General features: G+C 39.8%; 1 protein-coding gene across 2 annotated transcripts; it reads left to right on the top strand.

Moving 5' to 3' along the window:
* Window positions 1–3718: 3718 nt before the first annotated feature.
* PLEKHB2 (pleckstrin homology domain containing B2) lies at window positions 3719–50895 on the top strand. 2 transcript variants are annotated; one of them, XM_059166542.1, is made up of 8 exons: window positions 3719–3860; window positions 18078–18122; window positions 22220–22372; window positions 23713–23815; window positions 33652–33691; window positions 34962–35051; window positions 44462–44567; window positions 49005–50895. In XM_059166542.1, exons 2-8 carry the CDS (start codon window positions 18086–18088, stop codon window positions 49139–49141), a joined length of 666 nt encoding a protein of 221 aa, XP_059022525.1. In that variant the 5' UTR covers window positions 3719–3860; window positions 18078–18085; the 3' UTR covers window positions 49142–50895. The 2 variants fall into 2 exon arrangements, with proteins under 2 accessions (XP_059022525.1, XP_059022526.1); XM_059166543.1 differs by lacking the exon at window positions 34962–35051.
* The last annotated feature ends 7894 nt before the right edge of the window (window positions 50896–58789 follow it).

Here is a 58789-nt window from a genome sequence, read left to right as displayed (position 1 = left end):
GGTATTTATTGAATTGTGTTTTTAACTATGCACAAGGTATGGTGCTGGTGAGTTCTTATGTGCTTTGCCACATAAGGTGAAATAGTGTATTAATAGCCTAAGAAAACTGTTTTTTTTTTTTTTTAATTTATCAGAGAGAGAGAGGGGGAGAGAGTGAGCACAGGCAGACAGAATGGCAGGCAGAGGCAGAGGGAGAAGCAGGCTCCCTGCTGAGCAAGGAGCCCGATGCGGGACTCCATCCCAGGACGCTGGGATCATGACCTGAGCCGAAGGCAGCCGCCCAACCAACTGAGCCACCCAGGCGTCCCCTAAGAAAACTGTTTTGACCTGAATTCACATTAAAGAGATTGGAGAATTAAAAAAAAAAAAAAAAAAAAAAAAGAAAAGAAAGCCAATATTGCTAAACCAGAAAACTTACTAGGAGATATTTCCTGCTCCAGGTCCTGGATCACCTACATAAGCCAAACTAGATTCAAGTATTACTTTTTGCTGGGGCACCTGGGTGACTCAACTAGTTAAGTGGCCAACTCTTGATCTCAGTTCAGGTCTTGATCTCAGAGTTGTGAGTTTAAGCCTTGTGTTGGGCTACATGGTGGGCATGACGCCTACTTAAAAAAGTTATATATACACACACACATACACACACACATACATATATATATTTACACACATGTATTACTTTTTTCCTCTTATCTAAATGATTTTATTTTATGTATTTTTTAAGAAAAAATTATTTATTTATTTTTTTATTTTACAGAGAGAGAGAGATAGATCACAAGTAGGCAGAGAGGGAGGCAGAGAGAGAGGGGGAAGCAGGCTCCCTGTGAGCAAAGAGCCCAATGCGGGGCTCAATCCCAGGACCCTGAGATCATGAGTGGGAGGCAGGGGCTTAACCCACTGAGCCATCCAGGTGCCCTTATCTAAATGATTTTTAAATTAAGTGTTAAGTGATTAATTGAGGAAAATCTGGAAAATACAGCAAAGAATGAGGAAGAAATAAGTCATCCCTATGGATCCCATCACTTAAAGACAATGTGTGTATTTTGAACACTCCAAATCCAAACCTTGCAAGATACCAAACTAACACAGAAGATAGGGTTAGCTTTATTGCTTTACTGAGAGAGGGTCAGGAACTTCAGTGATGTCACTCAGTTTGCTCAAGCTCATCCTCATCAAGTGGGAACCAGGAAAAATTCTAGATGATTCCAAACTCTGTTGTTGACTAAGTCATGCTATTTTGCAAAAGATTAGATTGGAAGGCATCACAGTATTCCCCATCCTGAATTTCTCCTCAGAGAGGAGCTGGGTTAAGACAGGAGCTCTTGCCATCAGAGTTTGGAGTTTTAAAGACCATTAACTGTAGGCCTTCCCAAAGGGGTGTGTGTGTGTGTGTGTGTGTGTGCGTGCACGTGTGTTTAAAGAGCGAGAGAGAGAAAGTTTACAGGTAGATGTTAAAAATGAGAAAGCAGTCCCAAAATGGAGTCACTTGTGCTAAATTCTACACTAGCAAAAAAATATTTAATACCTAATCTAATTGTAGTTTCAACCTCCCAGGAATAACATGGAATTGTCTGGTAAGCATAAATGAGATAATCCTCTTGATAGACCCATTTTGATCTCTTTGAGGAAGGTAACCTTGCTTGAAACAATGCATTCTTTGCTGACAATTTTCTTTTCCTATCCTTCTTCCACCTTTAAAAACCTTTCCTTTTCTATAGCTCATTGGAGCTCCTTTCTATTTGCTAGATGTGATGCTGCCCGATTCATGAATTGTTAAATAAAATCAATTTGATCTTTAAATTTACTCAATTGAATGTTTGCTATTTATCACAGAAAAACAAATCTTAAGTGTATAGCTCAATAAATGTTTACAAAATTCACCTTTGAGGAGGAGGGTGGTGGGAAGTTCCCTCAGGCTACTTCCCAGGAAGGGTCCCTACCTTGAGCCCAGAGGCACCACAGGGGCTTAAAGCCATCTTAAAAGTTTAGCAGTAAAGATCACTAACATTTCTCTATTTCCCACCATTATCTTCTTTATTTTAAAAATAAACTTTTTATTTTATTTTGGAATAATTTTATTTTATTTTTAAAAAGATATGTATTTATTCAAGACAGGGAGAAGGAGAGAAAGAAGCAGGCTTCTCGATGAGTAGGGAGCCCAGTGCAGGGCTCCATCCCAGGACCCTGGATCAGGACTTGAGTAGAAGGCAGATGTTTAACTGACTGAGCCACCTAGATGCTCCTGGAATAATTTTAAATTTGCAGAAAAGTTAGTATACTCTTCACTCAGTTTCAGATAAAGTTCACATCTTACATAATCACGGTGCAATTATCAAAACTAAAAATTACAAGTAATTGTTATTATTCAAAATCAAGCATTTGGAATTTACCAGTTTTTTCCAGGATTCCACCCTGGATCCCCCATTGCATCTGACAGTTTCTCAGTCTTTCCTTGTTTTTCATGACCTTTAAAGTTTTTGAGGAGTACTGGTGAGGTAGTTTGTTGAACATGCATGAATTAGGAGTTGTCTGATGTTTTTGTCATGGTTAGATTGGGACTGTAGTTTTTTTGGAAGGAAGGCCAAAGGAAAAGTGACCTTTTCATCACACCATGTCAAAGGTAAATATTATCAACATGACTTACCATGGCTGATGTCAATTTTTATCACATGGTTGAGTAGTGTTTCTCAGGTTTCTCCACTGTAAAGTTATTTTCTTCCCTCTCTTTGAGAAGAAGCAATTATGCAGATTCAGAGATGTGTGGGTGGAGGTTTATACTCCCTCTGGAGTTATTATTATTATTATTATTAGAATTCTTCTATTAAAAATAAACTTCTCTGGGACGCCTGGGTGGTTCAGTTGGTTAAGCGGCTGCCTTCGGCTCAGGTCATGATCCCAGCGTCCTGGGATCGAGTCCCACATCGGGCTCCTTGCTCCGCAGGGAGCCTGCTTGTCCCTCTGCCTCTGCCTGCCTCTCTGTCTGCCTGTGCTTGCTCGCTCTCTCTCCCTCTATCACTGGCAAATAAATAAATAAATAAATAATCTTAAAAAAAAAAAAAAACAAAAAACCTTTTTTCTTCATTAATTTAACCATTTACTTTCAAAAGAATGGACTCCGGGGGCGCCTGAGTGGCTCAGTGGGTTAAAGCCTCTGCCTTCGGCTCAGGTCATGATCCCAGGTCCTGGGATCAAGCCCCACATTGGGCTCTCTGCTCAGCCGGAGGCCTGCTTCCTCCTCTCTCTCTGCCTGCTTGTGATGTGTGTCTGTCAAATAAACAAATAAAATCTAAAAAAAAAAAAAAAAAAAAAAGAACTCTTATATTTGTTTTATACTCTGTTATAACCTAATACTACATAATTTATTTTGGTTCTCAAGTTGTTCCAGATTTCACCATGGGGAGCTTTTTCAGGTTTATTCCTGTGTCCTTTAACATGCCTCCATGATTTTATTTTTTGAGCATTTCTTACTTCTACATCAAGCTCCAGGCTCAGGTTGTGCTTTCGCTGCTATAGTTCTAGAGCCACTCATTTCTCTAAGCAGCCCTGGCTCCTTTTATTGGAGGATGGCAATTGGACAAAGACCAGAGTGCAAACAACTTTTTCAGTTGAAAATTAAACCTCCACTTAAGCAAAGTTGAGGATGCTTCAAGTCCCTCCCCTCCCTCCTATGACTACCCGTGCTCTGCCACTGCCTCCGCGATTATTCCGGGCGCGCGGCCGGACGCATGCGCGCGGGGAGGTGTGACGTTGCACAGCGGCCCGGACGTAGGCGTGAGGCAGTCGGACCCCAGGAACCCCAGTGGCGTCCTTGCGGTCACGCGCCCTGCTTCGGTGCTCCGCGGCGGCTGGAGAGTTCGCAGGTAAATGTGTTCATCCGGTCCAGGCGACTCCAGGGTCCCTTCTTTTCCCCACCGTCCAGAGTTGGTTCCTTTGGAGCCTTTCCCTAGAGTCGCCCAGCCTGTCACCACTCGGAGACGATCCCTTCTTTACCCGCGGTCCCGCACGTCTTCGGCGTCGGTCCCTTAGAGCCTTGGTGAGAAAGTCGTCCCTCTCCGCGCGTCCTCCCCTTCCCGGGTGTAGGTCCCTGCAGAACTTCTCGTACAGCCGCCCAGCCCCGCATCCCTCGGAGAGAACCCCACCTTACACCCAGCGGCCCGCCCCTCCCCGGCGTAGATCCCAGCCTCCTCTAGCGGCGTTCCCTTGGCGCGCGTCTGAGGCGACCCCCCAGACTCCCCGGACCCACCTTCTTTCTTCACTTCCTGGTGTTGGCCCCACCAGAGTCTCCTCTGGAGCGGTGCCGCTCCGCGTGCCCTCTTCTTCCCCCGTGTCGACTCCTCCAGAACCTTCCTTAGAGCCGCCCATCCCGTCCCCCTCGGAGCGGACCCCCTCGGCTTCGGCCAGGCTAGAGCTGCGCAGCTCCAAGCCGCTCGGGAGGCACTGTTCTCGGCCCTTGGTGCCGTTGTGCCCTCCCCTGTAGAGCCGCCCAGACCCGCACCCCTCCAAGAGCACCCCCTCCTCCCGGTGAGCGTCCCTCCTCTTCCGAGCCCCTGTGGCGCCTCCTACAGCGCCACCCACTCGGCGCCCCTCTGAGGAGATCCCCGACCCACGCCCCTTCTCCCCTCTCTGGTGTCAGCCTCTCCAGAGCTTCCCCTTGAGCTGCCCAGTCCTGCCCGAGCTCTCCTGCTGCTGTCCCCGTTCCCTCAGGTGCTCCCCGCGGGCCCGCCACCTTTCCGCCTGCACGGGTCTCCCAGAGCCTAGTTGCTGCCTTGCCCGCACCGAGATTGCACTCTCCTTAGGAACAGAGCAGCATTGAAGCTGAGGACTCGCGGGTGCGACTGGCCCCCACTTCCTTTCACTTATTTCTGGCTTTGTAGTGGTTGGTGGTTAGTCTTAGGACTTTTGGTTGCACATTACCTTTTTTCACGTTTGATCTTTTCACTCAGCCAGATCGGGAACTCCGGAGCGCAGGGTTTTTATTTTGTGTGGGCAGAGAGTTTTTTATTTTTATCTCAAATGTAAAGTATTTACATAGAAGAGGCTTCGTAAAAATGAAGGAATAGTAAGTTCCTGTTTTTCAGGGCGTGTGGAGGGTATGCGGTATAATGGCCATACTGTCAAGAAATCTAGAGGAACGCGGTAAATTCCCAACGCCATTGACTCCTGGCCCCCGAGAATCTTTTTTTTTTTTTTTTTTAAAACCTCTTCTGACTAGGACAGGGTGGAGTCACTGACAGAGGCTGGAGTATTTATAACGAAAGGGGGGAAGTTCTGGGTCTCTTGGTCTTTGAGGAAGCTATAGCCAGTGCAGGAAATGAGTTGTCTGAAGTCACAAGGGGAGTTAGGGCCCTAGCTGACGAGGACTGTCAGCTGCTTATTGTGGCCGTCATTATTTGTCGAACAGATCAATGACCAAAATATATGTGATTGTCTTAAGGGCCAGCCTATACGTGGCAATGAGAATGCCTGGGGTTTATTTTTCGCATTAGTGATTTTTATACTTGACTCCCCTGCCCCTCCCCAACATATTGATCTCTGAGGGCAGGAATTCAGAATGCTTCAGGATGGTCCTGGCAGACAACTTAGTGTTCAGTATATGCTTACTAAAGGAAGCTGCAGAAAAGAACTCAGAACCTGACAGAGGTTCTTCACTAGCATATTTTTAATTGTGTTGGCATATTCTGTAGGTAAAATTCCTAATAATCTCAAGGACTGAATTTATGAAACTTGTACATCATTCTATAGAATGAAGAACAGATAACACTCTGTGTGATAGTCATATTACTTCTCTGGAAGATAGAGTGTTCTTTTCTGATTGCCTCTAGAAACTTTTCTGAGCTTCCCAGCTTGCCACTCTACATAAATATTTGGGTTCTTTCTCCTTAACTCTGCCTTTTTTTCCTTTCCAGATGTCTAAAGAAATTAAAAATTATTAGTGTCTGTAACTATGAAAAACTTCAGAGAATAAAATAAACATATTACAAAATGAGGGTTAGTTGTGTTTCATTGGTTGTATGTTTGCTTCTGAATTTGATGGTGAGGATAGAAAGTTGAGCTTTCTTGCCTGTCCAGCGTGTCTCTCCTTTGATGAGTGCTATATTAGGCTTGTTATTGAGAAGTGGTTGCTACATGGTAATGGTCAGTGCTATATATGAACTAAATGATGATGTATCATCCAGTTTTTGTTCCCTGTATTTAGAGGCACTTGGGAATTCTTGTTGCCTTTACAATATCGTTCTTTTTTTTTTTTTAAGATTTTATTTAAACATTTATACATTGCGAGAGTACATGCGTGTGTGTGTGTGTGCGCACGTGTGTGCGCACACACACACACACACACACACACAGAGTGAGGAAGGCAGAGGAAGATTATCTTCACGCAGACTTTGTGCTAAGTGCAGAGCCTAAGGCAGGGCTCAGTCTCACACCCCATGAAATCATGACCTTAGCCAAAGCCAAGTTATCCAGGCACCCCTAAAGATTTTATTTTTAAGTAATCTCTCCACTCAATGTGGGGCACAAACTCACAACCCTGAGATCAAGAGTGGCATGTTCTACTGATGAAGCCAGCCAGGTGCCCCTGCATTATCATTTTTGAAGAACAGAGTTTTTCTTCCTTTGATAAGGTAGTCACTTTTACAGTTAAAGTACAGAGAGGACTAGCTAGAGGAACAAGTGTATTGTGAGTGAGTCAGTTGTAGACAGCCTTGAATTGCACTTCTTAGAACAAGATAGTATTGTAATTATAGCTGTTCTCTCTTTTGGAGTGCCTCATATGGGGCTCTTTGGGCATATTATCTCAGTTAACTGTCACACTTAACCTCATGAGATAACTAGTAATGTCCTGTCATATAGGTAAGAAAGTGAGGCTTGGGAGGTTTGCTTTTGTGCTCATAGTCATAGCAGTTAGTAAGAGGTAGAGCTCAGAACTGCCAGATTCCAAAGGGAATATTCTTCCTACCTGTTAAAATTGATGTCTTTTGGATTCAGTGTTTTGTTTTGTTTTTAAAGGTTTTATTTTAGAGAGTGCGTGTGCACTCATGAAGTGGGGTGTAGAGGGATAGGGAGAAGGAATCTGAAGCCGACTCTATGCTGAGTGCACATCTGCACATGGGGCTTGATCTCATGAACCTGAGATCAGGACTTCAGCTGGAACCAAGAGGTGGGATGCTTAACCAAATGAGCCACCCAGGTACCCTTGGATTCAGTGTTTTTAAAATGATTTGAGTTCACATTTAAACTAATTTGAATTGCTGAATATGATTTATATTTAAAAACTTCCTATAGATTTACTGGCCTGTGAGTAATGTGGGTATTTTGCAGGTAGTTAGTTTGCTGGTGTTTTATTGTCTAGAGACCAACCTCAGGACTTTTATCTGATGAGTTTTAGTTTATGCAATAGATCTTGCTTCAGGATAGAAATAGTGGAATGCTGAAATAAGTTGTGAAGTAATGTGGAATTCAGCAAGGTAAGGCAAAGAAATATTCCTGTTCCTTAAGGGATGGATTTGGTTATGTGTTCTGCAAGGTTTTTTGTTTTTTGCTTTTATTTCTAGTGTACATGTATTCAAATTTTAACCTTCAAGGGCATCTTTATTAAGTCTTCTAAGCCATTTGAGAAGCAGTGTAATGTGCTACTATCTTCTGGAATGTTCTGGACAAATTTTAGTCATGTGGCTAGTGAGGAAGTAAAGTGATAATAATGATAATTGCTGTGTGAGCAGCTCCCATTTCTTGAGTTTTAGTAATGTCAGGCACTATGCCAAACACATGTTCTTTCACCCAGTTTTCCAAATGTCAAGTAGTTGTTGGTATTCTCATTGTATAGATCAAGAAACTAAGGCTTGAAAAAGTTAGGTAACTTGCCCAAGGTTATTTATTTACTTATTTCCCAACCCCCAAGTTTATTTATAAATGAGTGAGTCAGGATTTGAACATGGGTCATCTGCTTTTGTCCCTGCTGTTGGTGTTTTTGTCTTTGTGATTTAGGCCCTGTTTTCCCCTTAACTCACTTTAGTTGCATTTCAGGAGGGAGATTTAGTTGTTTGTGCTCCTTGTAATCCATCATTAATGTTGAAAATAGCAAAGCAGTCACCTGCATGGGTGATCTTGACATTACTGGTATTTCTTTTGTCTTGGATCCTCATTTTAATATTACTGTTGTGCCTTCTGTGAAAATAATTCTCTTGTGAATTCCAGTGTTTAGTAACAAGAAATATGGACTTTACATATCTATGTAATATTTCTGTTTAACGCAGAGGGAAAATGAGACTATAGATGTTTAAAGTCTGCCCCCCCCCACCCTCTCCCACCAGCACTGTTTCCAGGTACTCTCAAGGCAGGACAGGCTAGCAGGATCTGGGGTCAGGAATTGGGCTAGGCTGATGAGTAAGGTACTTCTTTTAGGCATATGAGTGCTCTGTAGGGCTGAGGGCAAGTAGGCTGAGTGATAGATAATGTCCCTTCTCCCTCTGCTCTGTGGTCAGGATTCAGGAGCCTGGCAGGGTGCAGACTCTAGATAGAAAGATGCAGCTGTGGTCCAGCTTAGGTGACATGGGCCATTTAAGGTGTAGTTGATGGCAGCTGCTTATTTAAGTACTTGTAGCCTTTGGTGTATCTTATTTATAAGCCCTTGGTGTATCTTATATGGAGGATCTGTATTGTGTTACATGTTGCTTATGGGTTGGGAGCCAGAGGCAAGGGTTCTCTTGTTTTAGAGGCTGAGACTAAGGCTGATGAGGCAATATGCTTCATGTGGTGGTCATGATACCAAAGTGATGCCTGACAGAAGAGGCTAGTAGGCACAGTCAAAGGACACACATCTCTTTAATGGGGATAAAGAACTTGTTCTCCTACATTCAGATGAGTGCCCACCTTGCAGTCTCTGCTAGATGGCAAAATGCCCTGGCTTCAGTCCCCCAAGAAGATGTGCTGCAGTAGATGGTATTGCCTAATTAGAGTGAAGATCTCACAAGGGGTTTTAGGAGGCTTTTATTATCATGGGGCTTTAATCTTTTCTTGGTGTCTTTTGACTTTTCTGGAGACTGACTTGTAAGTGCCTGCTCAGCAAGTGCAAGTAACCAAACTCAAGTGTATTCCTGAGGGTGTGAGTCCAAGGTTCGTTTCCTGAACATCCTTCTTCCCAGTAGCCTGTTTTAGGCTGTTTCAAAGCCTGTTCCTCTGATATTCCCTACTGCATAAATTTTGTACAGTTGAGTCCTTAACTCAGAAGTCCAGACTTCCTGTTAAAAAAGAAATTGTAGTGTTCTAGTAAACATGACAAAGATCTCTATTACCGTAATAACCATTTGAATTATCTAGTGAGGAGAAGGTATACAAATCAAAGTATTTAAACAAATTTTAACCCCCCCCACCCCATCCCTTGTTGAAGGAAATCCGAACTCACATTGGAAATTGTGTTTTCTCTGACACATTTCATAGCAGTGTATTTGATTTTTACTCATCTATACTAAGGATGCCTTTCATTCTCAGTTGGTTCTAATGAATTATAATTATTGTTCTCAATTTGGCATTATCAGAAGCCCTTCCTTCAGCTGGTTTGCTTCTTTATCCTTTCTAAAGGCATTCCTGAAAGTATCTTTGTTTTTTGGTAGTAGGCACATCTTGAGGTTTCCTGTCCCTAAGTTGTAACCAGCTCATTTTCAGGGAGCATTGATTCCTTTTAGAGGAGACCAGTATCAGAGATAAAAATCTGGATGCAGGGGTACCTGTGAGATTGTCCCACAGAATGACTAAAGATAGGATGATACCAGAGAAAAAGCTACTTGAGTCCACAGAAGAATTACCCCTTTTCAAGAAGTCATGAGTTTCTGGCACCTGGGTGGATTAATAGGTTAAGTGTCCAACTTTTGATCTCAGCTCAGGTCCAATATCCAGGTCATGCATTCAAGCCCTGTGTTGTGCTCCAAGACACCGCATGGAATTTACTTAAAAAGAACAAAAATCCCCCCAACCCACATGATTTTCTATTGCTAATTCCAGTTTGTTTCTTTCAGCCTTGTAATACTCTAATTTTCTCTTACTCTAATGGTTTTGAATTATTTTTTATAGGCACATTAAAGATAATGATGTCCTCTTGATGTAGAAGCTTTTTTTTTTTTTAAGATTTTATTTATTTATTTGACAGAGATCACAAGTAGGCAGAGAGGCAGGCAGAGAGAGAGAGAGGAGGAAGCAGGCTCCCTGCTGAGCAGAGAGCCCGATGTGGGGATCAATCCCAGGACCCTGGGATCATGACCCGAGCCAAAGGCAGAGGCTTTAACCCACTGAGCCATCCAGGTGCCCTTTATTTATTTATTTTTTTTAACTTTTAAAATTTAAATTCAATCCAGTTAGCATATAGCACATTATTGGTTTCAGGGGTAGAATTTAGTGATTCATCAGTTGCATATAAGAGCCAGTGCTCTTCACATCAAGTGCCCTCCTTAATGCCCATCACCCAGTTACCTCCTCCCACCTACCTCCCTTCCAGCAACCCTCAGTTTGTTTCCCGGAGTTCTGTGTCTCTTGTGCTTTGGCTCCCTCTCTATTTTTCTTTTCTTGTACCTTCCCTTGTCCTATATTCATTTGTTTTGTTTCTTAAATTTCACATATGAATGAAATTAAATGGTATTTGTGTTTCTCTGACTTATTTTGCTTAGCATAATACCCAATGACGTTCCATGCATGTTGTTGCAAATGGCAAGATTTCATTCTTTTTGATGGTTGAGTAATATTCTATTATAGATAGCTACACACATACCTAGACACACACATACACACACACACCAGGTCTTCTTTATCCATTTATCTGTCATTGGACATGTCAACTCTTTCTACAGTTTGGCTGACGTGGACATTACTCCTATAAACATTGGGGTGCAGATGCCCTTCTGGATCATTACATTTGCATCTTTGGGGTTAATATCTAGTAGTCCAGTTCCTGGGTTTTTTTTTTTTTTTTTTTTAAGATTTTATTTATTTGACAGAGAGAGATCACAAGTAGGCAGAGAGGCAAGCAGAGGGGGTGGGGGAGGAAGCAGGCTCCTTGCCTAGCAGAGAGCCCGATTCGGGACCCGATCCCAGGACCCTGAGATAATGACCTGAGCTGAAGGCAGAGGCTTAACCCACTGAGCCACCCAGGCAGCCCCAGTTGCTGGGTTTTAAGGTAACTCTATATTTAACTTCTTGAGGAACCTCCATACTGTTTTCCAGAGTGGCTGCACCAACTTGAATTTCCATTAACAGTGTAAGAGGGTTCCCCTTTCTCCACATCCTCACCAACATCTATTGTTTCCTGACTTGTTCATTTTAGCCATTCTGACTTGTGTGAGGTGGTATCTCATAAAGGTTTTGATTTTTATTTTCCTTGATGCCAAGTGATGTTGAGCATTTTTTCATGTGTGTGTTAGCCATTTGTGTATGTCTTCTTTGGAGAAGTGTCTGTTTATGTCTTCTTCCCATTTCTTTACTGATTTTTTGTTTTTTGGGTGTTGAGTTTGTTAAGTTAATAGATTTTTGGGTTCTAGCCCTTTATCTGATATGTCATTTGCAAATATCTTTTCCTAGTCATTGGGTTGCCTTTTAGTTCTGTTGGTGTTTCCTTTTCTGCACAAAAGCTTTTTATCCTGAAGAAGTTGCAGTATTCCTTTTTTTTTTTTTTTTTAAAGATTTTATTTCTTTAGAGAGACTGTATGTGCGCTTGCTCTCATACTCAAGTGTGAGCAGGGAGGGGTAAAGGAGGAGGAAGAGGGAGAAAGAATCTGAAGCCTACTCTGCACTCAGTGTGGAGCCGGATGTTGGGCTTGATCCCTGGATCATGACTTAAGCTGAAGCCAAGGGTCAGATGCTTAACCAACAGAGCCACCTAGGCAGCCCCCAATAGTTCATTTTTGCTTTTGTTTCCCCTCTGTTTGTAGACGTGTCTAGCAAGAAGTCAAAGAGGTGTTCTCTTTAGGATTTTGATGGATTCCTGTCCCACATCTTCCATCCATTTTGAGTTTATCTTTGTGTGTGGTGAAAGAAAGTGGTTCATTCTTTTGTGTGTGGCTGTCCAATTTTCCCAACACCATTTTTTGAAGAGACTCTCTTTTTTCCATTGGCTATTTCCTGCTTTGTCAAAGATTAGTTGACCATAGAATTAAGGGTACATTTCTGGGTTTTCTGTTCTTTTCCATAGATCTGTGTGTCTGATTTTGTGCCAGTACTGTACTATTTTGATAATTACAGCTTTGTAATACAACTTGAAGTCCAGAATTGTGATGCTTCCAGCTTTGGTTTTCTTTTTCAGGATTGCTTTAGGTATTTGGGGTCTTTTGTTCATCCATACAAATTTTAGGATTGTTTCTTCCAGCTCTGTAAAAAATGCTGATGCTTTTTGATAGGGATTACATTGAAAGTGTAGATTGCTTTGGACAGTATAGACGTTTTAATGATGTTTGTTCTTCTACTCCATGCTTGTGGAGTGTTTTTCCATTTCTTTTTGTCTTCCTCAATTTCTTTCATAAGTGTTCTATAGTTTTCAGAGTGGTTAGTTTTATTCCTAGATATCTTATGGGTTTTGGTACATTTGTAAATTGGTACAATTGTACAATTGTCAATGGGATCGATTCCTTAATTTTTCTTTCTTCTGCTTCATTAGTGTATAGAAGTGCAACTGACTTCTGTGTGTTGATTTTATATCTTGAGACTTTGCTGAATTTCTGTATCAGTTCTAACAATTTTTGGGTAGAGTCTTTTGGGTTTTCTAGAGTTGTGAAAAGTGAAAGTTTGACTGCTTCTTTGCTGATTTGTATGCCTCTTACTTCTTTTTGTTTGATTGCTGAGGCTAGGACTACCAGTATTATGTCGAACAACAATGGTGAGAGTGGACATCCCTGTTGTGTTCTTGACCTTAGGGGAAAAACTTTTAGTTCTTCCCCAATGAGGATGAAACTCACAGTGGGTTTTTCATATATGGCTTTTATGATGTTAGGTGTGTTCCCTCTATCCTTACGTGATGCAGGGTTTTTATTAAGGGGATACTATATTTTTATTAAGGGATACTATATTTTGTCAGATGCTTTTTGTGCATCAATTAAGAGGATCATATGGTTCTTGTCCTTTCTTTTATTGATGCGGTGATTATTTATTGGTGATGAACCACCCCTGCAGCCCAGGAGTAAATCCATCCTACTTGGTCATGGTGAATAATCCTCTTAATATTCTGTTGGATCTTATTGGATGGTATCTTAGTGAGAATTTTGGCATCCATGCTTGTCAGGGATATTGATCTGTATTTCTCCTTTTTAGTGGGGTCTTTGTCTGATTTTGGGATCAAGGTAACGGCCTCATAGAATGAGTTTGGAAGTTCCTTCTATTTCTGTTTTTTGGAATAGTTTCAGGAGAATAGGTATTAATTTGTCTTTAAATGTTTGGTTGATTTCCTCTGGGAAACAATTTGGCCCTGGACTTTTTTTGTTCGGAGATTATTTACTGATTCAATGTCTTTGCTGGTTATAGGTTTATGCAGTTTTTCTATTTCTTCCTGCTTCAGTTTTGGCAATTTATACGTCTCTAGGAATGCATCTATTTCTTCCAGATTGCCCAATTTGTTGACATGTAATTGCTCATAATAATCTCTTAATTGTTTGTATTTCTGTGGTGTTGGTTGAGATTTCTCCTCTTTCATTCACGATTTTATTAATTTGGGTTCTTTCTCTTTTCTTTTTGGTAAGTCTGGGTAGGGGTTTATCAATCTTACTAATTCTCTCAAAGAACCAACTCCTAGTTTCATTGTTCTGTTCTTTTTTTTTTTTTTTCTAAATTAATTTCTATATCATTGATTTCTGCTCTAATCTTTATTTTCTCCTGCTGAATTTAGGCTTTATTTGCTATTATTTATCCAGTTCCTTTAGGTGTAAGGTTAGGTTGTATATTTGAGATTTTTCTTGCTTCTTGAGAAAGGCCTGTATTGCTATGTGCTTTTCTCTTAAGACTGCCTTTGCTGCATCCCAAAGGTTTTGGACTGTTGTGTTTTCATTTTCATTTGCTTCCATATATTTTTTAAATTCTTCTTTAATTTCCCATTTGCCTCATTCATTCTTTAGTAGGATGTTCTTTAAACTCCATATATATTTTTTTCTTTTTAAATTTTTTCTCAAATGGCCTGGTATTGATTTCTGTTTCTTCATGTTTATATACCCAGGTACCTGAAAGTAAAACCCAACCTCCCAGGAAGTAAGTACTAAGAGAATAGAGGTATAATATCTGGCAACTCAGATGCTGACCTATACAATTTGTAGATAATAGGAAATCTCTAGGTCCTTAAGGTTTTAGCATGAACTCTCTTTTAAACTCCTATCTTCATGGTCGGTAGTGTTACTAAATTTGCAGGTATGTAAAGTTGTTGGTCTCAGATTCTTAAAAGACCTTTGAGTAAATGTAACTGTTCTTATCCCAGGACTGACATTTTGACTATTTTTACATAACCACCAACAGATCAAGTACCAGTGAAGTTGTATGATAGCATTTTAGCCAGATTTTATTGTATTGTATTGTGACTTGGTAGCTACCAATACCTCCTAATAATTTTTTGGTCTATACCCAGGTATTTTCCTTTTCACATGAAATACAGATTAAGAATTCATGTTATGATGATGGTAGGACACTTTAGTATAATTATTCAGGATTTGGCGTGAATGAATACTGATTTATGCTCTGGGGTAATAACACCACTACAGAAATGTTGTCTACAGCATTGCATCACCCATCTTTAATTAAGTTTAATCTGTTGCTTTTATTGCAGGGTAAGCTACATGAAAACAGGGACTTTAGCTTGGTCACTGCTGTGTCCTTAGTGCCTACTACAAGGTTGGGCACACATTAGCATTCAGTATTTGTTGGATGAAAATATGATGGTGTCTGTTTTGAAATAAATGATTATTTTAGGAAGGTTTTTTCCCCTTCTTTTCTTGCTGTAGGTTTAGAAAACCATTCAACCTGGTTTAAATAATAAACTGTCATTTTGCTTAACAGCCTTGGATTAGGGAGGGTTTCCTGGTCAGTGATAGGTGCTGTTAGCCCTCTAGTCAGCGGCACTTGGCTTAGTCCCTTTTAGTCAGCAGTGAGCAGCATTTATGTGCACTCAGAAAAAGGGGAGAGACTGCCTTTCTGTTTCTAGATTACCTGAGTGTGTGGGAGAAAAATGGGGAAAGATGAAAAACTTACTTCCTTTCATGGAGAGGACAGACAGCATGAGTTGGCAGAAATCACAAGGATATTAAGAACATTTAATATATGAGATTTGGGAGATGCTGGAGTATAGGATGAACCAAGCTTGTGTAGCTTATTTTGTAAAGGTTTGGAGAATGGTGAGAATTTAGTCAGACATGGGAAAAATTAAAGGTGGTGGGACTGATTTGTTCTTATCAGGTGCCCACTTAGGCTTTTCTTCTGTTTTGCTAACCTTCCAGCCCTTAAAGAGAATACCTAAAAATGCTAAAGTAGAAAACAAAAATGGTCCAAATAAATTCTCCAAGTAAGATCTATTTTTTTTTTTAAAGATTTTGTTTGTCTATTTGAAAGAGACACAGCACAAGCAGATTCCCCACTGAGTGGCGAGCCTGACTTGGGGCTTGATTTGAGGACCCCAAAATTATGACCTGAGCTGAAGTCAGATGCTTAACTGACTGAGCCACCCAGGTATCCCTATTTTTTTTAATTCCAAAAAAATTTTTTTAAGTTATCTCTATGACCAAAATGGAACTCAAACTCACAACCCTGAGATCAAGTATCGCATGTTTTACCAACTGAGCCCACAAGGAGCCCCTAAAATCTGTTGATGAAAGAAAAAGGATATAATACATGGAAATTGTTAAAAAATTAAGTATTAATAGAAAGGTGTAATAGGACTGAATAGTCACTTTTTCTTCTTTTTTTCAAAAAATCTATTTATTTTAGAGAGCACTTGTATGTGCAAAGGGAAGGTGGGTAGTGAGAGTTAAAAGCAGACTCCTCACTGCATATGGAGCCTGATGTGGGGCTCCATGTCACAACCGTGAGCTCACTCATTGAGCCGAAACCAAGAGTCGGATGCACAACCAACTGTGCGACCCAGGTGCCCCTAGTCACCTTCCTTTCTGATACATACACAGCATTGCCTCATTTCTTCTCCGCAGAGATACACGTGGTTAAGAGTTTCTGTGATTCCTTCCCCAAAACAATTGTGCAGATATCAGCACACATTTTTCTACCTCCTTTTTCATATCTGCATAATGATCTGTCATTTGTAGAGGTACCCTTTGAGCCATTTTCTGAAGTGGATCACTTTGGATGGGGCTAGTATTTTGCAGTATAAGCAACATTGCCATATATACATTGCCAATATACAGATTTGTTGGTAGACCTCTGCACATCTGTCAGTGAAGCATAATCCTAGTAATCGTGAAATTTCTGGGTCACAGTTTATGAACGTTTAAAATTTTGATGGATGTCAAATCTTCCTCCCAGAGGTTTGTACCAGTTTTCACTCCTGCCATTTTGCTTACTCCTTTCTGGGTATCCTAGTTTTCTTCATTTGTGTCTATCTGATAGGTAATATTGTGACTTGTGTTTTGAATTTTGTCTTTAGAATTAAGAGAGAAATTGAATATCTTATAAATTTTTTGCTCATTAAGGTTCCTTTTCTTGTAAACTGCTGGGTGATGGTCATTTCTGTTATGTGTGAGCTATGGATGTGAAGGAAATTAGCTCTTTGCTGCCATATAGTTGTAAATGTTTTTTCTTAATCTTTTTGTCTTTTTGACTTGTTTTTCCACTCAGATTTTTATTTTTATGGAGTTAAATTTATCACACTCTTTCTTGACTTCTTGAATTCTGTTCTGACCAGCCACTTGGCTTGTTGACACTAGTGCACATCTGACTGGGCTGTGTGAATTCAACTGGTCACACCAGGAATAAAGCTGAAGCAGTGGACCCCAGAGCCCCAGGACACTGGGCATGTTTGGAGAAGTCACAAATCCTTGACAGAGCTAAATCTTAGTGTTCCTTGGGTGCCTTATGTCTGTTGAGTGGTGTTAGATTTAGTAAGGTGGGCAGAGTATTGAGCCAAAAGCCTAGAGTGGGAGGTGTGGGGAGGGGTTTTATTGTCCCTGTTGAGGAGGTATTAGGTAAATGCCAGATGGCCAGTGAAATAAAATGGCTTTGGTGCCTTCCTCAACTGACACAGAAGGAGGTCAGGATGGACAGTTAAACCAGATGGATGTGATTTTTGTGATAAAACAAGAAATATGTGAACTTTTAAAACCTTTGGAATTTCCTGAGATAGAGGTGCTGAGTATCTTGTTATTCATAGTAAGCCCTTTTCAACCATATCTAAGCTTATGCTAATGAAGTAACTCTGGCTGGGCCCCTAGATAACTTTAGGATGGGGCCAAATTCCAGGGAACTCAACCTTGTGATTAGAAGGTTAGAACGTTCAGCCCCATCCCTGGACCTGCAGGGATGGGGAGAAGCTGGGGATTAAGTACAGTCACCAGTGGTCAGTAATTAATCAATCAGCCTACTTAATGCAACCTCCTTAAAACCCCTAAAGCCAGGGTTCTAAGAGCTTCTGGGTTAATAATCACATAGAGGTGCTGGGAGAGGGCAGTGTGCCTAGAGAAGGCATGGAAGGCTTACCCATATGATGCTCTTTGCATCTCTTCTGGTCTGGCTTTTCCTGTGTTGTATCCTTTATAAGAAACAGGAAATGGTAAATAAAACACGTTCTTGAGTTCTGTGAATCATTCTGGCAAAATTACCAAATTTGAGGAGAGGTTGTGGGAACCCCCAATTTGTAGGTCAGAAATACTGGAGACTTAGAATTTGTTTCTAAAGTGGAAGCACTCTTGGGGAACTGAACCCTTAACTGATGCTAATTCTAGGTCAGAACTGAGTTGAATCAGTAGACGTCTAGTTGTTGTCCTGAGATTCAGAGAATTGGTTTTTAATGTAGAAAGACCCCACATGTTTGGTGTCAGAAGTGTTGTGAGTGAAAAACAGCTTAAATGGGCCATTCTCTTTTCTAGGTATAACTTTGAAATTGGCTGTTTCTTTTATAGGTGGAAAAATGGCATTTGTGAAGAGTGGATGGTTGCTGCGACAGAGTAAGTACAGAAGATGAGCCTGTTGGACTGGGTTTAGTGTTGTCTTAGGGTACATGTTTATTTCTTTTGCTGAAAAAGATCACATTTAAAAACAAACGTCAAAGTCTTATTAATTTTTAGAGCTCTGTGAACTGTGTTTTTGCTCACACAGAGTTCTTTCTTTGTTATAACCTTGATAGGAACCAGGGAATCGTGGTAGTCCCTGCTGGTTTATCTTTTTCTCACTAGGGTGCTCTATTTCTTATGGCTGACCTGAGTCCCTCCTGGAATCTAACCAAGCTGCACCCTGTCTCTGTGGGAAATACCTGTCTTATTTGGGGATTGAACAGTGACTAAGATTCTGAAATACTAGAGACTTTAATTATAGAGATGAAGATTTGATTTGAGAGATAAATAAAATTTTATTTCTTTTAGATAAACTAAAACTAGTTTATCCAGAACTAGTCTTTTGGATCTCCAAAAGAACTCTGCAGAAGAGAATCCGTTTTTTGTTTATTTTCTTTTAAAGACTTTAATTATTTGTTTGAGAAGGAGAGAGAGAGTGTATGAGCATGAGAGAGAATGAATGAGCGAGGGGATGTGCGGGGGGGGGGGTGGAGGGGTGGGGAAGGGCAGAGGGAGAGGGAGAAATACTCCCTGCTGAGCAGGGAGCCCAATGCAGGACTGGGATCATGACCTGGGCCAAAGGCAGACACTTAACCGACTAAGCCACCCAGGTACCCAGGTTCATGGAATGTTCTAAAGTGAGAAGAACCAACTCTGTTCTTTGGAGAAAAAGTAAACAGATTATTCTGCTGTCCTTCTAAAAAGAGTATAGTTAAGGGAAAAGTGACTACTATATCACTTATGACTTTACCAAAAAACTGAGCTATAGTTTATACTGTTTATTGTTCAGATACAAATATATGTTATACCTTCAGAACTTAGCTAAAATTGAGACTAGCACTGAAGAATGGACTGCATACCTTAGATGGTTTATAAAAACTATTATTTATGAGGGTTGTTTGTGATCCTGTTACATAGATTTTACATATGTTATGTACTTATCACAGCAGATCTGTGAGGTGGGTGACATTATCCTGGTTTCTAGTTGAAGAAATTGAGTTTTAGTGATGTTAGGTAACTTAACACTGTGAGTGGCAAACCTGTATTGAGATTCAGGACTGTGTCATTTCAACATTGATACACTTTCTACCAGGAGACAAGCCTTCAGCTTATTTGTCCTGTCACTAGTTCTACATTCCTAGACCTGGAGCTGAACCAGGTGTCCTTTCAAGGTCTGTGACAGTTCTATATTCTAAGAATAGATAGAGCAGTGTTGGCTTGAAAAAGAAAGTCCTGGCATATTGGAGTCTAGCCCCAGTCTTAATATAAGTTTCTTTGTTTTGGGTTCTGTGATTCCATTCTTCCCTAAATTGTTAGGGGATGTGGAGAGCCTTGCTTGTGGAGACCTTGAGGATGTACCTTCCTTTCCTGGCCCTTTGGATATCCTCTGCTTTTCTTTTTAGGCTTTGCTGTGTCCTTGTTTGAGGACAAGCTTTCCTTTCTCCACCATGACTCAATGTAAATGTTCTGGCAACATAAATGAACAGTGACCATTTTGACTATTTTTTGTCCCTTCTCCCATCGCTGCCTATGTGTGACATACACAAAATAGATAAATTAAAAAAATTGTACAGACTTTTCTAGTTTCTTGGTCCATTGGCAGTCTTGAATGTATATTCAGAAAACTTACTCCATTTCCCCATCTTCGAATTTGTGGGTTGATTTTCCTTTGCAAAAACCAGAACTGTCGATCATAATAAAATAAGATGAGGTGAGATTTATTATACTCACTGGGTATAAACACAGATGGTTACAGGTATGCATAGTGGTCTAGAGGATTCCTTTTGTTGCCATTGCCACACAGACCTTTAGGACTCTGGAGGACAGCCTAAATTGGAAATCTGCAGTCAGGGCTTAGGTGGCAGGTGAGATACTTGCGTAGAACTCCCTAAACTGGTGATCCCGTCTATATGTTTGGGTAGCTCTGTTGGATAGTTTTGTATAGCTCAAGGGGCTGCCAATCAAATGGATGCTGATGTCACTTATTTATCAGTTTGGGACAGCGCTGTGGATGCCCCTTTTTGCAAGGAGGCTGCCTGATAGATAAAAGAAATTTGGAAGGGTGATATGGTACATATTTTGTTATCACCAGTAATGGCTAGGAGAGCAAAAGGAGAGGTACATGGAATGGGGTTTGTGCACAATGGCCAAGAAGGGTGGGATCTAACAGGAACGAAGGATGTAATAGGTAGTTTGTGGGTGTGAGGAAGGAGTAGGGGTGACTGACTTGGCCTTTTTGTTTTCCTTTTTGTCTGACAGGGGAATTTCATTTTCATAAAGTCAAGTGCCTAGTCCAAGAATACAAATGATTGGATGAATTCCTTAAACTGATAGGATGTGTGAGGTAGCAGGACAGATGCATTCAGGATGGGAGTCAGTGTCCTGGCTGTGGGTACACCCAGTGTCTGAACCTGCTTCTGTGTCTGTCTGAGGCAGGGAGACCCTCCCACGCCATGGGCTTTAAGGGAAGATGAACGGTAAAGAAGAATATATGTGAAAGCTCTTTGAGAAAAAAACAAACATATTTTTTCAAAAGAGGAAGGCTTTACTCTTCTCTATATACTTTATATACTTTGTACATAGAGACTTCACAGTCCATTGTTCTCTGATCATTAGCAAAGTTATATACTACTGGGAAAGTTTTGATACGCTACATGGAAAATTAAATATTAGATGTTTCATTAGCTTAAAATGAAGGACTTTTTGTTTTTAAAAAATTTTTTGAGTATAATTGACATAGTCTTATATTAGTTTCAGGTGTACAACTCTATTATGCTATGCTCACCACAAACATAGTTACCATCTATTTCCATATATCACTATTACAATATCATTGATTGTATTCTTTGTGCAGTACCTTTTATTCCCATGACTTATTCATTTCATAACTGGAAGCCTCTATCTCTCACTATCCTTCCTCTGTTTTGCCCATCCCTCATCCCCCTCCCATTTGGCAAACATCAGTTTGTTCTCTGTATTTATGTGTCTTTTTCTTTTTTTAATGTTTGTTTATTCATTTTATTTTTTTAGATTCCACATTGAGTGGAATCATGTGGTTTTGTCTTTCTCAGTGTGATTTATTTCACTTCTCAGTGTGATTTATTTCACTTAGCGCAATACCTTCTAAGTCCATCCATGTCATCACAAATGGCACAGTCTCATCCTTTTTTTTACTACTGTGTAATATTTCATTGTCTGTAAATGTCACATCTTTCTTATCCATTTATCTGTCAATGGACACTTAGCAACTTAGGTTTCTTCCTTATCCTGGCTGTTGTAAATAATGCTGCAATAAACATGGTGACTATATGTTTTCAAATTAGTGTTTTTGTTTTCTTTGGATAAATAGTAGTGGAATTATTAGACCATATGGTATTTCCTTTTTTTTTTTTTTAAACATCTTAATTTAATTTTATTTTTTTCAGTGTTCCAAGATTCATTGTTTATGTACCATACCCAGTGCTCCATGCAATACGTGCCCTTCTTAATACCCACCACCAGGCTCATCCCTCCAGTCCCCTTCTCTCCAAAACCCTCAGTTTATTTTTCAGAGTCCTCAGTCTCTCATAGTCCATATGGTATTTCTACTTTTAATATTTTGGGGTACATCCATACTGTTTTCCATAGTAGCTCTGCCAGTTTACATTTCCACCAACATATGAGGGTTCTTTTTTCTCTATATCCTCACCAACACTTGTTATCAAAATCAAGGTTTTATCAAACTTTAAAAAAAAATGGGGACTATTAAGTTGGCAGCATTCTTAGTACCTTTAGTGTAAGCTGCATGTAGCCTGGTATAGCATAGGTGTTTATGCCATTGGAGTCTGCTTTCATCTCCATTTTGTTGGAGCAACTTTGGGCAGCTGTATGCATGCATACTTAGGGGGCCAGAGGAACGTTTCCTTTGTTTCCTTTGTTTTAGTTTTCTGTGAACTAGAGAATGAAGTCCTTGCTTTTTTGGCTCAAAACCAATGGGTTTCCATTTTTTTCAGGTACTATTTTGAAGCGTTGGAAGAAGAATTGGTTTGACCTGTGGTCAGATGGTCACCTGATCTATTATGATGATCAAACTCGGCATAGTGTTGAGGATAAGATCCATATGCCAGTAGACTGCATCAATATCCGCATCGGGCATGAGTGTTGGGGTAAGTGAGTCTGTTGTGGCCCACTTCTGTCCTCTACCCTTGACCATTTATGGTGGGAGTTGAATCATCTTCCTTTCTCATTTTGCTTTCATTGGCAGACCAAAGAAGGGTTTCATCTTTCATCAAAGAAGGGAGGTAACCACAGTGGGCATCCATATACTTGGATCATGAATCATATGGTTGGGGCAGATTAATTTTCTCAACTGAATCAGACCCAGCAGTCCACATTCCTTGCTCTGTTATGGAGAAAGTGATGGAGAACAACCAGACTGCTGGGATCCCCAAGAAAGATGGAACCACCCTAGGTAGTACAGGTTTTGTTACTCAGAAACTGGCATCTTATTGATGACACCACCAGTCAGTTACTTAATCCATGATGCCTTGGCTTTCTGGAATTATTCTTTATATTCATTTTAAAGTAATACATTTTTAATAAGTATAGACTTTTCTATTTCTAATTAAGGGCATATATAGACTTCCTTGTTTATTAGCTCTGTTTCTGTTTTGGAATAGTGTCTGTTTTAGTAAACATTGATGTTTGAAGCATCCTGATCTATATAATAGTTTTTGAAAAAAAGAGTTAACAAATGGCCTATCTGCTAGTAATAACCATTGTTGTAACATCTTGCCCCTGCATGTTAGTTCTTGAAACACAAGTATCTATGGGCTAGCTGTTGAAATATCTACCCTATGCTAGGCTCAAATATCATAGACCTTATTTTTTGGTACACAGAGCTACTTGAAAAGTATGATTTTCACTTTTAAAGCAGTGATCCAGTTTAGTATTTCCTGTGAATAAAAGCAAAAAGTATTTTGTTATCTGATGCTCAGTAATGCTTTTCATTGGGGCTTATTCTTCTAATGTCTGGGCCGTTCTGTACATTTCAGTATATGGATTGCCCTCTAGAAGAGGCCTGCTTGTTCTTCCTTCAGGAAGTTTATTTATTTATTTTTATTTACTTATTTGTTTAAAGATTTTATGTATTTGAGAGAGAGAGGAAAGGAGAGAGCACATGGGTGAGGGGAGAGGGAAAGGGAGGGAGAAGCAGACTCCTTGCTGAGCAGGGAGGCTGATGTGGGGCTCCATCCCAGGACCCTATGAACATGACCTAGGCTGAAGGCAGATGCTTAACCAACTGAGCTACTCAGGCGCCCCTCCTGTAGAAAGTTTAATTGGAACAGAGTTGTGATTCATGTGCTTGGTTTTGTAGAGCAGGGCAAAGATGTTTTATTATTGGAATGTTCTGAAGTACTGGTCTTTTGCTTATCTGAGTTGTTAGGTAGAATAAATCCTTTAAAACAAACTATATAAATACTGCCTTATTATACTTATTTTTCAGATATCCAGCCTCCAGATGGGAAGCCAAAAGACTGTATGCTGCAGATTGTTTGCCGAGATGGGAAAACTATCAGTCTTTGTGCAGAAAGCACAGATGATTGTTTGTAAGTTTAGAGTTTTTATGTGTTTAATTTAAAAACTGTTGTGTTTTAATTTCCAGTCAAGGAAATTTCCAGAAGGGAGAAGTATGAGAATGTTTTCCTTCAGGCAGCAGAATAAGTGGCTCAGAGGATATGTGAAACAAATGTAACAGGGCATTATTCCATACCTAACAACCCTTGTCCTAGTTTCTGCTTCTCTAGAGCTGTGCAGGCGAGATCCCATTATACTGGGAATGACAGAGTATTAGTATATAGCCACTTTGCATTCTTTTTCATTACTAGATGTACATTGGGTAATGGATGTAGTTGAATGGGTTCTTAAATCTTGTTCTTTTTATGTAAGTATCTTTTAAAAAAGCACTGACATCTCTGTTACTCAGTCTTTTCCTTCCTTTGGTGGTTCTTGCTCCATCTGCCATCTTTGAAGAGGAGATATCAAGCCATAAGGAAGAAAACCCAGCTTTATCAGTTCTCAGCCTGTTAACATTGGCAGTGAAGTTGAATCAGAATCTTGAAAACACTGGCTAAATATAACTTGGAGGTGAGGAAGTGCCTAGGTGGCTCCTTCGGTTAAACATCCAACTCTTGATTTTGGCTCAGGTCATGATCCTCAGGGTCATGAGATTGAGCCCTGTGTTGGGCTCCATGTTGGGTGTGAAGCCTGCTTAAGATTCTCACTCTCCCCCTCTCTGACCAAGCACAAGTGCATGCAAGCTAACTCTTTCTTAAAAAAACAAAAAACAAAAAAAAAACTGAGGGAAATTTTTTTTTTTGGCTATTCTGTGCCACCCTTATGAGTTAACTCTGGACGTTGTAAGAATTCACTAACCGAATATTGTAATGTTCATTTATATTAAAATCTTTATATTTAGGTGACTATTTACATACAATCCAGGCCAGTTTGTCAGAGTGCCTGCTCCACATTTCACATATATGTTCATTTTCAATATAAACATTTATTCCATGCTAAACTCACAGAGTTTATTTTAAATACCACATATATCTGCTTTTTTACACTCTTCTGATTTATATCAAGCAGTAAATCTTAAACGATACTTTCTGGAAGAGATACAGCTTTCCTTTAGACTGATGGAGAAATGACCACACATAAATCCAGTTTGCTACCTTTTAATAAACTGGATTTATATTATTACTACTTAACAATTTAAACATGTATATTGCACACTTACCCGGCAGTAGGCACTGTGCTAATTACTTTATATATGTTATTTAATCCTCACTATATCTTATAAGGTAGGTGCTATTCTTGTTATAAGAAATTTAGGCTTAGTGAGGTTAAGTAACTTCCTGTATCACTGTTTTTTTTTTTTTTTTTCTTTTTTAAAAAGATTTTATTTATTTGTCAGAGAGAGAAGGAGAGAGAAAGAGCACAAGTAGGAGAAGTGGCAGAGGGTGAGGGAGAGGCAGTCTTCTTGCTGAGCAGGGAGCCTGACGCAGGGCTTGATCCCCTGACCCTGAGATTATGACTTGAGCCAAAGGCAGATGCTTAACCAACTGAGCCACCCAGGTACCCCCCATATCACTTTTTTAATGCTCCTGTAGTAAATTACCCTGACAGTGGCTCAAACAATACAAATTTATGATTGCATTTCGGAAGGTCAGGAGTCCAACACTGGGTCTTAAGTGTCGGCAGGCTCTAGGAGAGAATCTGTTTGCTTGTCTTTTAAGCTTCTGGAGATTTCCTCGTTTCTTGGCTTCTGGGCCATGCCTTCTCTTGTGGTCATCTTTTTGGTTCTCTGCAGGTGGGGAAGGGTTTATGCTTTTAAGAACTTAATGAATAGTTTGTGCCAGCGTGGATAATCCAGGGTAATCTCCTCATTTCAAGGTCCTTAACCTTAATTACAGCTATAGAGTCCCTTTTGCCCTTTGAGGTAACATTCGCAGCTTTTCAGGATTAGGATGTATACATCATTCTGCCTACCATACTTGCCAAGGTTTTAAAGGCTAGTAGACTAGACTCAGGATTTGAAACTTTGTCTCCAGAGACCTGTGTTCTTAACTGCTTTGTTCTGCTGTACATTGAGGTGTCACATGGGACTTTTTTTTTTAATGTAGTGGCAAAAATATCTGGAATTATCAGTAATTGGACCAATGATGTTTATGATCTCAGTAAATGTGAACTGGTTAAATTCCCCTTAAAAAGAATAAGATTCGTGATTGGGTAAAAAATATAAAGTCTAACTATATAGTCTGTTAACAAGAATTTGAAATAAAATGACTCAGGAAGGTAAAAAAGTAAATAGAACATTGTTTCAGGAGAGTGGCTGCCACAAACTGGGTGCCTTAAAACAACAGAGGTATTCTCTCACAGTTCTGGAAGCTAGGAGTCTGAGCTTGGCGTGTCAGCAGAGCCATGCTCCCTCTGAGACTCCTGAGAAGAATTCTTCCTTACCACTTCCTAGTTTAGGTTGTGGATGGTGATCCTTGGCATTCTTTGGATTGCCATTGGATCAGTCCAATCTCTGCCTCTGTTGTAACAAGGCATTCTCCCTGTGTGTCTGTGTCCAGATGTTCTCTTATAAGGACACTAACTGTAGTAGAGTAAGTATCCATCTACATTAATTCAGTATGACCTCATCTTGAGTCCATCTGTAAAGACTGACCTTCCTCCCTTCCTTTTTCTTTTTTTCAGATTCATTTATTTATGATTTATTTATTTGACAGAGAGAAAGTGTGTGTGCACATGTGCCTGGGAAGAGGAGAGGGAGAGTTTTTTTTGTTTTGTTTTGTTTTGTTTTTTAGGGACAAATGAACATTTATTTGGTATTAAAGAATTGCAGTTGAGGGAGCACAGATCCAGGTAAATCCCCAAGCAGTGTTCCCACTTAGAGAGTGTTCATAGAGTTAAAGCAAAAGTTTTTTTATTTTTTATTTCAATTTAGTTAACATATATTGTATTCTTAGTTTCAGGAAGAGAATTTAGTGATTGATCACTTACATATAACATCCAGTGCTCATTACATCAAGTGCCCTGCTTAATGCCCATCATGCAACCCCCACCCCCTCTAACAACCTTCCAGTAACCCTCAGTTTGTTTCCTCGAGTTAAGAGTCTCTTATGTCTCTTATGATTCCTTCCTTCTCTGTGTTCATCTTTATTTGTCCTTCCCTTCCCCTGCATTCCTCTCAAACTCCACACATGAGTGAAGTCATATGGTATTTACCTTTCTCTGACTGACCTATTTTGCCTTGCATAATACACTCTAGCTGGGGGAGAGAGTGTCTTAAGCAAACTCCGTGCTGAGCATGGAGCCCTATGTGGAATTTGATCTCATGATCCTGAGACTAACAGCTGAATACTCAACTAACTACACAATCCAGGCACCCCAAGACCTTATTTCTAAACAAGTCAAAAGTACTAGAGAGTAGGACTTCAGCTTATTTTTTGGCAGGGGACAGAATTCAACCTATAACTGAGACCTTTGAGTAAAAATGGTAAAATGAAGGGGAAAATTTTTAGCGGTAACAGACAAAGAAGTTCAGCTTCGAGCACCAACTATAAAGAGTGATGGCCAAAGAAAGAAATTTTTGTTGAAAGAAAGATTTTGTTGAGATGTTTCATTGTTTTTACCTCCAGCTACCAGAAGTAGTAGCAGGAGGAGTTAATTTAAGTCTTGCAAAGTTTTAGTAATACTCTGCAGTCTGGAAGGATGTTGATTAAAAGAGTAAGCTTTTTGGGAAAGCTAAGGAAAAACCCTTGAGAATATGATATCCCTGGTACCCCAGTGGAGAGTGGAAAGCTTACTTATCATTCCAGGGCTTACTTATCATTCCAGCCCTGGAAGATTTCAAAGCTCACAGTAGATAATTCTTTGGCTGATGAAGTGAGCCCTGGCATGAGACATTCAAAAGAATATGCTCAGAAGAGTGTAGAGGCCAGATTTTTCAGAAAGGACTTACTCGGTGTCACAAGAAATTTTCTTCTCTCCCACCATTGTTTGCTCCGATTACAGAAAATCAGTTGAGGGTAATACCTATTTATCACACTGTTACTTGGGTGGAGTGAGGTGGGGTTACCAATAGACAGAGTAGGAGGGTGTCAAGAAGAAATAACACATACTATATGAGAGCAAATAGAAGTTTTAGGTATCAGTTCCCATGTTAAACATGAGTAAGGTGCAAAAAAGTGGTGTGGCAAATATACTGTAAAGGAAAAATAAAAAGGAAAATGTAAGCCTCAGAAAAAGCTCCTCATCTATAGGAAAATAAAACCCACAAAACAATTGAATTTTCCAAGAATACTTTCCTGGCTACCATATTTAAAATTATAAACCCCCCTTACATCATACACATATACACATATACTTACAACCTAACTAGCTATTTGTTTATCCTGTTTGTCTCTTTTTATTAGAATATAAACTGCCTGAGAGAGGGAATTTATGTTTCTTCTGTGCCTTTTTGCATCTGAGTAGCCAAGAAGGTCTGTCATGGGGCAAATCTCCCATTCATTTTATAATCTTAAGGGGTGCAAATCTCCCTTCCCTGGGGTACAAGCCCAACTAAAAAATGAATCATTGGCATGAAGGAAAGACTTGGGAATACTCTCAGGGAAAGTTGGGTGAAAAGATTAAACAATTTAGAAAAAAGATCAGAATTACGTTAGAAAGACTTAAAGAGTTTATCAGGAAGATTATTGATGTCTGGAAAGTACAGAACCCAAGAAGGTAGTTAGAAATTCAGTGCAAGAAAAACTTGCTGAAATAGTAGAACTGAATTAGACCATAAGAGACTCTCCTACCTGACAGTATTAAATCCATATACAGTATCTGAACAATCCAATAGGATACCCTTTAGCAAAATGAATGGCAGTAGTAAGCCGCTTATAAATCTCTTGAGGGAATTTTGCAACTTAACTGCATTTATTAGAAAACCAGAATGTTTGAAAATAGCTTAGCTTGAAAATAACTTCGCAAAGCTTTTAACTCAAAGAGGAAGTAAAATGACTATCCTTCTACTATAGAAATGTTTACATAAGGGTGCAAAGGTAATAAGCATGTTAACAGTAGCATAGTTTTCATGTGTGACGAATCCACAACTAACCTATTCAGCAGTGACAGGCTGGAAGTTTTCCCACCAAGATCAGGAATAAGACAAGGATTACCCCACTCTTACTATTTCTGTTCTACTACACTTTGGTTTTAACCAAATTAGTTAGGCAAGGAAGGAAAATAAAAGGCATCTAAATTGGAAAGGAAGAACTAAAATTATCTCTGTTATGGATGATTTGATCTTCTATATAGAAAACCCTAAAGAGGGATGCCTGTGTGACTCAGTCAGTTAAGCATCTGCTTTCCGCTCAGGTCATGATCCCAGGGTCCTGAGATTGAGTCCCACATCAGGTTCCTTGTTCAGCGGGGAGCCTGCTTCTCCCTCTGCCTGCTGTTCCCTCTGCTTGTGCTCATGCTTTCTCTCTCTCTGACAAATAAATAAAATCTTAAAGACTCCACCAAGAAATTGTTAGACCTAATAATTGAGTTCAGTAAAATTCTAGGATATAAACCCATCATACAAACATCAGTTGCACTTCTTTATACTATCTGAAACTATCTGAAAGGAACTATCTGAAAAAGAAAATCTTATTTGTAATAGCACTAAAAATAATAAAATGCTTAAGAATGAACTAAACGAAGGAGATGAAAGATCTGTATGCTGAAAATTACAAGACATTGATGAAAGAAATTGAAGATGACACAGACAAATGGAAAGATATCCTGTGTTCATGGATTGGAAGAATTAATATCATTAGAATGTTCTTATTACCCAAAACCATCTGCAAATTCATTGTAGTTACTATCAGTTTCATTGACATTTTTCAAGTACAAATAACAATCCTAAAATTCAAGGGGAACCACAAAAGACTTTGAATAGCCAAAGAAGGAACAAATCCGGACACATCATAATTCCTGATTTCAGACTTTATTACAGAACTATAGTAATCAAAACAATGTGGTATTGGCATAAACATAGACACATAGACCAATGGAATAGAGCCCAGAAATAAACGCATATATATATATATATATATATATATATATATAGTCAATAACATAAGTTTTTTAAAGTTTATTTATTATTTATTTAAGTAATTTCTACACTTAGTGAGTGTGTGGCTCAAACTCATGACTCTGAGATCAAGAGTCCTGTGTTCTTCTGACTGAGCCAGTCAGCTGTATGGTCAATAATTTTTGATGGGGGAACAAAGAATGCTCAATGGGAAAGGACAGTTTTTCTTCAGTAAATTGTGCTGGGAGGACTGGATAATCCTATGTAAAAGAATGAAATGGGAATGCTGTCATAGACCACTCACACAGGTTAATTCAAAATGTATTAAAAACTTAAATATAAGACCTTAAACTGTTAAATTACTAGAAGAAAAAAGGGAAAAAGCTCCTTGTCTTTTTTTTTTTTTAAATTCTTGTAAGTTAACATATCAGTTTCAGGCATACAATATAGTGATCCAGCAATTCTGTACATTACAGGGTGTTCATTGTGATAAGTTGTACTCTTAGTCCTCTTCACCAATATAACCTGTCCCTGCCACTCACCTCCTCTCTAGCAGCCATCCATTTATTCTCCATAGTTGAGACTCTGCTTTTTGGTTTGTGTTTGTCTTTCTGTCTCTCTTTTTTCCTTTATTCATTTCTTTTGTTTCTCAAATTCCACAAATGAGTGAAATCATATGGTATTTGTCTTTCTCTGACTACCTTATTTCGATTAGCATAATACTCTCTAGCTCCATTCATATTGTTGTAAATGGCAAGATCCCATTCTTCTTTATGGCTAAATATTATTCCGTTGTATGTGTACATGTGTATATATGCGTGTGTATATACATATGAGTCTGTATACACACATACATGTATATATGCATACACATACACACATGTGTACATATATGCATACATACACACACACACCACTTCTTTATCCATTAATCTATTGATGGACACTTGTGCTGCTGTTTGACCACTGTAAATAATGCTGCAGTAAACATAGGGGTGCATGTATCTCTTCAAATTAGTGTTTTCATATTCTTTGGGTAAGTATTCAGTAGTACAATTGCTGGATCATAGGGTAGTTCCATTTTTAGTTTTTTGAGGAACTTCCATACTGTTTAGTGAGATCATTTGCATTCCCACCTACAGTGCAAGGAAGGTTCCTTTTACTCCACATCTTTGTTAACACTTGTTTGATGTGTTGTTGATTTTAGTTATTCTGACAGGTGTGAGGTGATATCTCATTGTAGTTTTGATTTGCATTTCCGTGATGAAGAGTGATGTTGAACATCTTTTCATGTGTCTGTTGGCCATCCGGATTTCTCCTTGGAGAAATGTTTGTTCGTGTCTTCTTCCCTATTTTAATTGGATTATTTGCTTTTTGGGTGTTGAGTTTTATTAAGTTCTTTATATATTTTGGATACTAACCTTTATCAGATATGCCATTTGCAAATATCTTCTCCCATTCAGTAGGTTGCCTTTTAGTTTTGTTGGTTGTTTCCTTTGTTGTGGGGAAGCTTTTTACTTTGATGTAGTCCCAATTGTTTATTTTTACTTTTGTTTCCCCTGCCTCAGGAGATATATCAAGAAAGAAGTTGCTGTGGCTGATGTCAGAGAAATTACTGCTTGTGTTCTAGAATTTTTTGGTTTTAGGTCTCATGTTTAGGTCCTTAATCCATTTTGAGTTTATTTTTGTTTAGGGTGTAAGAAAATGGTAGTTTTGGGGAAAAAACTCTTTAACATTAGTCTTGGCAGTGATTTTTTGTTGTTTGTTTTTAGATAGAACACCAAAAGCACAAACAGCAAAGGCAAAAGTAAACACATGGGACCACATCAAATTCTAAAGCTTCTGCACAGCAAAGAAACAATCAGAAAAATGAAAAGGCATCCTATGGAATGGGAGGAAAAAATATATTTTTAGTATTTTATATATCAGTGACAGAGCATGGGTGGTAGGGAAGGTCAGAGGGAGAGGGAGAACCAGACTCCCCGCTGAGCAGGGAGCCTGACGGGGCTCAGCCCTAGGACCCTGAGATCATTATGTGAACTGACTGAGCCACCCAGTCAGTGGCTGGGTGACTGAGCCACCCAATCAGGAGAAAATATTTGTAAACCTTCTACATGATAAGGGCTTAGTATCCAAAATATATAAGGAGATTGTATAGCTTCATAGCAGAAAAACCCTACAGTTTTATTTTAAAATGGGCAAAGGACTTGAATAGATATTTTTCCAAATATATACAAATGGCCAAAAGGAAAAGATGCTCAGCATCACTAATCACCAGGGATGCAGTTCAAAATCATAATGAGATTACCTCACACCTCCTAGAATGGCTATTAACAAAAGGACAAAAGATAAGCATTGGTGAGGATGTAGAGATAAAGGAATCTGGTGTATTGTTGGCAGGAATGTAAATTGGTACAAGCCACTATGGATATGTTATGGTGATTCCTCAAAAAACTAAATGTAGAACCACCATTTAATCTAGCAGTCCCTCTTTGGATATGTCTTGAAGGAAACGAAATCATTATCTTGAAGAGATATTTGCACCCACATGTTCAATGCAGCATTATTCACAGTATCCAAAGCATGAAACAACCTAAGCAGTTGTTGATGGGTGAAAGGACAAAGAAAATGTGACACACACACACACAGACACAGAATTCAGTCATGAAAAAAAGAAGGAAATCCTCACCCCCCCCTTTTTTTGTTTTAAATATTTTAGTTATTTATTTGAGCGAGAGAGATGATAAGTAGGCAGAGAGGCAGGTAGAGAGAGGAAGGGAAGCAGGCTCCCTGCTGAGCAGAGAGCCTGATGCGGGCCTCGATTCCAGGACCCTAAGATCATGACCTGAGCTGAAGGCAGAAGCTTTAACCCACTGAGCCACCCAGGTACCTTGAAATCCTCCCTTTTGCAACATCTTGGGTGGACCTTGAGGGCATTTTGCTAAGTGAAGTAAGTCAAACAGAGAAATATTTTATGTTCTCACTTACTGGTAGAAACTTAAAAAGTCAGATTCCTAGAAATAGATAGTGGAATGAATGGTCAGGGGATATTAGATGTTGGTTGAAGGGTACAAACTTTCAACTATGTGATGAGTAAGTTTTGGGCATCTAATTATATAGTATGGTGATTATAAAAAATACTTTATTATATACTTGAACAAGTTACAAAGTAGATTTAAAATGTTATCACCAGAAAAAATAGAAAAGCAACTATGTGAGGGAGTGAAGGTGTTAATCTTAACTGTGGTAATCATTTATATATATATATATATATATATATATATATATATATATTATTTTGTGGTAATCATTTTGATATATATATATATATATATATATACACAAATATATATATATTCAGATCATCACATTATTTATATACCTTAAACTTACATGACATGTGCCAGTTTCTCAAGCAGGCATTATTTTCAATCACAGAAAACCTGACAATCTAAATCTCACATCATGGAACATTATGTAGCCATTAAAAAACAAATGCACATCTGTGTGTGACATGAATTGATAAAGCAAATTGCAGTATAGTAAGCATGGTGCATTTTTATATTTACTAAAGAGTAAAGCAAAAACTGTGTAGTAATAGGGCATGCTTTAAATATATAGTATATGTACCATAGATAAATATTTTTTGCATATTATGTATTTTTTGTGCATGTTTGAAATGCTTTGATTGAGTGGGGTCTTGGGGTAAGGACTGAAGACCTATTCTTGAAACAAGCTTTTCCAGAAATTTTTATGCCTTGAAATAGATGTTGGATTGGCCTTGAATAAAACATCCCTTTTTTTTTTCTTCAGGGCCTGGAAATTTACACTCCAGGATTCCAGAACAAATACAGTAAGTTGCTAATGGCAGTCACCAGTAACATTTTCACCTAGTTTGCTGTAACAAATAGGAGGGTAGGGGGTTAGGAAAGGCGAATGGAGATGGGTGTCTTGACCATCCAGCGATGGCTGAGTAGACATAGCTGGGTGGGGCACCTTTCACTGATAATGAGAGCAAGCTAGATCATGTCAAACCTTTTAAGCAGGAAGGGCCCCTCTTAATATAGGCAGCACTGGTTCCAGTGTTACCTTCCAGAAATGTCTGTATCTCAGAAAATTTTGCAACACTTTGAGTTCTGTGATTTACAGGGATGGCTCAAAAGGACAACAGAGTCCCTTCTAGGCATAACATCTCAGCCTTGTGAAACAAGCATTTTTGGGACTTAGACTTAATTCCAGTTCTGCTTCTGAGGTTGCTGAAACAGTTAAACCCCATTTATAGGTATTCATAATGTCATGCTTGTTTCTGTCAGAGAATCAAGGCAACAACTTTGCACTCAACATCTGTCCTCAGCACTTTTATTCTTTAGACAGGATTTTATTTTTTCTTTTATCTCTTTAGGAAGAAAAGAAGAACGTAGATGAAACTTTTAAAAGATAATTTGTACAGGTGGGAAAAGAAAGTAAAAAAGACTGAATATCCAAATGACTTTGTTTCCTATTCCTGTTAGTCTAAGACATTTCTTCCTCTTAAGGCTACTGTGCAACTTCAGTTAACTTTTCTTTCATAAAAATCTTCTTTTTGGCTGAAATTAGTATTAATGATCCATATAGTTGGGAGTAAGATCCTAGATGATTCTTTGCATGGAGTTTTTTTTAAATGAGAGCATTGATTTTTCTCTTCCCTTGGGAAGTAATTTAACGGAGGATTTTTTTTTTTTTTTTAATGCAAAATCTAGGCTGTGTGTAGAACAACATCTGACTGCTACATTTCAGACTGTAGGATTTTTATTTAACAAAAGGGTTGTTGAGAGTGGTACAACATTTTTGAAAAGGCCTGGGTGATGTGAATCTCTCTGGTCTCTTTGGGGTGAGGGCTCTGTTCTTGTCACCTGCAGATTGGTGAAGAGGACCTCCTCCTCCCAAATTCGAAGGACACTTAGAGTGCAGGGTTGAAAGGGAATGGTAGGGAGATACTCCTGTTTACTACTTCTCACAGAACTGTTTTATTTGCTGTTCTGATTTTTAAGAATTTGCTAATTAAAAAGGATATATACATAGAATCCCAAGAGCCTGCAGTTGCTTTGTGACAGCTCTCTTTCATTCTCTCTCTCCTCTCATAGGGTTATGTTGGTTCAGATGTCCTGTATGATGAAACAGCTGTGGCTTCTTCCCCACCTCCTTACACAGCCTATGCTGCACCAACCCTGGAGGTAGGGAGTGAATCGTGGCATTTCAGAATCCAAGTGAAGGGAAGTTGGGGGTCTCTGTGCTACTCTCCTTTTTAAGAAATAAAAAAGAACCTTGAGCCACTATTAGAGAAATTAGAAATGTACTCAGCCCTTTTCTTCTTTAAACTTAAAAAAAAAACAAAACAGATTATTGTGACGCCTGGGTGGCTCAGTGGGTTAAGCCGCTGCCTTTGGCTCAGGTTATGATCCCAGGGTCCTGGGATCGAGTCCCACATCGGGCTCCTTGCTCAGCAGGGAACCTGTTTCTCTCGCTGCCTCTGCCTGCGTCTCTGCCTGCTTGTGTGTACTCTCTTGCTCTCTCTCTCTCTCTGGCAAATAAAATCTTTAAAGCTGCCTCTGCCTGTGTCTCTGCCTGCTTGTGTGTACTCCCTTGCTCTCTCTCTCTCTCTGGCAAATAAATAAAATCTTTAAAAAAAAACAAAAAAACAATGAAAAAAGCCAGATTATTGTTTTCTTTCATAAAATTTACAATCTTTATATTCACATTTTGTTTTAAAGATAGACTTGAAAATGATTCATGTTGGGGCACCTGGGTGGCTCAGTGGGTTAAAGCCTCTGCCTTCGGCTCAGGTCGTGATCTCAGGGTCCTGGGATCGAGTCCAGCATCTGCTCAGCAGGGAGCCTGCTTCCTCCTCTCTCTCTCTGCCTGCCTCTCTGCCTGCTTGTGATCTCTCTGTCAAATAAATAAATAAAATATTAAAAAAAAAAAAAAGAAAATGATTCATGTTAATGACAGTTTGGTAATATGATATTGATGATTTATGATTTATACTTAATTAATAAATGAGAATTCAAATACTTGAATTCTTTTTATAATCAGGAAAAAAAGCTTCTTTTATTTTGAAAAAACAAAACCTTAAAAAAAAAATCACATAACAAATACCTTGGGAGTATCTCCTAGATAGAAGTGCCAAGTATTCATTGCTACATATAGAAGTCTCTGTTTGTGGGAGGTACTTCTGTTTTGTTTTGTTTTACTTTTAATTTTGAATAATTATAGATTTATAGGAAGTTGCAAAAATAATATGTAGAGATCTCATGAATTCTTCACCCAGGTCCCCTCTAGTTGTTACATGTTAGATAAAATCAAAACCAGGAATTTAAAATTGGCACAGTGTTTATTATGCCTGGTTTTGTGTCATTTTATTGTATATATAGATTTGTGTAATCAGATCCTCAATCATCATACGATGCTGTTCACAAAATCTTCCTTCTACACTCTTACATAGTCACATCTTCCTTCCTCTTTCCTAACTCCTGTTAGCCACTGATTTGTTCTCTGCTTATATAATTTTGTCGTTTCTGCAGTGTTACATAAATTGAGTCATTCAGCATGTGATCTTTTTTTTTTTTTTTTTTTTTTTTTTGGTATTTTTCACTTAGTACAGTGCCCCTGAGAGCCATCCAGATTGTTGCACGTGTACCCCGTTAAGTATTGAGGGGCATTGTGCTCACTTTGGCAGCACATATACTAAAAATGTATTGAGGGGCATTTATCTGTTGGGGTTGTTTCAGAGTTCTGTTACCAATAAAACCCCCGTGAAGACTCATCATTTACAGGTTTTTGTACAAACATAAGGTTTTATTTCTCTGGAAAAAAGTGCTCCAAAGGGGAATTGCTTGATCTGTTGTATGGTAAATATATGGTTAGTTTTTTAGAAAGCTAGCAAACTACTTTCCAGAATGACTCTACCATTTAACTGACAAGTAATCCAGTTTCTCTGCATCCTTCCCAGCGTAAGTGTTGTCATTGTTTTTTTTTTTTTTAATTTTAGCCATTCTAATAGGTGTATAGTGATATTTCATTCTGATCTTAATTTGTGTTTCCCTAATAGTTGGTAATGTTGCCATTTTTTATGTTCTTATTTGCCATCATATATCCTGTTCAGTAAAATGTCACCTCATGTCTTTAACTTGCTCAATAGCATGTAGACATCTTAACAGTACCTTTCACAATTTTAATTTTCATGCAGTCCCAATTTCTCAATTTTTATGGTTCATGGTTTTGTTGTCATGTTTGACATTTTACCAGACCAGGTTTTCTAAGGTTTTCTCATATACTATTTTCTGAAAGTTTTATAGTCCCAGGATTTCCACTTAAGTGTTTTCCATTGTGAGTTGATTTTTTAGGTTAAGTTAAGGTTAGGTTAAGTTAAGGTTCATTTTTTAAATATGGATGTCTGATTATTGCACTATAATTCGTTGAAAAGACTTGTAGTCCTTCCTGGAATTGCTTTTGTATCTCTGTTAAAAATCAGAGATTTGTGTTTGTCTGTTTCTCAGTTCTTTGCTCAGTCCCATTGATCTAAGTGTTTTTCTTCCTCTAACACCACACAGACTTGATTACTGTAGCTGTATAAAAAGTCTTGAGATTGGATAGACTGATCCTCCACTTTATTCTTCCTTTTCAGAATTCCCTTAACTGTTCTGGTTACATTCCTTTCCATATGAAGTGTCTAAATCTATAGCAAAGTCTTGATAGGTTTTGATGGAAATTGTTTTGAACTTAGGTATCCAGTTTATTGGGGGAGAATTGACATCTTTATTATGTTGAGTTTTCCAATCAATGAATGCATAAAATCTCCAGTGAAACAGTCTGAGCCAGAAGATTTCTTTTTGGGATATTTTTAATTACAAATTCTAATTTCTTAATAGTTGTGGGAATAAATACTTAATAGTGTTTTCTATTTCATATTTCATATTTGTACTTTTTGAGGAATTGGTCCTTTTCCTTAAATTGTCTAACTTATATGTGCAACTCTGTTGTTTATATTTTCTTGGTGGATTAAGTCTATTATAATGTAATGTCTCTTTTTGTTTCTGGTAATTTTGTCTGATGTCTGTTCTATCTGATATTGATATAGCCACATTTGTTACTTTTTACTGTTTGTATAGTTAGCATATTTAGACCATTTACATTTAATGTAATTTTTGATATGTTAGGGTTAAATATGTCATTTTATTTTCTGTTTTCATTTGGTTATTTTTTTTTAAATTTCTCTATGTTCTTAAGCTTTTTGTGAGTTATTTGAACATGTTTTAAAACTGCATTTTTTATTTTTTTTATTTTTTTTTTTAAATGTTTTTTTTTTATTTTTTTTTTTAAAGATTTTATTTATTTATTTGACAGAGAGAGATCACAAGCAGGCAGAGAGGCAGGCAGAGAGAGGAGGAAGCAGGCTCCCTGCCGAGCAGAGAGCCCGATGCGGGACTCGATCCCAGGACCCTGAGATCATGACCCGAGCCGAAGGCAGCGGCTTAACCCACTGAGCCACCCAGGCGCCCTAAAACTGCATTTTTTAAAAAGATTTATTTATTTTAGAGAGGGGAAGAAAGTGTGTGAGTGGGGGAGGGGCAGAGGGAGAGAAGGAATCCAAAGCAGATGCTACAGAGAGCAAAGCTGAGCAAAGCTGGGGCTTGATTGCATGACCCTGACATCATGACCTGCGCCCAAACCAAGAGTTGGATGCTTACTTAACCAACTGAGCCACCCATATGCCTCAAAAATTGCATTTTGATTTATCTGTAATGTTTCTTGATTGTCTCTCTTTGTATTTTTTTTAGTGGTTGCTCTAGTTATTGTGTTATTCATAAATATATATTTTTCAAAGTTAAGTGTTCACATTTCCTTTATATATGAGGACCACATTAGATGGTATTAGAAATTTTGCTTCTGCTGTCAGACTTGTAAGAAATGTCAAGATGTGAAGATATACTTCTGTTCTGACTATATTTTATCTCTTGATATTTCAAGATTCCATTTTTTAATTGTTTACTTTTTGTTTAGTGAACTTCCTTTTGCCATTCCTTAGGACAGATTAGCTGGCAACAAATTCTTAGTTTTCCTTCATCTGAGAATGTCTTGATTTCTTCTCATTTCTGAAGGATATTTTCACTAGTATAGAATTCTGAGTTGTTATGTCTTTGAACATTTGACAGGTGTGTGGTGTTTCCTTTGGCCTTCATGGTTTCTGAGGACACATCTGCTGTCATTTAAATTTTTTGTTTTCCCCATGTATGTAGTGCATTGTTTATTTCTAGCTTCTTTCTTTGTCCTTAGATTTTTTAAAAAAGATTTTATTTATTTGAGAGAGAGTGAGAGAGAGAGCATGAGAGAGGGGGATCAGAGGGAGAAGCAGACTCCCTACTGAGCAGGTACCTGGATGTGGGACTCGATCCAGGGACTCCGGGATAATGACCTGGGCCGAAGGCAGTTGCTTAACCTACTGAGCCACCCAGGCACCTATCTTTGTCCTTAGTTTTGAGAAGTTTGATTATAATGTGTTTTGGTATGGATTTTGGGGGGGGGTTATTTTGTTTGGTTCAGTTTATTGAGTATATAGGTTTATGGTTCTTGCTAAATTTGGGAAAATTTAGGCCATCATTTCTGGAATATTTTTTTAGTCCTATCCCCTCTCTCTTTTGAAACTGTTAGATCCCATATATCCCATATATCTCAGATTCTTTCATTTTCTTTTCATCAATCTATTTTCTCTCCAGTTTATACTCCTGCTTACTGATTGTTTTTCTCTGTCATCTCTATTGTGCTGTTAAGCTTATTCATTGTATTTTTTAATATAGTTTTTTCTAAAATTTTTATTTTTTAAATCTTGAAAATACATGAATATGTGTATAAATCTTTGTTTTGTTTTTCCTGAGATTTTCTGTTTCTGTGGAGACTTTTTTTTTTAAGATTTTATTTATTTATTTGACAGAGACACAGTGAGAGAGGGAACACAGGCAGGGGGGAAGGGCAGAGGGAGAAGCAGGCTCCTGGATGTTCAGGGAGCCTGATGTGGGGCTTGATCACAGGACCCTGGGATCATGACCTGAGCCAAAGGCAACCAACCGCTTAACAGCTGAGCCATGCAGGCACCCCTGTGGAGACTTTTAAAAAATGTTTTTCAGACATGTTCATAATTGCTTCTTGAAATATTTTTATGATAGCTGTTTTAAAAACCTTTCTAGAGGGGCACCTGGTTAGCTCGGTCACCACCTTGTCAGGAGGGTTGGGAATTTAGGCCCTCCTCCAGGTCTCTGCTGACACCAGCCTATGTGGGAATTGGAAGGGTCCTCTCTACTGCTTCCCACTAGCTTCCACTGTGATGAGTACTTGCTTGGTCTCATCCTGTGGGTCTGGGAGGGGCATCTGGTTTGTGCTGGACAGAGGTGGGAGTTCTGGCTCTCCTTCTGGCAGGGATGAAATTCTTAGCTCCCTACTTGGCCTTCTCTCACACAACTTGGGATGGGGCATGCAGAAGGTGGTACCTAATTACAGCCTGCCAAACATGGAGGTTTACTCTCTATACTTGGCCTTGCTGGTGGGAGTTGGGGTGGAGCCATAGTTACTTCTGTAGTGTTGGACTGGAGTAGAGCAGTTACTGACTAAAAATGGTCTCTCTTGCCAGATTGCCCCTTTCCTCCCAAGGTTTTTTTGGGTAGAGAGAGCAAGCTTTTTGGGGGGGCCTTTTTGTTTGTATTTATTGGTTCCTTTCTTTCCTTTAGCTAGTTGAGGGTATAGGAGGCAAACAGGAAACCCAGGGAGCTCACCATCTGGCCTTCTTATGGTTCTGAGGTCCCTAGCCAGTCTGCGATCTTTCAGAGTCCCCTTATGTTTGTTTTAGATATTATGTTCAGGGTTTTCAGTTGTACTTAGGAAGAATAGGGAAAATCTATATCTTTGCTGTCTTCCAGAAGCTTAACTCCCATGTCCTGCTTTTATAAGATGACAGGTTTAAACTATGCAGCTGTTTGTTTGACAGCAGCATCCTGTTCTCCCTTGTGCCATATAATACTTATCACATGACAACAATAATGATAGTTATCTGTAAGCATATCTGTCTTCTCCTGCTGCTCTGCTGACCCCCCCAACCTGTGAGCTCGTAAAGAAGGTTGGGCCTTTTGTCTCCAAATTTCCCAGAATATACTAGTCATTCACTTAATCAGTGAAGGTGGGTCTGTTGCCTATTTCTCACAATGCTCATTCATAGATCTGTGCTGCTGGAAGACTGCCAGTCACCTGCTGAGGTTTCAGACGTTAGGGTTTTCCCACCCACAAAATTCCTAGTCCTTCATTTTCTTCCTGGAATTGCTATGGGGGCTTCTGCTGCTAGGATGGCTTCCTTACCTCTCTTAGCCTTCACAGAATTGAAGTGAGTTAGGGCCTTACTTGGGATTAGGTTTTGGCTTAAGGGAATGTTGGACTGGTTTGATTTTTCTATCTAGACTACTCAGATTTTCTCTGTATTAGCTATATGGCTTTTTTTTTTTCTTTTTTAGGAGGTTATTAACTATTAACTTTTTATTTTATTTATTTTTTTCCTTCTTTTTTTAAAATTTAAAATTTAAAATTTTTATTTTATTTTTTATAAACATATAATGTATTTTTATCCCCAGGGGTACAGGTCTGTGAATCACCAGGTTTACACACTTCACAGCACTCACCATAGCACATACACCCTCCCCAAGAATGGAGCCCAATGTAGGGCTCTATCTCATGACCCTGAGGTCATGTCCTGATGTAAGAGTTGGGTGCCTAACCAACTGAGCCATCCAGGCACCCCCCAAGTAGCACTTTTAATTTCCTTCAAAAACTTTTCCTCTTCATTCACAACTTGACTAACTGCGTGGTACAAGAGGCTCAGTTTTTGGCCTGTCTTGGTTTTCTACATGCCTTCCTCGCTAAGCTTAATCATTCCTAGGTTCTGATTTAGAGAGAGAGACATGCGACTGACTCTTCTTTCACTTGACCACTTAGAGACCATGGTAGGTTTTTTAATTTATCTTTTTAAGATTTTACTATTTATTTATTTGACAGAACGAATAAGCAGGGGAGCAGCAGAGGAAGAAGGAGAAATAGGCTTCCTGCTTAGCAGGGAGCCTGATGCAGGGTTTTGGTCCCAGGACCCTGGGATCATGAACTGCATCAAAGACGGTTGCTTAACTGAGCCAACCCAGTGTAGGGTTATTAATTGGCCTTATTTCAATATTGTTGTGTCTCAGGAAATAGGAAGGCCTGAGAGGGAAAGAGAGCTAGTAGTTGGTGGAGCAGTCAGAACGTATAAGACTTATTAAGTTTGCCCATTTTATGGGTGTGGCTTGTGGCACCCCAAAATAATAGTAACATCAAATATCAATGATGACAGATTACTGTAACAAACATAATAATAATGAAAAAGTTTGAAATTTTGTGAGAATTTACAAAATGTGACACAGAGGAGCTCCAGTGGCGCAATCGGTTAGCGCGCAGTACTTATACAAAATGTGACACAGAGACATGAAGTGAGCAAATGCTGTTGGAAAAATGGTGCTGGTAGACTTTCTCAATGTAGGGTTGCCACAAATCTGTCAATGTGTAAAAACACAGTATCTGCAAAGTGCAGTAAAGCAAAGCACAATAAAATGAGGTATGACTGTATATCTTTTTGAGTCAGGGTTTTCATTTTCTTCTAAATGAATATTTCTTCTAAATAAATACCCCAAAGTGGAATTGTTGGGTCGTATGATAGTTCTATTTTTAATTATTTGAGGAACCTACATTCTGTTGGCGATAGTGGCTGCACTAATTTACATTTCTGCCAGCAGTGCACAGGGTTTCCTTTTTTCCATATTCTCACCACACTTGTTATTTGTTTTTTGATACTAGATCTAACAAATGTAAGGTGATTCCTCATTGTGGTTTTGATTTGCATTTCCCTTATGATGAGTGATGTTAGACATTCTTACATATGTCTATTGGCCGTCTGTCTGTGGAAAATGTCCATTGAGATTCTCTGCCCATTTTTTAATTAGTTTTACTTTTGTTATTGAATTGTATAAATTTCTTTTTTGCATGCTTTGTGTATTAATCCCTTATCAGATACGTGGTTTGCAAATATTTTCTTCCATTTAGTAGGTTGCCTTTTCATTTTCTTGACCATTTCCTTTACTGTGAAGAAAGTTTTTATTTTTTAATTATGTATTTATTTATTTTGGGGGACACGGAGAGGGAGAGAGAGAATCTTAAGCAGGCTCCACACCCTGTACAGAGCCTGACAAAGGGCTTGATCTCATGACCCTGAGAATCATGACCTGAGCCAAAATCAAGAGTCGGACATTTAACTGACTAAGCCACCCAAGCGCCCCCAGAAACTTTTTAGTTTATTACAGTTCCAGTTGTTTATTTTTGTTTTGGTGTCAAATCCAAAATATTGCTAAGAACTATGTCAGGTGGCTTACTATGTTTTTCTACTAGAGATTTTTGGTTTCAGGTCTTATGTTCAAGTCTTTTAATCCGCTTGAGTTGATTTTGTGTATGATATAAGATAGTGGTTTAGTTTCAGTCTGTACATGTGGCTGTCCAGTTTTTCAAACACCATTTATTGAAGAGACTGTCCTTTCCCCATAGCGTATTCATGTTTCATTTGTCATAAATTAATTGACCATATATGTGTGGGTTTGTTTCTGGCCTCTCTTTTCTGTTCCATTGATCTCTGTGTTTTTATGCCAATATCATACTGTTTTGGTTACTGTAGCCTTGTCCTATAGTTTGAAATTGGGGCATGTGATGCCTCCTGCTTTGTTGTTTTTTCCCTTAGGATTGCTTTGCCTGTTGGGGTCTTTTGTGGTTCCATACAAACTGTAGAATTTTCATTCTGTTTCTGGGGGTAAAATACCATTGGAATTCTGATAGGGATTGCATTGAACCTGTAGATTGTTCTGGATAGTATGGCTATTTTAACTATTCTTACAGTCCATGAGCACAGAATATTTTTCATTTATTTGTGTTTCCTTCAGGTTTTTTTTTTTTTTTCCCTTCCCTTCAGTGTCTTATGAATCCGTGTATAGGTCTTTCTCTTGGGTCAAATTTATTCCTAGGTTTTTTGTTTCTGATGTATTTGTAAATGGGATAGTTTTCTTAATTTGTCATTCTGATAGTTATTAGTGTGTGGGAACACAAAAGATTAGTATATGTTGATTTTGTATTCTATAACTTTACTGAATTCCTTTTTTTAGTTCTAACAGTTTTTTTGGTAATTTTCCTTAGAGTTTTCTAGGTATAATATCATATCATCTGCAAATACAATTTTACTATTCCTTCTTAGTTACTATTACTATTACTTCTCAATTTATTTGCCTTTCATTTCTTTTTCTGGCTAGGACTTTGATTATCATGTTGAGTAAAAGTAGTAAGAGTGGTTAACTTATTGTCAAGTTCCTTATCTTAGAGGAAAGCTTTTAACTTTTCACTGTTGAATATGATGTCAGCTGTGGGCTTGTCATATATGGCCTTTATTAAGTTGAGGTACATTCCCTCTCCACTTTGCTGAGAATTTTTATTATAAATTGATGCTGAATTTCAAAAGTATGATGGGCCTGTTTCTTTTCAACAGACATATGGCTGTGGTCCATACAGTGGTGCATACCCTCCAGGAACTCAAGTTGCCTATGCTACAAACGGGCAGGCTTATGCTGTACCCTACCAGTATCCATATGCAGGTAACTCATGCCTACCTTTTACTTTTTATATCTCTGTTTAATGGGTAGATGAGTCCTGAAGGATTTCTGTTTCTCAGTTTAAGGATAAGTGAGCTATGTTTCTGGTATAGATCTGCTACTGTGTGTAAAAAAAATTATGTATTTTTATACTACCTCAGAAAATTAGAATACGCTTTTTAAAAACTTCACTATTGGATCTAGTTTTTTTCCCAAGGAGAGAATTTGTAGTTACTGGTATTCACTTGTATTAAAGAGCAACCAAACTAAGAGGCCAGTTTTAAGTGATAACTTCTCTTATTTTTCTCTTCTGGTTACATCCTTCAAAAATTAACACTAGTAGGTGATATTCCCTTTTGCAGGTGAAGTAAAGGCCTGGAAGGTACTTATATTTATTCTGGGCTTTTGATGCACGTTTTCCATTTTTCACCTTTCACTGAGAAAGATTGTAGATATGAGTAACTAACCTGTGTAGGTAGTATCAAGTCCTGTGTGCAGTTTTGACAGTGGGAGGTCTAAGGTAGAGGTGTTGGAGAATACTGGCCGTGAGGCTGGAGCCTGCCGGGCGAGGGGGCAGAGAGCCATGTGACTGATGTAATGAAGAGCAAGTGTCACTCAGATGCTGGGAGAGCAAGGGAAGTCTGGAAGGGGTAGGTTGCAGTAGACATGGCATGTCAGATCAACATATAAGACAATGAGCTGGTAAATAGCCTAGAACAAGAGCCCAGAGCTCAGAGAGATACAGGAAATCTGAGGTTGTTGTGAGCAAACCTAGTTCCATGTCTTAACACAGAAGCAGTGGAAGGAGACTCTGTTATCAGAAAGGTAAGTAAGTGGTTACTGATGCTAATGCCACAGAGTTGCCCAGGAGTCACCAGCCCCACGTCAAAGTGTCCTTTTACTTGTTGGTGGTTACTTTGGTTTCTCATATTTTAGCGCCTAATATGAGAGTTTCTCTGGTCATCTCTTTCTGAAGTCTGATGCAGTTCACTCAGCTAGCATCGAGTATGAGGGATTCTTCTTGCTTGACTTTTTCATGTCAAATTGAAAACGAATAAAATGCTGATGCTAAAAAATGAAGTATTTGTTGGTCCTATGATCTTAGCACAACTGTTTTTTGAATTACCTTCCCCATATAGAATGAATTTTTCATCTTTGCAGTCTTATATTATTTTTTGCATTTTTTTCTCATTTTAAAATTCTATATATTTTGTCTAGAGTGCTGCATAATCTCCATAAGTATTTTAATGACAGCATATTATCATATTGGGTGATTCATTATTTGAATCTTCTAGTATTGGCTGTTTACTTTCTTTTTTTTCCTGTTTGCAATTATAGATACTACTTTCAACATCTGGTGATTTTCTTTTTCATTCCTGTTAAATCTGTTTTAGAATATATTTATATTTATATTTAGAATGTATTTATATTTAGAATATATTAAGTTCATATGTCAGAGGGCATAGGCATTTATATTTCTTTTGATACCATATTTATAAAAGTTCTTAATCATGCAAAAGTAGGGATAGTACTTTAATGAACTGTCATTTGTCCATTACCAGCTTCAGTTACCACATCATGCCTAACTTTGTTTCACCTCCATCTCTGGATTGTTTTGAGGGAAATTTGGACTTTACATCATCTCATCTGACAGTATGACAATAAATCTTGATACCAGTTACCCAGTTGATTCTCAGAACAGTTTGCGAGTTTCCAATACCACTAGGAGTTTATGAAACACTGGTTTCTCAGTTGTCCTGAAAGAGTTCCTATAGTTGTTAGCTCTGAAAGTTTTGATAACCTTCTTAGGTCTAAAGTGAACTGTCAAGTTGCTTTAATTTACTTTTCTCTGATGATTGGTGAAGATAAACTTCGTATAATTGTTTATAAATTTAATTTCTTTGCCCATTTACCTTGGAGTTGGTGGTGGGTTTTTAAGCCCTAGCCCTAACCAAGTCATGAAAGCCAACCTCTTTCTTACTCAGTTGCAGACTTCCAGACTGGGGTAATCTCAGCTGTTTCTTACTGTTCAGAAGAGCTAAAGTTTTGTGGAAGTATTTGAGAAGGGGATTTATATAAATCAGTTCTATCTTTGCTATTCACTTGCTTCATAGGAAAACAAAGAGCACTCTCATGTGGGCATCCTTAAGATACTTGCTGCAAAGGGCAGAGTTAAGTAGGTTGTCATTCAGCATTAGCATTGTGACCAGCTCGCAGGTGTGCTTGCTCTGGAGGGGACGAGTTGGTTTTCTGGTCATCCCACAGTAGCATTGTGCTGATAAGAAGACAAGAGCTCCTCAGCTCTTCTAGATACCTCAGTCCTTTGCCATCTTCATGACATACTGCCTTCCGTTGTTCATAGGCATCATCCTCATCATGCATAGAGCAGGTTAAAGGCCTTCTCTGCCCCCTCCCCCAACCCCACCCCCGTTTTTTTTTTTTTAAGATTTTACTTTTAATTTCCACACCCAACATGGGACTTGAAGTTAAGACCCCAAGACCAAGAGTCACATGCTCTCCTGACTGAGCCAGTCAGGTACCCCAAGATATTCTCTGTAATATGATTGGAGCTAGTGGTCAGTCAGCCAATTTAAAAAGTGCAAAGGGTGCTGTGTACATACTGTAAGTGTTCTGTTGTAATTTACCCACATTAGTGGACAGTTGTTCAGCTGTCTTTTGATATAGGCTCTAGGTCTTTGCTTTGAGTTGGCTCCTTTGGGGTTTTCTGTCTTACAAAGATTGTACTCATGACACGTTATCGCACTGTAGTTTCCCTTGGCAAGTACAAACGACAAGTTCAGATTTTGTGATTCTTCTATAATTTACTTGCTTTGATAGTAATTTGTAAATGTTACCTGCCTTTATTTAGTCTTCCCTAAAGTATCTACTTTAGTTATGTGGGGAAACAATATCTGCCTGTTTCACATTCACATTTTGACCATTTATGTAAATCTTAGTTAAGTTAGGTAATTACAATAACTACAACTTAGAAATGTCCCCACTGACTTGGATTAGGAGTTCCCTCCTTGGAGCAGAGGTGAGCAGAAGCTGCAGGAGAGGGCTCTCCTGGTCATGTGATACAGGTGTCTCTTGGTATGACCTACTGAGGGGAATGCAGATTTAGATGGTCGAAGGGATCTTTTAATTTAAGTCAGCTTCCTAGTTTCTACTATCCTACATTTCATAGTTACAGTTCCCTAATTGGAAACTTTTAACTATAAGACTGTGAAAGGAAATATTATGGTTCACCAGTTTTGAGATTTAAACATTATGTAAAAGACTGTTGACTTCCAGTGCTGTTACCTATACTTGATCAGCCCTAGGTTTATAATGGTCTCATTGTACCCCTGTGGCTTTGGGTTTTTTCTCTCCTATATTTCTCCATCTCTTTGAGGCATTAGTGGTTATGAGTGTACACTTATAGCTCAAGTGCCTGGGTTTGTGAGCCTTTACTGCCTTTAAGCCCCGTGTGCCTCACTTTTGCCCATCGGTAAAATTAGGATAATAATAAACTCAATTCACAAGGTTGTTTTGAGGATTAAGTGAGTCAGTACATGTAAATGCTTGTAGTACTGTAAATGCTTAGAGTGATAAGCCTTTATTCTGCTGTTGGTTTTCATCTCCATGTATACATTACTGTTGGATTAGTGTCTAGCTCCCCTAGGGCTGAATTGTTAAGGAAACAGTGGGTCAGGGAGAAAAATTAGTGTTATTTATATTTGAGTAATTTTAAAGCTAATTAGCTGTTGTGAAGTACAGAAGTACAGAAGATGTTCTCTTTGTTCAGTGATACATTTCCAGTTGTAAATTTTAATCACGCAAATTAAATACTAAATGTATTTAAAGTTTGCTTTTTAAAAGTTTTCCCTCTAATGTAAGTATTTTCCCCCGTAAGGACATGATTAAAAATGAAGAATGAATTATATTAGCAGATTTAAGGTTTAATTTAAAAATGGTTTACATGAATATCAAGAAACTCATTAGCTTTCAAATGGGTTTTACATTTTTAACTTTAGGTGTAGATTCTTGGCTCTCACCTTGTCTGTAGGCTCTGTGTATCTCCCATGCTGTTCCCCCATCTACCTGTCATACTAATGAGCATGATGTGGAAGGCAGAAGTGGACATTGGAACCTAGAACTTACAGCTTCATTAGGATCCTGCTGTTTGAAGTGGTTGGGGCTTTGGACCTTGGAAAGTTGAGCGTCTTAATTTCCTTTTAGTGTAGTCTTAGAAACTGTCATCTGAGCCTTTGGTGAAGGAGAGCTGGGGAGTACCCACTCAGCCACCCTACACACCTCCAGAGGAAGACAGCACCATAAGGGAGGGATGCATATGCAGGGAGATGTGGCGTTTACCATTTTCAGGACATGCTGTCTTTTTGAAGGAATCTTGGACTTAAACTGCTCCTCACAATGTCTACTTTTTTACTTCCTTTTTAGGACTTTATGGACAACAGCCTACCAACCAAGTCATCATTCGGGAGCGGTATCGAGATAGCGACAGTGATCTGGCACTGGGCATGCTGGCTGGAGCTGCCACGGGCATGGCCTTAGGGTCTCTGTTCTGGGTCTTCTAGAATCCTTCAGATCTGGATGTGCCTAGCTTCTGATGCCCTATGTTCAATACTATAATTTGCAGGGTGTTTCTGTTGGTGATAAATGTTTTTAATAATAGTTAGAATAGTTCTTTTGAAACTGGTGACATCATAGTTATAACTAATCCATCTACTGTAGAGAAGACTTCTGACTTCTGTTTAGCTAAAACATGGACTCTGGGTTACTGGCTCATTCCAGAAATTTCTTGTAGAACTCTCAGAATACTTTATTTGAACATACTTGTTTTGGGCATTTTCTTTTCAGTTAGGTGTAATGCTTAAGGGACAATTTACTTTAGTGTTATGTTACTAGTCTGATGGTGTATGAGTGAGTTATGTGGCAAGGAGAACTGCAGCTTCTTTCTGTTTAACATCAAACTTTCAAGCCTCAGATCAGAACTGGCTGCATGTAACTTCAGGAATTGTGGACTGCTAAGTTCTCAGGAACTTCGCTGAGGCAGTGGGGTTGGTATTCCCATGATGTGGGTACAGTTACTGCTCAGGATGATGGGGAAAGGGCAGCCCTCCCTCTCCCCTTCCCCCCTTTAAAATGATTCTTCATTTTATTCTTTGTTTTCTTGGTAGTAATACTTGGAAAATGTCCCACATTAGGAATTGACTTGAGCCTTGAGGTTTTAGGGCTTTATCCTTGAAAACTTGAAGAAGGCAAAATAGTTATAAGTATGTGGAGGTAGGTTTGTTATTCAGAGACATTATGTTTTTAGTGTCTGTTTTGAGTATTTTTATTGCCACCTCAGCCTACTTATAGCTTATATTTCTACCTGTTAAGAAAGTGCTATTAAAAGAATGGTGAGGAAAGTGGAATGAGAGCCATAGTTACAGTGTTAACTGTGTCAGGCCTCCAGAGATTGCACTGTGCAGAGGATGCTCTTTTCTGTCCTTCTAAAGGCTGTTAAAGAGCAGGTGTCCTGTTTTGTGCAGGACTGGGGCATTGTGGCTGTCCCCCAAGCACTGGGGTGCGTGGAGCCCTTGTGGTGCATAGTGAGAGCTCTTGGGACCTTGGCTGTGGGGAAGACTCAGGTTATAGATGGCAAATGAGGCCTAAGGACTTGAATGACTTGGTGTCATGATATTCTTCAACCTGACCAGGTTGCCAGCTTTGTTTTTATTCCTGACTCAGAGAATCTTAAACATTTAATTTTGAGTCCCAGCTATGTGTAAAGCTCACAAAACCCCAAATCCTACATTTCTGTTATTTATGTAAATTTTTAAAGTGCCTAATTAGTGCATTTTTCTGTCCTGCATGCTTTAAAAATGTACTTCTACCAAGGCAGTTTAGCACAGTAATAGTCCCTGTCCTTGCACTCCATGTAGCCATGCTTCCACAGAATATGCTCCTAGTAACACAAAATATTTTTATTTTCTATGGCCAGTTATATACATAGCTCATTTGTTTTATTGGTCAACTGATTCTATCTCTGAGCAGACTTAAATAGATTTCCATTTGAAACCATCTGCCAAGCGACCTTTCCTGGACAGTTGTGGTGAACCTACTGCCACTGTAGAGTCTGTATCTAGCTGAAAGGAGGTACACTTGACTGTCACCTCTTTGGATATTTGGGATGGTGGAAAATGGCCAGATGTGTGACAATGCTGGTTTTGATGGTTAAAAATGTTGCTTTTATGATTTTACATCCTATATAGTAAGAATGGCTTTGTTGAGATTGTAGTCATTACTAGAGCTGGATGCTTTACTAATAAAATATTAAACAGTTTTTAATGTTGCATTGGGGTATTAATTTTGAACATGGAGTTAGTCTAGTCTGTGTTACATGGAAACACAGACTACTGAGTTATATCACTGAAATGCCCAGGAAGCAGAGTCCCCCCACTGACAGAAAGGGAGGTGTGAATTGAAACTTGGGCACATGTTGTGCACACTGTTGGCGGACCCGATTGGGTAGACATAGTTGAGCCTGGAAATTCACTGTTGCTGGTAACTTGATGCTGACATGAAATGCATAGTAGTTATAAAGATAGGCTGAGATACTTCATTTCTCTGGTCTAGCTTCTGAAGAGGTTTATTTTATGATCACTTCAATTTAGGTAATCCTAAATCAATGAGTTAGATGAGGTAGAAGGAACTTGTTCAGGTGTTAGTAAGCATTTCATTTTCATTATGTACTTCTATATAATGGACCCGAAAGAAGTTGGCCACTGACATTGTACATTTGCCAATCTGATTTTTCTTTTAATTCCTGGAGTGTACTTCAGGTCTTGGTAAAGATAAGGGAGAGACCAGTGGCTGTGTTTCAGATGATCATCCTGAAACAGGCCAGTCCAGGCCCCAAGACCTGGATCATAAGGAGATGTTCTATGGTTGAGATGAATGGCCCAAGTTTATTTTCTACCTCAGTTATGATCCTGTTTCATTTTTCTTTCTCCTTCCTAAGTTTATATAGACACAGGCATGGAATGCAGTTCCATTATTCCCCCCAGAACTGATCTATTTTCTGACTGCTTCCCTGTCTTTCGTAGTCTCTTGAGTCCACAGAACCTGCTTTTCCCTATATATGCAAATTGTATGTTTATAAGTGAAAATGTTAGTTCATTAAATGATTAACTATAAAGCATGTTTTATTGTAACTTCTTTTCTTAAAAAAAAATTATTTAAACTAAAAAAAAAATTATTTAAACTAAAAAATAAAACCCAGCTTACCCCATTTCTCCCACCACCCTCCCCCGACTTCTGGCAACCACCAGTCCTTTTTTTTTTTTTTTACATTATTTTACAGTAACACATTGTTAGCTATTTCTACTGCATCATGGGCAATAAGAAAGGCACTTACTGAGAATTCCCTAAGTGCTGGGGAATGTGTTACCACATCAGAAAACAATGAGTCATTAAATTCTTACAGTGACTCTGTAAGGCAGGTATCATCCAGGATAGACTGGATTCATCCTGGCTGATTTCATCTAGCATAGCCTGATTGAAACTGGGGCTCAGTTAAATACTTTCCTCAGGAGCACACAGATAGTAAGTGAAATGGGTTTGTATCTGATACTAAAGCACATTCTTTTTCTCTCTACCATGTGCATATAAATAAGGTATAATTTCCACATGAACATATAGATGGCATGAAGAAGTAGAAAACTAATGGTATCATAATCGTCAACCAGATCTACTTGGCAGTGTGGGTTCAGTAAGTTCTCCAGTATTTTGAGTGCATGATTTTGTGGTGTTTGTTGTTTTTAAAAAATTATATTTTTGGGGCGCCTGGGTGGCTCAGTAGGTTAAAACCTCTGCCTTCGGCTTGGGCCATGATCTCAGGGTCCTGGGATCGAGGCCCGCATCGGGCTCTCTGCTCAGCGGGGAGCCTGCTTCCTCCTCTCTCTCTCTCTCTGCCTGCCTGCGTACCTGTGATCTCTGTCAAATAAATAAAAATCTTTAAAATAAATGAAATGTACATTTTCTTTAGATCCTGAATTACCTTGGTTTCCTATGGGCTAGTTTTTCTGTTTACCTAGTGCAGAATTTGATTAAATGGTGATATGTGATTGCATGTTACAGTTTAAGATGAGGAGTCTCATACCAGAAGCCCTGGATCTCTTGGTTTCATCTCTTTAGAAAAGAATCATCCAGAATTTTGCCTAGAGACAATTTCTGGACATGGAGTAGAGTAGACACTCCATACACAGACTGTAGCCCTTCCCCCTTTTCAACCTGACTTTGTCCCCATCTACTGCCAGGCTGAACCCTGCTGCCTCCAGCTCCTTTAATAGGCTATACGTATGCATAGCTCCAGAATTTAAAAAAAAATGAGATTCATTAAGGGGTTTTCCACCTGCCCAATTCCTCCCCCGTCTTTGCTTAACTACTACCACTACTGGTTTATCCTTCATGAGATCCTACATGCATATATAAGCTAATACAAATACATTTTTCTCTCCTTTTTACACAAAGGGTGGTGTATATACCCATGGTACTTAGACTTTTTAGACTCAGAATCCTTTTACGTTGTTAAATTTGTGGAGGCCTCCAAAGGGCTTTTTATTTTTTATTTTATTTATTTTTTAAAAAATAATTTATTTATTTGAGAGCATGAATGAGAGAGCAGGAGCAGAGGAGGCAGAAGCAGACTTCTCATTTGGCAGGGAGCCTGATGGGGGTGAGAGGGTCTGATCCCAGGACCCCAGGATCATGACCTGAGCCAAAGGCAGACAGACACTTAACTGACTGAGCCACCCAGGTGCCCCCCAAAGAGCTTTTTTATTTTTTTAAAAACATTTTGTTATTTGAAAGAGAGCAAGTGGGGAGGGGCAAAAGGAAGGAGAGAGAGAAGCAGACTCCCTGCTGAGCAGGAAGGCTGAGGGAGGCTTGATTCCAGGATCTGGAGATCAGAACCTGAGATGAAGGCAGACAATTTTTAACCAACTGAGCCACCCAGGCACCCCACCCCCTCAAAAGAGTTTTATAAATGTGATTTATATTTATTAAAATTTACCATATTATAAAATAAAATCCAGAAACTTAAAAAGGTAAACCTATTGTGAGATATTAAACCTAGAATTTATAAAAAATATTTTTCAAAACAAAAATCAGTGAGGCAAATCGTTTTTACATTTGGAAAAATTTCTTTAGCATGTTGTTTAATGAAAATACTGGATTCTCTTATCTGCTTGCATTCAGTCTGTTGTAATTTTTTTTTTTCTTTTTAGTTGAGGAATAGAAGGAAATCTGGACATGGACATGTGGTTGGAAAGGGAGGACCTAGCAGACACCCTGAAAGGATCTGGGACACTCTCAGGGGTCCTTGGATCATATCTTGAAAATTGCTGATGTATGCTGTTCTATACTCATTTTTCTTTTTTTCTTTTCACATAACAGATCTGAGGTATTTCCATATAAGCAAATAAAGAACTTCCTTATTCATTTAATTTATCCTTTAATTTAGTCCAGTACCCATTTGCTTTTTGCTGTTGATAACAATTATGCTATAATGAAGTTATTGTACTAAAGTTACTCATCCCAGTGTGGGGCTCTTGAAGGGGTTGTGTTCTTGCTAGCTATGTGGAACTAGTGGATGTCAAGCTTCCCTGGAGCATAACTTTCCAAAGCTCTTACCTTGGATCACACCAAGACCTAGAAGTAAGAGTCAGCCTCACTGTATGCAGAGACTGCTATGATGAGCCACTTCAGATCTCAGGAGTTGAGTTCCAAAAACTTCACTAAGTCCCAGTCCTGTGGTTTGGATAGGAAGGGGAGAGTTGTGCTGCCGGCTGTCATTCAGGAACCACACTGGCTTCCATCTGGTTGTCTTAGAGTCCTTCCATGGATACTTCTAACATCCTGCTGGAAGAGAAAGATGGCAAAGATATATCCATTCCTCAGATTGGCAGTGATGCTCAACATTTTCACGTTCCAGTGGTGAGAGCTAATCACATGGCTCTGGCTGCAGGGTATAGTCCAAGCTCAGGAAGAAGCTGCCCTGACTAGTTGCTGATGAACATACAGTAAATGGCAGATAATAATGGCCAACTATCCTAGACACTCAATGGAAATCAATTTCTACTAACCCTTATTTGCAAGATATTTATTGATTAGTATAATAGGCGGTTGCAAATTACATGTAAATTATTGGTTCACACAGCACAAATTGTCATTTGGTCACAGATTTTTTTTGTTCTTGTTCAATTATTTCTTTTCCTACTTACCAGTTGATGGGCAGGTTTGGACCTAGAGAAAGACAGCCACCCTTTCCAGTAACAAATGTCATCATTTCATCCATTTCTTAAACTCATTCATCCCATCAAGTATTTACTGGGCATTGTGGCAGATTTTTTTTTTTTTTTTAAGATTTTATTTGTTTATTTGACAGAGATCACAAGTAGGCAGAGAGGCAGGCAGAAAGAGAGAGGAGGACGCAGGCTCCCTGCTGAGCAGAGAGTCCGATGCGGGGCTCGATCCCAGGACCCTGGGATCATGACCTGAACCGAAGGCAGAGGCTTTAACCCACTGAGCCATCCAGGTTCCCCCACTGTGGCAGATTATATCATTGCCCCTGCCCTCATTGTTCCTCCTCCTCCCTTCCCTGAGAGTTACACATTCTTGCCTGCTTCTGCATGATGTACCGTGTCTCTGCAGCCACTGGGAGGAACAGACCTCCCTTCCTTACCTGAGTTGTGGTATGTGGCATGCTTTGTCTCAGGAACAGTGAGGTTGCAGTGCCCAGGTGTTGAAGACAAGTGCATTTTCCTGGGGCTCAAGCCCAGAAAGGCTGGAAGGGTCCAGGGTGGACTGGAGTCTTGAGTTTTCACCAGTTTTCAGGGCATTCTTTCTATCCTTGATGCCCCTGGTCCCAGTTTCTCCAAGCACTACCTGCCAGGAACACTTCTGCTTTCCTCTCATCTCTGCCAGTAGTACCTCCCTTCCACCCTTTCTGTGCCTACTGACATTCTAGGGAGCCTTTCTTCCTCTTCCAGCTCAAAACAGCGAGGAAGGGAGTGGCACAGTGGGAAGCAGGCATTTGACCCTGGCTTTACACAGCTCTCTGGCCATTCTGCCTGGTCAGTGGTAAATCAGGTCAGAGGCACCTCCCCTGAGCCCTAGTCATTCAGATGACATTTCTTGAGCAGGTCATCCCCTAATGGGCAGTGAACCTTGGGTGCTCCTGAACAGTCTTGTAGGCAGGGCCCTGCCTAATTGTTGCGGTAACCTGTCAAAGGCCAATTCAGCATCTCATGGGCACAGGGAATGTGTGCCAGGTACAGTGAGAGGCTGAGGACTTGGGTCCTTGTGGAGAGGTGTTGTGGGTATGGTGCCTATGGAGGCTGTTCATCCCAGTCCTCAGGAGCTGCGTCTTATGCCCAGGTGGGGGTCGCAGGTACAAGGGCAGGCTATACCTGCTCAGCTGATGAGCTGGAGGGACCACGGGAAGGACTCTGGGGCCAGCACTAAGGGAACATAGCATGGCCTCCTGAAGTGTAAGTATAATAATGACAGAACCATGACATGGATGGAACTAGAGGGTATTATGCTAAACGAAATAAGTCAATCAGGGAAAGACAATTATCATATGATCTCTGATATGAGGAATTTGAGAGGCAGGGTGGGAGGGGGATTATGGGGGGAAGGAAGGGAAAATGAAGGGAAAGGAAAAATGAAACAAGATGGGACCAGAGAGGGAGACAAATCATAAGAGACTCTCAATCTCAGGAAACAAACTGAGGGTTGCTAGAGGCAGTGGGTTGGGAGGGGTCTGGGGTGGGGGGAGGGTGGAGGGTGGGATAGGGTGGCGGGGTTATGGACATTGGGGAGGATATGTGCTATGGTGGGTGCTATGAATTGTGTAAGACTGATGATTCACCGATGATTTGTACCCCTGAAACAAATAATACATATATGTATATGTGTATATGTTCATTAAAACAAAACAAATAAAAAATAATGACAGAACCAGCCCACAGACACACAGCAGTGGTCTAAATGTTTCTTCTTTTCCACTCTGTGTTTTTCCTAGACCAATGGTTCTCTGAGTATGGTCCCAGACCACCAGCAGCCTCCAGGAATCTATTAGAAATACAGACTCTGGCTCAGCCCAGACCTGAATCAGCAAGTCAGCCAGGTTGATTCCACTGCAAGTTCAATTCTTGAGAATGGCCTAAAATAGACTTCTTACTCTCACCCTATCCTCACCCTCTGTCCTCCTCCCTCTCTCTGTCCCTCTAGCCTTAATCTCCCTCCCTCCCTCCCTACTCCTCTCTTTGTTCCCTGTTCCACTTCCCTGCTGGGGAGCAGCTGCACTTTCTCCTAGGAGCAGCTGGTTCTGAGAATCACCACTGGGTGTCAGAGCAGCCCCAGAAATGTCTGCTGTAAACCCCTCCCAGACCTGCCTGTGTCTCCCAGGGCTCCCATACTTACCCAGAAGAGGACGTGCTGGGATGAGGGTGTGGGCCTGATTGCAGAGTCACAGAGTCCCTGCAGTCATGCTTCGGTTCCCTAGTCACTGGCCTGGGCTGAGGCAAAGGTTCAGTGGTGCCCTGTCTTCTGTTTCCAGCATTTTGGGGCTGAGAAGCAGCCCCGATGAGGTCCTGAGAGGAGGAGGGGTTTGCTGAAGGTCACCCCGAGACTCTGTCAGGGCAGAGGGTGTTGCCGTGTCCTTCCTAACTGCCCAGTTAGGAGCACTTAGTGAGCACTGAGGTGGTGCATCTGCTAGAGTCTGTGGTGGGAACCAGGGTAGTGCCCAGTATCATGGAGGCTGTCATGAGGGGTGTGAAGTTCACACCCAACTCTCTCTCCTGCCAAAGTGTATCTCTTGTTCTGGCCCTCCCTCCATATGGCTTCTCAACTCCTAGCTTTGAATTCTACTGGGAGCCCTCGCCTGGGCCTCCCAGGCTACTGAGGACTCCCTATACATATCCAGTCCATATAGTTGGCCTCCCTGCCCTGCCCCTCCTGCCATACTGGTATTGTGATAGACCCTAGGCAGCCTGTCTCAGGCCCTGTCCCGCCTTGTGGCTGCTTCTTCCACATGGAAGGGCAGTGTTCTTTTTTTTTTTTTTTAAGATTTTATTTATTTATTTGACAGAGAGAGATCACAAGTAGGCAGAGAGGCAGGCAGAGAGAGAGAGAGAGAGAGAGAGAGAGGAGGAAGCAGGCTCCCTGCTGAGCAGAGAGCCCGATGCGGGACTCGATCCCAGGACCCTGAGGTCATGACCCGAGCTGAAGGCAGTGGCTTAACCCACTGAGCCACCCAGGCACCCCAGAAGGGCAGTGTTCTTCTCCTAAACACCCATCCCAGGCTTTGCCCACAATCCCTGCTGGGCTAGACCCACTCGAGCCCTCTCCTCCATTTCAGACCAAAGTAACGACCCACACACTCAACACACACTGAGCTCTGCTCAGTGCTGGGCACTGGGGCTGGATATACAGACTAGTTTTCTTCCTTGTGGAGCAACCACCCCAATTTAGTGGATGCTGCAGAGTGGTGGAAGGAGCTATAATGGAGGATGGGGGGGTTATGTTGGGTTTCCAGACTGGAGCAAAGCCATGAGTGGCCTTCAGCAGGGTGGTTCTGAGGACAGGGACTTGGAGAAATGTTGGGAGGTGCTGGCAGCTGTGTGGTGGGATGCCAAGCCTTGGGATGATCAGAAATGTGTTGTCAAGCAAGTCTTGGCAGGACTTGCTGAGGTTTGGCTGACCAAGCTCCTAGGCTCCATCTGGTGGCCTCGGATGGGGCTGGGGCAGAGACACGGGAATGTGCTGTGTGAAGGGTGAAGTTTCTCCTGCATGTTTTGATGGGAACATCTGGAGGGCAGGACAGGTCCGGGCACAAGGGTGGTAATTAAGGTCTGGAGCTGGTGATCAGGGGCAGAGGCATTCTCAAGGACATGCCTACTGGGATATGAGGGAGGCAGACGGCATGGAGGGTTGGAGCAGAGAAGACTTCTTTGAAAAGGGTGTAACAGTGGTATGGTCAGGGGAGGTGGCAAGAGTGGATGGCCATTAGGTTTGGGAGTTGGAGGTCATCAGTGCCTTGACATGGGTCTGTGGAAAGCAGAGAGGACTAGAGTGGATCTGGGGCACTTTCCCTTCCTCAGGTCTTTATGGCAGGGGCCTGCCGGCTGGTGGTGAAACTCCTCTTCCTCTCTAGGGACTAAGCCTCTGAG

Source organism: Mustela lutreola, chromosome 3 (assembly GCF_030435805.1).
Source record: "Mustela lutreola isolate mMusLut2 chromosome 3, mMusLut2.pri, whole genome shotgun sequence".
In the NCBI taxonomy this organism is placed as follows: Eukaryota; Metazoa; Chordata; class Mammalia; order Carnivora; family Mustelidae; genus Mustela; species Mustela lutreola.
Note: the sequence above shows the minus strand (reverse complement) of the source record. Positions and strands in the feature narration are given on the sequence as shown.

Coding starts and splice junctions, on each gene's coding strand:
- PLEKHB2 (XM_059166542.1), top strand. CDS start 18,086: ATGGCATTTGTGAAGAGTGGATGGTTGCTGCGACAGA. Junction 23,816..33,651: donor GAAAGCACAGATGATTGTTT/GTAAGTTTAGAG, acceptor TTTTTTCTTCAG/GGCCTGGAAATTTACACTCC. Junction 44,568..49,004: donor CTACCAGTATCCATATGCAG/GTAACTCATGCC, acceptor CTTCCTTTTTAG/GACTTTATGGACAACAGCCT.